At 39.7% G+C, this 72,089-nt stretch overlaps 4 protein-coding genes across 8 annotated transcripts in view; 3 read left to right on the plus strand and 1 right to left on the minus strand.

Annotated features, from left to right (window-relative positions):
- The window catches only part of LOC109062295 (probable Bax inhibitor 1), a 9,574-nt gene extending 6,355 nt beyond the window's left edge, over nucleotides 1-3,219 (plus strand). For both annotated transcript variants that reach the window (XM_042765832.1, XM_042765833.1), the window contains exons 6-10: nucleotides 1,690-1,786; nucleotides 1,868-1,948; nucleotides 2,024-2,124; nucleotides 2,290-2,365; nucleotides 2,477-3,219. In XM_042765832.1, coding sequence (XP_042621766.1) covers nucleotides 1,690-1,786; nucleotides 1,868-1,948; nucleotides 2,024-2,124; nucleotides 2,290-2,365; nucleotides 2,477-2,500 — 379 coding nt within the window. In that variant the 3' untranslated portion in view covers nucleotides 2,501-3,219. The remainder of the gene's footprint in view (nucleotides 1-1,689; nucleotides 1,787-1,867; nucleotides 1,949-2,023; nucleotides 2,125-2,289; nucleotides 2,366-2,476) is intronic.
- Nucleotides 3,220-8,766: 5,547 nt separating this feature from the next.
- LOC109074361 (nck-associated protein 1-like) lies at nucleotides 8,767-28,908 on the minus strand. The gene is made up of 31 exons (XM_042765834.1): nucleotides 28,690-28,908; nucleotides 27,018-27,128; nucleotides 26,826-26,918; nucleotides 25,998-26,054; nucleotides 25,770-25,912; nucleotides 25,293-25,383; nucleotides 24,841-24,978; nucleotides 24,698-24,746; nucleotides 24,259-24,415; nucleotides 24,071-24,127; nucleotides 23,876-23,972; nucleotides 23,591-23,700; nucleotides 23,291-23,423; nucleotides 23,109-23,190; nucleotides 22,640-22,698; nucleotides 22,138-22,283; nucleotides 21,275-21,407; nucleotides 20,650-20,769; nucleotides 20,266-20,405; nucleotides 20,062-20,193; nucleotides 19,284-19,502; nucleotides 19,036-19,166; nucleotides 18,644-18,741; nucleotides 18,424-18,517; nucleotides 16,893-16,975; nucleotides 15,601-15,681; nucleotides 15,367-15,460; nucleotides 15,152-15,268; nucleotides 14,769-14,878; nucleotides 9,757-9,846; nucleotides 8,767-9,668 (listed from the first exon to the last, which is right to left on the minus strand). The coding sequence occupies exons 1-31, from the start codon at nucleotides 28,891-28,893 to the stop codon at nucleotides 9,552-9,554; spliced, it is 3,486 nt and encodes a 1,161-aa protein (XP_042621768.1). The 5' UTR covers nucleotides 28,894-28,908; the 3' UTR covers nucleotides 8,767-9,551.
- A 6,230-nt stretch (nucleotides 28,909-35,138) lies between these two features.
- Nucleotides 35,139-40,760, plus strand: LOC109089968 (cyclin-dependent kinase 4-like). The gene is made up of 8 exons (XM_042765836.1): nucleotides 35,139-35,376; nucleotides 35,959-36,179; nucleotides 37,135-37,270; nucleotides 38,090-38,257; nucleotides 38,343-38,452; nucleotides 38,833-38,883; nucleotides 38,986-39,121; nucleotides 40,299-40,760. The coding sequence occupies exons 2-8, from the start codon at nucleotides 35,962-35,964 to the stop codon at nucleotides 40,371-40,373; spliced, it is 894 nt and encodes a 297-aa protein (XP_042621770.1). The 5' UTR covers nucleotides 35,139-35,376; nucleotides 35,959-35,961; the 3' UTR covers nucleotides 40,374-40,760.
- Nucleotides 40,761-67,498: 26,738 nt separating this feature from the next.
- The window catches only part of LOC109072978 (engulfment and cell motility protein 2-like), a 45,149-nt gene continuing 40,558 nt past the window's right edge, over nucleotides 67,499-72,089 (plus strand). For 3 of the 4 annotated variants that reach the window (XM_042765837.1, XM_042765838.1, XM_042765839.1), the window contains exons 1-3: nucleotides 67,500-67,741; nucleotides 71,135-71,219; nucleotides 71,503-71,542. Coding sequence is in view for 1 of the 4 variants with exons in the window: in XM_042765840.1 (XP_042621774.1) it covers nucleotides 71,112-71,253; nucleotides 71,503-71,542 (182 nt within the window). In the remaining 3 variants the exon portion in view is untranslated. Of the gene's footprint in view, nucleotides 67,742-71,060; nucleotides 71,254-71,502; nucleotides 71,543-72,089 lie in introns of all 4 variants that reach the window. The other variant, XM_042765840.1, reaches the window with a different exon arrangement.

Raw genomic sequence — 72,089 nt, forward strand, 5'->3', positions numbered from 1 at the left:
GATTTGTAGAAATGTAGCACTGCATCAGTGTCTCAGCAATGGATGCTCTGCAGTGAATGGGTGCCGTCAGAATGAGAGTACAAACAGCTGATAAAAACATCACAATAATCCACAAGTAATCCACAGCACTCCAGTCCATCAGTGAACATCTGGAGAAGACAAAAGATGAAACACATCCAGCATTAAGATGTTTCTAACTCAAATACATAGAGTCTATAATCCATAATAACACTTCCTGCAGTGAAAAAGTGTTCTGGTGTGAATCAGGAGAGAAATCTGCACAGATCAAGCAGTGTTTAAACAGCTCTAAACAAATATGTGTCTGGATTTTGATGTGAGAGACAACAGGAGATGCACTTTTTCACTGGAGGAAGTGTTATTATGGATTATGGACTATTTTAGGCAGAAGCAAATGGAATGGAGGTTAAAAATGTCTTAATGGTGGATTTGTTTCTTACAAACAGCTTTTGGCTTCAGACGCGTTAATTACTTTTAAAGGTGCTGTAGGTAGTTTAATGACTGCACTAAATTTAATTTTAAATCATTTTTTAAACATCATTTTAAAATTTAATTCCTTGCTTTTATTATTGTGATTTTTTTTTTATGATTATTTTAATTACTTTTATTTAAAGCACTTTGAATTACCATTGTGTATGAAATGTGCTATATAAATATAAATAAACTTGCTTTGCCTAAAGCATAAAAACACCAGGTATTCAGGAAACATGCTGTGTTCACATTAGATTAGATTAGATTCAACTTTATTGTCATTGCACATGTGGGCACAAGGCAACGAAATACAGTAGACAGGGGAAGAGATAACAGCAAAAAAACATTAGGAAAGAGAGGAGAAAAAACCAACACCCAGACTGTGCTCCTTGTTATTCTAGTTATTCTGCTTTGACCTGTGCTCCACGTTGGAATGTCTGTTTTTGTTCTGGTCGGTGTGGCTCCGCTCACTCACAGATTACCCAACAGGATCTCAGCACCCCGGGTTTCCAGAGAGCGAAAACTGTGTATTATAGCCATGAGAGCGAGTCAGAGATTGCAGATTCGTCCAAACCTAAAAGCCTTGGCATTCATCTAAATCATGAATTTCATCCGTGCCAAAGAAAACAGGCACAAAACCACTTTCACAGACCTTTAAATTAAGTGTTCCTCCTGGTGGAGAGTCCTCAGCCATCTTCAAGAAACGGCTAAAAACACATCTCTTCCATCTTTATTTGACCCTCTAACTGTAGCACTCTGTGTTCTAATTCTATTCTTCCCTTTTAGACTTGCACTCTATTCATTTACTAACCGTTGTGTTTTGTAAGTCACAAAAAATGAAGCTTCTCTAATCTTTTGTGTATCTGTGATTTGTTTTCCAAACATTAAATCACCTCATCGATCATTGCTCAAAAAATAAACCCTTGCTCCGTGTCCTTCATTAAGATAACTGAGACTTCTTACAGCACTTCTGTATCATTAACCGATTTTGCGTCCCTGACTTTTCATCACGTGTCAAAAAAAATAAATAAATAATCATTAACGTAAACTGATTTTGCGTCCCTGACTTTTCATCACGTGTCATGTACTGACTGTCATGAAGCTTTGACTGTACTCTGTGTCACTAAAGATGGTGTCACTAAAAAGCACAAATAAATAAAGAAGCCCTAGTCTCAACGATGGTGTTCTTCATTTTCGCAGCATCATCCTGACTGCTTTCCTGGGCACCTCTGTCATCTTTGCCTGCTTCACGCTGAGCGCCCTCTATGCCAAGCGCAGAAGTTATCTCTTCCTGGGAGGTGAACATTGAAACATCTGCACTGATCAGGTAGAGCTGTCTTGATTTGACCGGTGACTTTGTTTTGGTTCATTTCTCTTCGGCACTCTGATGTCCGGGCTGGTTGTTCTTCTGCTCGTCTCCGTCCTCAATATGTTCTTGGCCTCAGCCGTGGTCTTTAAGGTATGTGATGGGACCGTATGAAAGCAGGAGATGGAGCTGTGTGAGAGTGTGTAACGGTTTCCTGTGTTGTTTCAGGCTCATGTGTATCTGGGTCTGGCCATCATGTGTGGCTTTGTGCTGTTTGACACGCAGCTAATCATTGAGAAGGCCGAAATGGGAGACAAAGATTACATCTGGTAAGGCATAGAGGTTAACTGTTTACACCAATATATTAATAATCATTCTCATATAATGGAAGGTGTATGTGAGGCCTGTTGTGTAACACATTTAGTTTTAATATTGGCCAATTAACCATTTTAACATGCGCTAGCTGAAAGCATCGTTTGTGTTTTTAAATGAAGGCATTGTGTTGACCTCTTCCTGGACTTTGTGACCATCTTCAGAAAGCTTGTTATCATTCTCTCTATGAATGAGAAGGTATTTGAAACATCATAACTTTGCATCAGCTCTGTGCTGTCAATAACACAGTCATTATTTCTGATTTGTTCCATGTTTAACTTATTTTTTGATTTGATTTGATTATTTTAGGAAAAGAAGAAGGAGAAGAAGTGATCTTCGTGAGAGTGGAAACATCTGTGAGCTGAACACTTGTCAGCAGCTTCATTATGAATATGATTACATAATTTGATTGTTTTATGTGATTTGAAATGGTGTCTTAATTTTATTTTTGAATGGTTACTGGGCTTTGGATATGTGGTCGGGCTAATGATCTAATGTGGTTTGACTGTAGATTTCGAGATCTTATTTAAAAGCTTAAGTTGAACTTTAATTTCTTTGACTTACTGCAGCTCTCTGAGGCAGACTTTAGAGCTCTGTAGAAAAGGAATCTCATAGAGTCTCATCATAAAAACAAAATCCGATTTAATATTGTTCATACTATAGAAACTTTGAGTGTAATGGAGTTGTAACTGCTAGATGATAGAGGACTTTCTTACCACATACTCTGAACAATATCAAATCGTATGTCATAAATGCATTCTGATCATAACATAGTCGTCTCACTAAACTGCTTTCTTGTGGTTATAGCATTACTTCATTTATATTTTTTTTCTTTTTTGCAGCATTAACGTCACATTAAATTGTTTTTGTAGCTGCTAGTGCCAATTTTATTTTGATTTAGTCAAGTCTAACATTAATGCATTTATCAGTGAGATCACAGATGGGATTATTTTATTCATGAATATTGTGAATAATCTGAAGTAAATAAATGGTGCCACAGATTGCAGTTGTGCTCCTTTGACTGCTATATTAAACCTTGTGCTGATAAATAATCATCGAGCGTGTTCAGTTCTTCTAATACTTGTAGTCAGGAAAAGTTGAAAAGGCAGCTTACAAATCAAATCTTTCAGATAAGCAGATGTTTGAACATTATATCACATGTGACGAGCAAAAGCACTTTTCATTCCATAATGGATGTGCTGATTCATATGTGTCTTTATGTACCAGAGATGCCTATATCATTGAAATACCAGTGTAACAGAATATTCTAGGCTATTATTCCTGTGGCCCGCTTCTCTCTAACTGCAGTGGAGAAAGTTTTGCTTTTCTTTTGATTGGATATTTTTCCAGACAAATGGACAATGGCATCAGATAGGACACTGGGACACATTTCAGACACCTCTTACAGGGCAAGATAACCCCAGTGCCAAGCCAGGTAAGGAGAGGACTTGCTAATTCTTATCACTCTAACGCTAGGATTTGGGTCAGGGTGGCCTTAAAGATCTGTAGCATGGTAATTCTCTGGCCATGCAACAGCAGCTTCATTATATAAAATACTATCAAAGTCAATGGCTACTCTTTTTGGTTACCAACATTCTTCAAAAGAAACTCATACAGGGTTGGAAAAAGCAGAAGGTGATTAAATGATGACGAATTTTCATCTTTGTGTGACCTGTCCCTCTGAGTGCTGCGAAGGGCCTCCTTTATCTCTAATCTTCCCCAGTAGAGAATGGCATCACCTGCAGTACATGCTTTTAACAGTCCTTTAGCTGTGTTCAGATGGTACTTCTGTCTGATTTCCCAAACACACCAGAGAACAGCAAAATACAATCATTTATAAATGCATTCCTGCACAAATCCTTTTTTAATTTTTTGTCCAGTTTTTCCTGTTCAACAGTCCATCCAGGACTATTGCAAAGCTCTTCTGGCTGGATTCATCATGTACTCCATCCACTACAAATGATTCAGAATGCAGCAACATGACTCGTCTTCATCACGACTTCTCTCTGCAGTTAAACTGAGCCTCATATTCTTTGCAATGACTTTTTTCTTAGCATTCATTTTGGAAGCCAGACCAAGCCAGTGAAGACACGGCAGAACAGAGTTTCTCAGAAACTCTTTCCAACCCTTTAAGCCGCTTCTTTTTTTGCATTTGGTAACCGGAGGAGCATGTGTTATCTGGTGGCTTGTTGGTCTAGAGGTATGATTCTTGCTTTGGGTGAAGAGGTCCTGGGTTCGAGGCCACCTGCAGCTTTGAAGATGAAGCATTTTCACCCCTTGTCTGCATTTTCATTACTTTGCTGATTTTTAATTGTCATATTAAGAAAACTTGCATGCGTTCTTTTGTCTAAGACAGCTTTTTATTTTTTATTTTTGCAGCGATGTTTCAGCTATAATTAACAGCGCTTCATCAGAAGTAGCAACCGCCTCACACAAATACAATAGCCTTATTTTTAAATCCAGTGGTTGAAATGAAAAGAGTAAACACGTTCACTAAGAGGCTGTGACAGCTGTCAATCAAACTGTGGAGCGGGTGTGTTTCCTGACAGCATGGGCAGGTGCTGAGGGGGTGCTAGATCACTGTATATATACAGGTGCTGGTCATATAATTAGAATATCATCAAAAAGTTGATTTATTTCACTAATTCCATTCAAAAAGTGAAACTTGTATATTATATTCATTCATTACACACAGACTGATATATTTCAAATGTTTATTTCTTTTAATTTTGATGATTATAACTGACAACTAAGGAAAATCCCAAATTCAGTATCTCAGAAAATTAGAATATTACTTAAGACCAATACAAAGAAAGGATTTTTTTAGAAATCTCGGCCAACTGAAAAGTATGAACATGAAAAGTATGAGCATGTACAGCACTCAATACTTAGTTGGGCTCCTTTTGCCTGAATTACTGCAGCAATGCGGCGTGGCATGGAGTCGAACATAGTTGTCAGTTATAATCATCAAAATTAAAAGAAATAAACATTTGAAATATATCAGTCTGTGTGTAATGAATGAATATAATATACAAGTTTCACTTTTTGAATGGAATTAGTGAAATAAATCAACTTTTTGATGATATTCTAATTATATGACCAGCACCTGTGTGTATGTATATATATTATAATTATATAATTTATATTTAAGATTTTATTTTATTAAATTAAACTAGTACAATATTCAGTATTCAATCAAATATTCTTGAATATTTTGCATATTGACATTCATTGAACAAAATTTCTGAATTTCTGTCAAGGGCAATATGCCACCAAAAAGCACTGGAGACTATCAGTATTCACTAAAGTTTTGACAACAATCACTTACTGTTTACAGTCTCAAACCAGGACAATGCGACGGTTGTTGTGCTGAACATCTAAAGCCTGTGCTCTTTGTGCATTGATGGCCAAAAATGCAGAGTCACTGTTCCAGGCATCCCCACAGTAGCTTCTCAGAGACGTTTTCGAGCGTCGTGGACGGGAGAAAGATCTCTCAGATGTCACAGATGTCACAGGAAGATAAACACATATCAATATGGTCCCATAAAAAACAACAAATCAGAAAACATCTTAATATAGTTCCATAAAAAAAAAAAATCCAGAAGTGTTCCTTGTTTTGTTTTTCTTTTAAGCAAACGGCGGACTTGTTGCATCTCTGCATTTAAATTTTCTTCAATAATGCTGTAAAACTGTGCCGTGGGACTTCTTGTCTAAGAATGACTTGTGTTGTGGGCTGAGAGCTGAGACCCCCATCAACACATCGTCTGCATCTTTATAGAAGCATCTCGTCAATTCACTGACCAGCCTGTCAAGAACTTGATAAACCTTGATCATCATCAGAGCTGTGAGCGCGGTGTGTATGAGCTTCAACGATAAAGTCCTTCAGTCGCTGGCTTTGTTGTCGGGCATCTCTCCTTTGTGGTGGTGTGCTCTCTGATGCTAGGCCAGCCTTACCACACAGTTCATTTGCACGGTTTTGTATGTCGCTCCAGTATTCCACTGAACGTTTTTCAGATAATGCCGTGACGACAGATTGGATCAGATCACTTGCTGATGAGATGTCCAGTTTGGGAGACTGCAGCTGGTCTGAAGCAAATTTGGTGACCCAGAAAATGTCCTCAAATAAAACAAGCTGCAAAACAAACTGTTGGTTGTTAAGCCCCTGCATTGCCCTGGCATCTGTTTTTCGCCTCGCATTCGTTGGTACCTGAACATCCTGCAAAGTGGAGTGGAGTGGGGAGTGATTTTTTTAATTGCCCACAATGCAGAGTGCTGACATGCCCAGCGTGTTTTACTAAGTTTCTTCAACTCGACTGGGTGTTCAGGGGTTTAAGCTCCTTTTGTTTTTTCTTGAAAAGGTCATGGACCACTGAACCAGAATAAAACTGTAGAGCATCTGCACAATCTCGAAAAACTCAGCAGCAGGCTGGACATTTCGTACACAGTCCACTAGAATAAGATTAAGGGTGTGTCTCAGTCAGCTCCCGAGCTCATGAATCAGTATATCGTGTACACGAATTTGGTCCCTGACTCACTGCACATTGGGACAGTGATTACTCAATTTCCGGTGACATGACTACGTATAATGTCAACGGACAAAATTGTAAAATGTCACCACTATAATTAATCAACAACAGGCAGGACCTTTTTGATATTATTTTTTATTCTTTTTAAACACATTGTTCTTTTACGTGTTCTTACAACATTTCAGCTGAATATTATAAAGGTTAACTAGATGTGTTCATTACCTGTCTAGCGATGTGTGTTTATGTTGAAATATACTAAAACAGCAGGTTGTCTTTTCAAATAATCAATCGTGTGTCATTATATTTATTGAGTTGGCTTGTTTGATTTATGTTTCGCACTTCAGAAATGTGACATATTTTCCAGTAAGGGAGCATAGTGAACACCGATGCTCCCTAGTTTTTGTGAGACGCACCCTAAGTCTATGTGCATAACAGTGTACATATAATGCGTGAGGCACCTCTTTTTTTGGAACTTTTCCTGCACCACGTTGTTATACCCTGACGTCACCGCTGCTCCGTCATAGCATTGGCCGATGCAGGCGTTAACATCAATGTTGCAATGTTGAGTTCTTTTAATGCGCTGTAGAAGTTAATCCACATCCAATCCATCAGCTGGCGTAAAGTTTAAAAACTCCTCCATAACATTCCCAGCATGTAGGTAGCGGACTACTATGAAAATTTGTTCCTTTTTCTTATGTTTTTACTCTTGTCTCCAATTAATGCAAAATAACAAGCATCCCTTACTTCATAGCTGATCTGCTTCCTTACCATATCAGCCATAATAGCGATTATCTCATTTTGCACTTTGTGGTGAGTCTATGTTACATTTGAGGGATTGTCAGCTATCGTTTTAGCAACAGTTTGGTCAAACAAGCTGATGATATTGAGGAGTTCGACAGAGTTTCCCCTGTTCGCTGACTGCTCATCCTCTCTCTGACCACGCTGAGCAATGCCCTGACATGTTGTGTAGAAGTTAAATAAAAAGCGTCCATCCATAATAAAAGTGTCTCACATGGCTCCAGGGGGTGAACAAAAGCCTCCTGTAGCGACTGGATGCGTTTTTTAAAGAAAAATACGCATGACACACGCGGAAACGCAGCGGAGAAACAAAACAACGGTCACTGATTAGAAGTACAAAACAAGGATTTGTAAAGAAGAGTGTCAGAGGATTTAGATATAAGCGTAGAGGAGACTGGTTTTCCTTTGCTAAAGTAAGGAAACTTTGCTTCCTTTGCTCCTTTTAACAAACCTTGGTTTTCACGAGACTCACCGGCGCATGCGCTGTGCTGACCTCCATACGTCATGCTCCCGGAACTGCTTCGGTGTACAACTGTTGGCGCAAGCTAGATTAAAGTGATTATTACGTTTGGAATATGGATATTTTTCTTACAAAAACACATCGATTTGCTACTGGAGGCCTTTGTTCGTGTGAGACACTTTTTTTATGGATGGGCGCTTTTTATTTAACTTCTTTTGGACTGAAGGAATACAACACCTGCTGAGTGGCATTAAACAGCTTGAAATATCAAAGACAATTTTTAATATAACTCTGACTGGATTCGTCTGAAAGAAGAAAGTCATATACACCTAGGATGACTTGAGGGTGAATAATTTATGGGCTAATTTTCATTTTTGGGTGAACTAACCCTTTAATTTAGAGGTTAATAGATGTGCCCTACAGTTGAGACAATGCAGCCCTGATGCTGGTGGTGGAAGCGTAGACTGTTTTTGATGAAGAGGTGCTGGACATTTGGATAATTGAGCATGTATGCATTCGGGAAGGCTTGCATGAGCAGCGGGAAGGCCTTGGAAGCTTCCAGACACCATGGAACAATTTTGGGCTTATTTTTGAAGAGGGACATTTGGGAAACAACAATGGTGTTGAAGTTCCAAATGAAACAGCAGTGAAAGTTTGATAATCGCATGAAGCGGAAGATGAAGAAATTCCAAGGAAGAGCAGTGCAATCTAAACAGCTTTTGTTGACACTAGACAAACAGGGTGAATGAAGTGTGAGCATTTATGGAGTCCTTGATTGTGTGGCAGGTGTGAAAGAATAAAAGTCTGGACAGAGGGAGGAGGCAGAGATTTTAATAAAGGCATGACAGGAACATGCTGCTAAAGAAATCTTCAAGGAAATGTTTACAAGAGCATGCTTGCTTCTGTTATTGTGTTCTACCAAATATTCTTTGTATCCACCGTATTATTTCAAAATATTCTTTAAAATATGTTCATATAAACCAACACACTAGTAGACGTGAACATAACAAAACAGACACAAACATATCAATAATGATTTTATTATTATTATTATTATTATTATTTGATAACATTTTCATGTTATAAATCAAATTTTTGATCACTTCTAAAAAAGCTTTAAAATTTTAAAATGCATTTAAGCAAATACAAATGAGCAATGTACAGCACAATCACAGTCATTGTCTAGAAACTATTTTAGGATTCTAGCAGATTATTAATATAGACTGGTTTAGATGCTTCTGCTAGGCACTGCAATTTCTACTTACATTCCGGGCAATAAAGAAGATTAAAAATGTGCAAATTATGGTTATCAGTGAATTTGTATAATGCATTAGCTCATGAGAATGACCTATATGAAAATAAAATGTTCTGCTATTAATCATCGTGTCAACAAGTTTAAACGTGAAATAATTATTATATGCAGCTGTATACTGCTAACACCTTTCTATATATTGTTATTTTCCCCCTAATTTCACCAGAGTCCACTGGAATCTACTTAGACAAGTATTCACAATAAAAATTAAACCAGCTGAATATCAATTTAAATTGTTAGACTATGATATGTACAAAATCAAAGTCACGATTTTACATCCTCAAAAGTTTAGCCCATAGTGTGGATGAAGGTCTTGTGCACCTCTCTGTAAGCGTTTCGGAGGAGTACATATGGAAAACACGTTTCCAGCATGTCTTGACTCAAGAACGGTGACTGCTCCACTATCTATAACATAAAGAACACAAAAGTAAGAGTTGTATAATAAAACATTTTTAAATGATAATAATTCAGTTACTCGCCATAGGTTTATTACCATGTGTAGAATGACATAAATGGAATCTCTGTTCTTTATTTCCATTCGCTCCACATTCTGACCTAATTGCAGTAAGATGGATGATGCCACCTACAGGATGTGAGATAAAAGATTTTGATAAGACTTTACAATAAGGTCTGATTAGTTCGTGATTAGTGCATTAACTAATACTAACTACAATTAACAACATATTTGTCACAGTATTTACTAGTCTTTGTTAAGATTAGTTAATAAAAATACAAATGTATTTAATGTTCATGTTAACTCAGGTCCTTATATGAATAATACGAATTATAATATTAACAACTTTTGATTTTAATAATGTATCTGTATATGTTGAAATTAACATTAGCTGAGATCAATAAATATTTTAAAACAATTTTCATTGTTAGTTCAAGTTAACTAATGTGAACAAATGGAGCCTAATTGTGAAGCGTTACAAGATTCCTCATCAGGAACTCGAGCTGCGTCGGAGGACACTTTTGGAACACCCTTCAGCGTGACCAGCCCTGAATCATGTGTGTAATCAGTCCAATGGATGGGCGAGATGTCATAGGCGGGTGACGTCAGAGACCAAGAAACTTAAAAGCAAGTACGGCAAAGCCGGCATTTAGCCTTCTGTCTTTCAGCAAGCACTCTGTGTGTTTGTCAGTCACTATCTGTTTGTGAGTCTCATTTAGTGTTGTTTGTCCACTGATAAGCTCCATTATGTTAAAGCTTCAGTCAAGAGAAGTTTTGGGCGAGAGCAGGCAGCGTTCAGGCTGTGTGTTTTCCCTGCCCGCAAAGAAAAAGATATTGGGGTGGGGACACTCTCGAGGGAGTTGACGGCTGCGATGCGAGCGTTTGTTACTGCTTTGCTTCACTCTCAGAAGGCTCTCTTTGAGGAGGGAACCTTCACTGGCATTTCTCGCTGCGCCAGCCCTGCTTTCGCCGAGGCAGTGTGGTGGTTGTGCTCGCGGGTTTCGCTTTCGGATCTGGTGGAAGGAATGTAGATGGGCAAGTCCCTATCTTATTCCTTAACCACCAGATCCGGCACCTGCTTTCGGGGTTTCGGGAAGCCCGCGTTGCGGTACTTTCCCCCCGGTGAGAGGGCGCGACGCTCTGCCTGTCTTTCTCTGAGGAGATTGATGTGGAGGGTGTGGATAAGCTTGCCAGTTGCACAAGCACCAGTTGCACAAGCATATTATACCTGATATTATAATGAGCAGCATCAATGGAGAGTGGAGCTTGCCCAGTCGGCTCTCGGGGGGCTGATTGTGCTTTTCCCACTGTTAAGTGCTCCGCTCTCGCCGGGCACGCACCGAGGAGTATGTCCATGCATGTGATCTTGCGATTGTGGTCCCGTTGCTGCTGAGGCATGGCGGCGACCAAGATCGCAGGGATCGCACATGATCTGGCGGACGGGTTGGAGACGGCTCTTTCTATCTCTACCTGTGTTATCTAGATCTAGAGCTCGTTCTCGAGGCTTGGAAGCCCGCACTGCGGTTTCTTCCCCCTCTGAGTGAGAGCTCGCTACAGCAGCCATCTTTCTCTGAGGAGATTGATGTTGTTTGTGTGACTGAGTGGCTCGCGCGCTGCCGAGGCAACGCATATATTACTTCATTTCAGGTTTTTTGATGTGAATCTTTCTACTGATGTTTGTTTGACTATATTTATTCTGAGGAATAAAATGAAATATTTATCTTACTATGAGAAGTTAGATATACAGGGCTCTTGGGATAAAATTTTTTGAGTGAGAACACGTGTTTAGCTCTCTTCCTCTTAGGAGGTTGAGGCGGTCAGCAAGGGCTGCTGGGAGGGAGCAGTCACAACCCTACCGTGTTCCAGCCCCTCATGCTGGGGATGTCACTTCTTGTACTCCGCAGAGTCTAGAGTCAGAGTGGCGCTCCCAGGCCAAAGGCTTCTAGCGGAAGGCGGTTCTGCGGACCGTCATTCTCACTGGATAGTCTTCGTTGTAAATGTCCTGACGCCTAAGGCCTAGGACTTTTTGAGGGCCAGCTTCCTCTGGGGAAGAGCGGTGTACACCACATTACATGGTGCCAGTCTCTCCTCAGTGCCCTTAGGAGATTGATCTGCCAGTGTTCCAGGGCACAGTGGTCTCTGGCGAGCACTTCTCTCAGTTACTGCCTGTAAACATAGCAGTACTAAGAGGCTCGCTACCTCTATGGCGGTCTCTAGAGCAGCTAGTATGGTCGTCCCCTGCCAGTCCGCCACTTCAGGGCACCGAGCTAGCTGCTCTAGGTGCACCAGAGGCCAGTCTCATTAAACTGGTTCACTTAGGAGGTTACAAGGCGGTGTGGGCAGTGTACATCGCATTACACGGTGCCCGTCTCTCCTCAGTGCCCTCAGGAGATCGATCTGCCAACCCTGCCGGCATTCCAGGGCACAGCGGGCTCCGGCGAGCACTTCTCTCAGTTACCGCCCGGAAATGTAGCGGTGCTAAGAGGCTCGCGACCTCCACTGAGCTTTCCAGAACAGCTAGTTCGGCCATCTCCTGCCGGTGTGCCGCTTCAGGACACCAAGCTAACTGCTCTGATGACACCAGAGATCAGTCTCGGAAGGTTGATTCCCTTGGTAGACTATTTGGCAGCGTGAAAACTACTGCGAAACGTGTCTCAATGGGTCCTGCACACTGTAGTGAGAGGCCACAGAATCCAGTTTGGTTCTCCTCCGCCTCAATTCAACCGGGCCTTCCCCAAGCAGGCTCTGGTAATGGAACAGAAGTAGACACTCTGTGAGGACGGAGGCCATTGAGGTGGTCCCTCCTCGCGTTGTAGAGACTTTCACGACTCAACCTCATTGACGTTTGGTTGATATTAGGGCCTTGCACTCTCACCCCACACTTTCAGACTTTCACGACTCAACCTCATTGACGTTTGGTTGATATTAGCCCAATCAGAGTGGATGGCGGTTCGGCATCGAGGTGTCTTTCTCACTCACATGAAAGAGCTGGGGTTAAGACTTAACACCAAGAAAACTGTGTGGTGTGGGATTCGACCACAATGCAGGCATGTATGTCACCTGCTCGGATCGAGTCGATCCTCACTGCCGTCGCGAGGCCGGTCAATCACTGTCAAGCAGTTTCAGAGACTGCTGGGTCTGATGGCAGCTGCGTTCAACATGATACCTCTTGGCCTGCTGTACATGAAACCCCTACAGTGGTGGCTCAAGACCAAGGGGTTCTCCCCGAGGGGAAACCCACTTCGCATGATCAAGGTCACGCGGCGATGGCTACTTGCCTTAGACATGTGGAGAAAGCCTTGGTTCTTGTCTCAGGGCCCAGTGCTGGGAGCTCCTTGTTGCTGCGTAACGCTAGCGACAGATGTGTCCCTGACCGGCTGGAGTGCAGTCATGAGTGGCCACCCTGCCCATGGTCTGCGGAGTGGTCGCCATCTGACATGGCGCATAAACTGCCTGGAGATGCTGGCCGTGCTTCGGCCACTACAACAATTTCTCCCAGACCTAAGAGGTCACCATGTGTTGGTGCGCACTGACAACACAGCAGTGGTCTCTTACATCAACCACCAAGGGGGTCTGCGCTCACGCCGTTAGTACAAACTAGCATACCAGATCCTTGTGTGGTCTCAGGGCAAACTCCTGGGCATCTGAATATGGGAGCAGACATCCTGTTGAGGCAGGGGCCAAGGCCTGGGGAATGGATGCTTCACCCCGAGGTGGTGAAGCAGATATGGAGAATTTTTGGCCAGACTCAGGTGGACCTGTTTGCGACTCAATAGACATCGCACTGTCCCCTCTGGTTCTCTCTCTGACTCATCCATCTCCATTGGGGCTGGATGCCATGGTACAGACGTGGCTGAGGCTTCGTCTGTATGCCTTTCCCCTGATTGCTCTGATCCCGGGAGTTCTGGAGAGAGTGCGCCGGGATGGGGTCCTTCTGCTGTTAGTAGCCCCGTTCTGGCCCGGCCGAGTATGGTTCTTGGACATGATTTCCCTCCTAGACGGCTCTCCATGGGAGATTCCCGTGAGGAGGGATCTCCTCTCACAGTCAGATGGCATTATAGTTCATCCCCGCCCTGAGCTATGGAAGTTATGGGTGTGGCCTCTGAGGGGGGACAATTCGTAGCTTCCGGTCTCTCAACCGAGGTTGTCGAGACCATCCTTCAATCCAGAGCACCCTCTACGAGGAAACTGTATGCCTTGAGGTGGAAACTTTTCACTTCTTGGTGCGGAGACCGCCAGCTCGACAGGCCCATTTCTCTGCAGGGTTGACCCACTCCACCCTGAAGGTCTACGTGGCAGCCATTGTGGCCTACCGCGCCACTCTCGGTGGCCAGTCAGTTGGCAGACACCCTCTGGTTACATGTTTCCTCTGCGCTGAGGCTGAGGCCTCTGGCCAAAGAATCTTATGCTAAGCGGTGAATCAGAATGCTATCCTAAAGCCTCGAGTCCTCTGATTTCCCCTCTGGGGGTCAAGACCCACTCCTTCGGAAGTTTGGCCATTGGGCGGGATGTCCCCGATTACTTGTCAGGCTCCTGACTCTTTCTCTCGCTTTAGCTGTGCTCTACAACACTAGGCAGAGATTTGAAAATCTGGCGCCGTGGGCATTCTCGTTCCCAAAGCGTCCTCCGATGCAGCTCAAGTTCCTGAAGAGGAACGTTTCAGGTTACGCATGTAACCATGGTTCCTAGAAGGAACGAGACGCTGCGTCGCAGTGCCACACTTCCGGCATCTCTGCCGGCGCTTGCTTCATTCCTAGAGGCTAAATGCCCGCTTTGCCGCACATGCTTTTAAGCTTCCTGGTCTCTGACATCATCCACCTATGATGTCTAACCCATCCATTGGACTCATTACACACATGATTCAGGGCCAGTCACACTGAAGGGCGTTCCCAAAGCATCCTCTGATGCAGCATCTTGTTCCTTCGAGGAACCATGGTTACATGCGTAACCTGAGATGTTTTCAGTAAATGTTTGCTATGGATTTATGAATGTCAATGTATAGAATGAAAAATACTGACTTCTTGCCGTGTATTCAGTGGTTGATCATTTACCTTCAGGAATTCTTGAAGCTGTATCCGGGTATTTTTTCTCTGGACAGTGAACATAGCAGCAGCAATATGGTTAACTGCAGTGGCTAAGCAATGAATGTTGTTTTGATGACCTGTTGAAGAACAAGTCAAGATCGTTTGAGTTTCAGAAAGAGTTCAGCAAAATTAATCTTTAAAGATCTGCATTTACTCTAAGTATTAGGCTTTTATTTATGGTCTGTTTTATTTATGGGCTTTTTGTTCCAGCAGAGCAAGGGAAGATGTTCTGGAGTTTATCTATATTAAGTCATCATCTGCTTCTTGTACTGGTTGTTTTTGTCAACTTTTTGTCAAGACTGCATTTGCATTGCCCCTTATGCAACTCCTGCTCTTCTGCCCAATGTTACCTCCTTGTGCTCGGCTGTAGAATGAGTTTGGATCCAGGCACAGGGTGGGTAAAGACACGGCTATAAAAACCAGCAGCAAGCAGGTAATTTTGAACTCATCCTCAATGGACGAGTTGTCTGCCAAGGAGAATAATGAATAATAAATTGAAAAACTAGATGAATAGATTAACTTGAGACATTGTTTCAGACAGACAAACTTCCATATGGGACTTCACCTGTCTGCATGTTTGCTATCGCTGAAACCAACGCAGGGTCGATCTCACATGGCAAACCAGCTGCCGAAGCCATTTCATATACACTGAGTGTGACCTACACATAATCAGAGGTGGAAAGACAATCCAAAAGATTAAGTATTTCCTAGGATGACGTGATTGTGAAAAAAACAACAGGTAAAGACAGCTACAGACAGATACAAATGTTATTCCAGTAGCAACGACTCAGTGATTTACCTTGATGTCACCTTCAGGAGAGATTAAGTCCTTTAGGCACTTGATGGGTCTCATTATAAATGGACAGTGTCTGTCCATGATCTACAGATGGAAATGATCAGTAGAATTACATCCCTTGCTCACTCATTAACCCAGCAGAACATGATAACATGTAAAAACTATAATGCCGTTATCTTGATGTACACATACCATGACAAATACAGAGGGCATTAGTGTGCTTTTTTAAAACTTAAAGTGCCCCTATTATGCCTTTTCGACTACTACCTTTCATGCAGTGACATTTAGCTGTATGTGAAAATAAACTATCTGCAAAGTTGTGATGCCGACAATGCACGATAGATAAAAGTATTTATCTGTCAAAAAAAAAAAAAAAGAGTCGACTCGCAATCGCCGAAATGAGTCGTCAGGAATTTGAATCTTATTCTGTTACGGCTCTACATCACAAAGTAACACATTTGCATAATGTCCGCCCACGTTTTAGGTCGCCAACTTGCCTGCCCACAAACACAGTAAAGTTTCTATGTGGTTAACATAATTTTGAGAAGATGCTGTATCCTACGCTGTGAGAGTAAATTTGTTTGATCACATCTCATAATTACCACAAACTTGTTAACACTCGACACATACCACTGAGAAATGTCCTTCTCTAGTCATGCTTGTGAATCAGTCTCTTGTCAATCAACCACTTCAAGCGTTTCATCTTCAGAATCCGGCTTGAGTTGGTAAGCCACAATCCATACAATCTTTTCTATGTATTGACAAGTCTCCAGGGCTGTCATTCTGTCAAGGCAATTGGCATTTTGTTTCCAGCTGTACACAGTAGACCAATCCAGAACTGTAGAGAGTTCTCTCTACGGCTCTGGACCAATCACAAAGGAGTGCGCCATCTGGCCAATCACAGCAGTGAGGGCTCACAGAAAGGAGGGGTTTAGAGAGACTGAATCTTTGAACTGTTTCGCACGAGTCATTTATGAATCAATTAGATATGAGGTGAAATTAAATCTATTTTCTGAGAAAACTAACATGTTTTTTGACCTTGCAATGCATGTAAACCTGTTTTAGAAGACTCATAAAACAATATTAGCAACCTTAAAAATGGCATAATAGGGGCACTTAAAAATATATATATGTATAGCTTGACATGTATAACTACAGATTTTTTTTTTTTTTTTTTTTTTTTACATTTAATGTCAACATTATATTGGATATGATTGTATTGTATATGAATGTAGAAAACACTTGATCTATTGTGTTCTGATTCAACATTAATTTACATAAATAGAGACATTCACCTCCCCAAGAGCTTCTTGGACCATAGAGCGAAATGACAGGATCACACCAATAATTGTCATTCTCTTCAAAACATTCTCACAGCCTGGTGAAAAACATTGGATAAATGGACTTTTATTTAAAGTACAAGTCCACAGAGGAATAAGAGAAGAATAGAATTATGAATGAGTAAAACAAGGGTCACCAGCTGGAGTGCCCAAAAGCTCCCCCAGAGGGCACTCCAGCCCTGACTCTTGACACATTCCCACAGACTACATTTCCCATAACCCTCTGCCTACAAACTCCTCATCAGACTCCACCTGCTTCCAACCAGAGGGACTATAAAGGTTTCCGTGTTTTCCTTGTTTTTGACCCTGGACTGTTTCTGATTGTTTGCTGCCTGCCCTGATCTTCACCTGTTTATTGGATCACTCTTTTGTCTCTTTCTGGATTGTACCTGTTTGCTGTCATTTGACTCTGTCTGTTTTCACCTCACTTCTGAATCAATTCTTCATTTGGATCCAAAGCCATCTCAACGCCTCCCAATGTTACACCTAGCTTAAAAAGTATGAATACATTTTGATGAAAAAATAAATAAAATTACATTTAAAAGAGCTAATTTAATTTGTTGAATTATTATAATTCAGTGTGTTTATTCAATAATATTTCAATGATTTATATCGAATTATTATGAATTTCCTGCCTTTTAATTTAGTAGGATATTGGTAATAGCAATTCTCTTATATTTGTATTTCCGGTACAGTTTTGCCATGTCTGGTTATTGCAGTATGTTTTTTAAGGGAGCGTTAATACAGAGGAGAAGTTTGAGTGAGAGAAGAGTTCCGAAGAGAGTGGAAGAAGAGCAGTATTTAGGTTTTTTTTTTTTTTTTTTTTTTTTGACCTCAAGTGTGTGTTAAAGCTTGTTAAAGTGTCAGATAGTGAGAACTGGTTGGAATCACCTCCTGATTCAGTTTGAAGCTGCTCTTGTCAGTCTAGTTCAGGCAGCACTCCACTGTTGTCTTTTCAGACCTTACCACTACTGATAAGGGCTTGTTTTTGTGCAGCAGGCCTGTCAAATTCTTCCACACCAAACTCGAAAAATAGAGCTCACTTTATACACGGGAGTATCAACACACTGGAAAATTAAAAGACCCTCCACTTCCCACTGGCATACAATGGGAAGCACACAATTTTCTAGTCTAGAATGTTATTGTTTGTCATTTCAGTAGGCTTTTATTTATTTGCTTTATGATGCTTTTTTATTTATTTATACTTAATAATAAAGTAGTAGTTGTGATTACATTTGAAAGGAAGTATGTTAAAAACTCCAGAAAACTATGTAGGATGAAGGTTTCTAAATAGTGACAGATTAGATTTAAGCTTGGAAGATTTATAATAATAATAATGATAATACATTTATTTTTATATTTAACGCCTCTAAAAGTTAATTCTCAAAGCACTTTACACTTACGAGGATACAAAATTTAAAAGAACAAAGAAAGTAGAGAGGTAACAATAAAAACACATAAAAAAATGTATGAACTGTAATTGCACCTGTTAGTTTCTTTTGAAGGTCACTCATTGCGTCAGGATTCTCAAAGTTAGCTCTCATTTGCACCAGGACATCCATGTTGTCACTCACAAGTTTCTGAAAGCAACAACATGAGCTAATTCAATAATTTATACTTTATCACATATACTTTAATTAGCAATTTAATTGGCCTTGTTTGTACAATATGCCACAAGAATTTCTTCATTTTGAAAAATGTCATACCTTCAGTTCTCCAACCTGGGATATGATGTGCCACATGAGGTTCTCATTTAAAAACTTCAGTCCATAAGGGCCAATCAGTTCAGCCAATGATCGCAAACCTAAAGAGAAATATATCACCATAAAATCAGTCTTTTGCCATGTATCCATTTAATAGAATAATATAATTTTAAGTACAATACAAAAACGGGGAGTGTGGGCATGTATACAGAATGCTTTCAATATCTTTTCACACAATTGTTGTTGTTGCTATAAAAGAAACATGTTATATTACTTTGGGAAACCAATGCTTAAGAATACATGTATAAAAATTAAAGTGGTATACAGATCCAGTAGGCTATTAAAATTGTGAAACAAAATATTTAGCTGAAATATTATCTTAATTTTCAGCTTACCACAAATGTCAGCGTATTCCTCAGCATGAAAGCTCTGCTCATTCTCAGTGTTCTGGTTCACAAAACACTGTGTGGTAGGACAGTGGACTATGAGAGCACTGCTGGCCTGACGCAAGAGACCCTCCAGAAACCTGACAACAGGAGACCAGAAACCGTTTAAACACATTAACTACATTTAAATTGGAGACCAGAAATCTGATATTTCAAACAATAGCCCTGTAAGCTAATAAGATTTCATGAGGTCTTACCAGTTTGTATAGAGTGTTGTGATGGTCTGAGATCCATACGAGTCCAGCGGCTGCGTCTGCTGCAACAAGACGTTCTTCACCAGACGTGTGACATCAATGTTGATGTAGCAGCTGAGGCTGTGCAGACTCGTAACGTACGCCTGAATCCCAGCCAGCAGGTCAGAGGGTCGGGCGATTTCATGAGTGCTCTGATTATAATTGGCCATCTGCACAATTACCCTGTAAACCTCTATTGGTTAGGTCGCAGTAATGCTGACTGAGCAAAGCAGTGCATGATTAATGATTCATCAAACTTTACCAAATGCCTTTTCATTGACATTTTACAGTTGTGAAGGCGGACTCTCTCTCAAACAAACTTTAAAGGAATATTCTGGGTTCAAAACAAGTTCAGCTCAATTGACAATTGGCCTTGTGGCTTTATGTTAATAACCACAAAATGACTTAAAAAAAAAAGCTAAAGTCTAGATTATTGTGATGAAGTGAATGGGGCCAATTTGTAAAAGTTAAAATACTCTGTGTTAACGTGATTTTCAGTTTGAAAAAACTTTTCTGTGTAAAGTTATGTCCAATTTTATAACTTTGTTGCCATGTTAACATAACCTCTAAAACCTTAAATGACTGTAAACAGCTTAAACTATATACATTTAAGTGCTTTATAGTAACCTCAGTTTTTGCTTTTTTTTAACCTGGGATGTTCCTTTAAGACACAACAAACTGATTTTGTGTTGTGATCTAAACAGTTCAGTTTCTGAGTAAACACTTTAAATTTTAGCAGTACTTGTTGAGTCTTATCTCCAGCTGTGAGAGCAGGAACTCCGCAGGTACAATGATGTGCTTGAACACGGTGAAATCAGCACAGATACTGTAGGAAGCGCACAGTTCTGTCAGCGCCTGGTGCATCTTGTCCAGACTACAAAAGAAGACAGCCGCTGAGATTTCAGGTCTACAGCTAACTATAAAGATACTATGAGATGTTACGTACTTTGTGACAATGGCTCTGTCCTTCCTGAGGCTTTCTGTCCCTGGCTTCTCTTTAGGCACGTCTCCTTTCTTTGGTAATGACTTCTTCAGTTTTTTATTGCGTGCTGTACTGATGGTCTCGGCACTGTGTTTGGGCAGTAACTAAAACACAGCACAACACAGCTGAAAACGCCGCATGTTTATGACTGAGGGAAGATGTTTTTAAAAAGACATTGCTCTTTGTAAAACTCTTTTTGCAGTTACCCACTCTGTAATATTCACACAGAGATACTGTTATCTGAAATTTTACTTTCAGCCCAAATCCAGACCCCTTTAACTATAACTGTAATTGAGTTAATGTTGGTTGATCCCCATGCCTTTACGTCACACTGAATGTGTAATGTACCTTCTCATGTAGATTACACTGTTCAGCACATATCTCCAGCACAACCGTACACGTCTGACGGGAAATCTCCTCCAGAAAGGACACACACAGCTTCAAGCTTTGATTCTCTATTTCTTCAGTCTAGTCCATGCATTTAACAAGAAACATATGACAGAACATCACTTAAGAGTATCGCAAACAGTGTTTCAGCTTTTACTTTGAAAGTGATCTATGCCACACTTTTTGGGACTGAATATGGGAACAAGACAACGATTTTTAATGGAACTTTAGGTTCTTAACAGAAAGTCCAGAATTAAGGATGCTTGGTGCAGATGATCACCTGGACAGTCTGAGGGCAATTATAGATAGAAAACTGTGGACACGATAACTAGGAAATGGCATTATGAATGATATGCTGGTTAAGTATGTGTATTTAAGTTATATTTAGTCATGCATTTACATTGTCTCTCAGACAGTATAGTATTTATTGCTTGACAAAACTCTGAGCTAAGATTATCTGAAGGTGCTGCTGAAGAACACTACTACCTTCAATAAATTCTTCTCTCCACAAGAACTCTGGTCAAGCTGACTTATATATTTATTAGAGAAATCTAAGACATTGGCGAGCCGGGCTAACAGTACTGACCTCCTCTGGACAGAGCGGATGGAGACACTGACTGAAGTGTGAGCAGATGACTGGGAAAGCCGTGAGGTAGCGCTGCATGGACACATCCTCACTGCTCTGAGAGAACAGCTTCTCAAACACACGCGCGTGGAAACTGAAACATTACAGGCACGTCAACTCACAAACAAATGTCTGCATCTCTAAGCTGTATGCATCTCTTGTGCATTTACATTTTTTAAGACTCACAAAAGATGCAAACTTCAACAAGGTGCATTTTTGATTAATATCCTAGCCACGCATTTTTATCATAATAAAGGACTGAGGACTCTGTATTCATGGTCTCAATATGATCTTCTGTGTGACAAACCATTAGTTAAAATCTCCTCCTCTGATTAGCTTTTGAATCATAAAGCTCTGAAACAACGTCTACATCAATGGAAACATGCACGAACTAACACAGTTTGGGGTCAGTGACATCAAAAGTGTTGATGTGGCATTTGTGTAGTTAATGCAAGTTTTGTACTCTATTTCAAAGCTTCTGCAGAGGGGAAGATTATCTGTGAAAAACAGAATAGATGTCACACAAGCCTATCACATGATTCTAGAAGACTCGAAATGTAGCGCGTGGATCATATGATAATCTGTGCATTTTTGTCATTTTTTTTTTTTAGATTGACAATCCTTACTCACTTTTATTATATGGCAAAAAGCAGCCAGGATCATTTTTTTATACAAAAAAAAAGAAAAGCAAATTCAGCAAAAAAAGAAATAGCAGAATTTCTTTTTTATTGTCATATTTATTCTTAAGATGTGTGGATGACCCTTACACCTCAAAACATAAATATGCATGTGTATTAATGTCTCAGCTCCAGTCATTGACTCACCAGAGGATAGAGAGATCAGCCGTCTCGCAGAGGAGTTCATTCACACTGTCCATCATCCTCGTGTGAAACTGGGCCATGTTCATGACCTTGGCAAGATCAGGGTAGTCCTTCAGCGCCAGAGGAGCTTTACCTGTACTGGTGTAAGCCTGCAGAAGGCAAAAACATTGGGTCTTCAGATCTGTAGTGACTGGCGTAACATTTCATGGATTATTGAGATGAGTAAGAAATATGGTTCAAGATTTATTAGTAACAATACATATGTTTTAAAAAAGTGGAGGGAAACCAAAAATTGGCAGTGAGGTAAGCATTTTCCTGCTGAGATCTAATTGATTAGATGAACAAGTTCCCCTCATATTTTCATTTAAAAAGTATTCAGGAAACTTCAACTTCACAGTAAATGAATGAAAGTGTGTGTCCAAAGGTTTTTCTACAGAATGTTATTTTTGCCTCTTTTCTTTTCTTATTTAGGCTTCAAATTAATTCAGTTTTGCTTCAGCCGTACCTGCAATCTTAACCAGTCCAGTCTGAATGCTTTCAGGTCAAACTCTTCTCCGGCGTCCACTGTATAAAAAAGACCACCAAAGAATGTTCAGAAAGAAACCAAATCTGCATGTAACAACTGGATTTGAATTCCTGCTACATATTTTATCAAAGATGCTGTAAGATGGCAGTTGAACAATGTTTACTTCAATCATATCATACCTTCTTCTCAAATATGAAGTGTACCTTAAACCACACATGCAAACAAACCCACAATATTATTTATAAAATAAACTTTCCCTTCAAGTTTGTCTTTTGACCAGTTGGTCAGTCTTTGCAGAGGCCAGTTGCACAAACCTAGCAGAACAAACTCTAATTTCAGAGTTTACAAATTGAACCCAATTAAGCAGTCACAACACTAACTGAAAACACTGTACTGCTGCTGCCTATGAGAGTACTGTATGTGGAGAGAGAACTGAAAGACAACTCACAGTGCTTGAGACTCATTGCGGACAGAGTTGAGACAAACGACGACATAAGAACGGATTCTTCCTCCGGACAGACGTACATACCCTGAAATGAGAAGATAGAAAATGAAGCAAAACCGCAAACCTTCTTATAGAAATGCAGAACATGTTTTGTGCTTCAGTGAGCAGAGCCATGTGCCGGGTACCTGAATGATGTCATTCAGCACTAGAGCATCATACTGTGACAAGTACTGAAGATGGTAGCGCTGTATAACATATCTGTGTTGAGCCAATAGAGTGCGCAGCTTTTCCATGTGATAGAGGAGCTCTGCCAACTGTCTGCACATCCAACACATTGAGCACGTGAACATGTGAAAGGTTCATGTGTGTGTGCAATTCACACAACTATCAAGGAAAGGGAATACTACCATAACAGTCTTTCCAAGTTCACATTACAGATGTGTTGAGTATGGAATGCTCTCGTACTGTAGCTCAGTGAAACTTACGAGTCTGCATAGTCCTCCGGGGTCTTGGTTTTGGGGATGTTCTCAGCATGACGCACAAGCCAGAGCACTTCATCACGGGAGAACGACAGCGCCATGAACACGTATAAAGCCTAGAGCGGGCACATATACCGTACAGTTCATGCCACAGAGATTTGAGTTCATGTGTGTCTTTCCACTCTACATTATTACAATTTATTTGCATTTAAATATAGCAAAAAAAGCAATACATAAATACTATGCACCAATGTACCAATACTAATAATAACATGAAAGAACAATTGAAACCTTGGGTCCAAGCAATGCAGGTTCATCCTCTAAAACTTTGGTAAGTTCCTTCAGAGCATTTCTCAGGAAGTTGCGCTTCTCTCTCCTCAGTGCCCCGCTGGAAAACCATGAGATGATGAACATTTAGTCTGCAGTCTGGAGTCTGTTAAAAGCATGATGCCCATTTGAGATATCTGAAATACTTAAGATGCTCACCAGTTAGTGATGACATAATCTTTACACTCTTTGATGTCGGGAATGCGCTTACTGTACCTGTAAAAAAAACAGTGAAGATAAACTGTTTACATTATAAGAAATGATCTCTGATGCATTAAAATCTTGAAGTAGCATTCATTTGCTGAGTGACAGCATGAAGTCTGTGCTGTACTGTATGCACGCGTTACCCTTTGAGACCGTCGAAGAAGTCCTCGGAGAGCTTGTGTATGTTGAGAACCTCGTCTCTGATGACTGTGAGGTACAGGCCGCTACGGAGAGCCGTCTTCCACAGATTCTGAGAGTCAGCATTGGTATTTAGACTGCTATGGCACAACAGGAAGCCAACTGACAACCATAAGATAACAGCGTTTCAGTACAAATGTAGTGTACATTCATTCACTTGAACATTAGGAAAATAACACTCTGACTGAAACACCTCATCATATTAATCTAAATGAGACCCTGCATTCTTCTGATTAATCATTTGCACGATACATCCCCAATTCATTTCCATATGAGTGGTTTCCGTCCAACTTCACCTCCCTCTCTCTCTCTCGGCCTGACAGCTAGTTAGCGTGATCTTAGGGGAAGGATTGCACCGTCTCCTTGTATTTAACAGATACTCACTGAGGATCCAGCGCTCCATCACCTCCGTGGACAGATACTCACAAGCCATCTAGAAGCAATGCTCAGAGTAAGTCCTTTATACAAACAGTATGTTGGACAGGCAAGCTAAACCACACAGCGGAGCTGATGACTGATGTACGTACGGTGTCACAGCAGGTAGGGCTGAGCATGGCAGCAGGGGACGCCAGCAGAGACAAGAGCTGAGCGCTGCGCCACTGGTCAGCAGACAGATTCCTCCGCGGATACAGCATGCGCAGTGAGAGGAGAGCCCCTGTCACAGACTGACCAACAACACACACATTCACATCAACCCTGCAACGAATCACTCACACACTAGAAGCTCTGCACTTAAGCTTTTCTTCAAGTCTGAAGAGTTTTCTGTCCGATATTCACTAGGTGTTCATTTCTCTATAAACAGAAACTGAGTGGTAGGTGCCAAACACTAGAATATAATAAGACAGATGCTGAATTTGCATACCATAAGAATATTATTTTGTATATACTGTAAATAATTGTCTATAAGACTAATTTTGTTGCCAACATCTAAACATATGTGCTTTGATGGAAATCTACGGTGTATCTGTAGGGGACTGACCTTGGTGTGGGGACCAAACTCCTCTGAAAGCTTTTTCCAGGGATGGTCATACTCTATAAACATCTGACCAAGTCGAGGGAACGAGGGATCACTGCATAGAGTTATAACACACAGAGTATTATTAATATATATTTCTGACGTATTCTATTACCCTCACGTAAATCTTTCTGCATTTGTATTATGTTTTTGAGCCAAGGACTCTTGGCTGATTCAACAGACAGACAGACACAAGCCCATAACATCTCCAGCCAGTTGATAACACACAAGTTAATGGATGTATTTAAACCTAACCCTCAGTGGATCATGTGAGCAGATCGTACAAAAACAAATGAATGAGATGTGAAAATGTGCCAAACAGGAAAATTATGAAATTATGTGAGTTTGTTTTGCCTCCAAATTGTAAAATGAGTGTTTGTACATGCAACGGTCCAAAAGCACCGTGACTGTGTCTAAAACTGTGGTCACATGGTCTGTTACCTGTTTCCGTTCGAGAACTCATATGCACAGTTATACAGTCCGACAATTGCCTTCTTGTCATCGATACGGGACAGCATGTAAAAGACTGAGGCGTAGGTGACGATAAGGTCCAGGTAGTTCTTGGTGAGGTCAAAATTTACAGCCTGAAATGGATTATGAGCACAGATGAATTTAAAGCCATCTCTGCCTCCTTTGATTTTCTTTCCTCTCTTCAAGAGTCGTACTTACTATGTCGAAGAAGCACTGGCAGGCATCTATTGTGTTGAGCAACTCATAAACATTGTCCTAAAGAGTAATGAAAATATAAAGAAACTATCTATCAATCACATTACATATACCAAGTTTTATTACAAACACATTGTTAGTAAAGCATTAGTTACTGTGAAAGTTAACGTTCAAATTTGGAATCTGGTGAATCTTCAAAACACTTTTTTAACTCTTATTTTAAGCCACAATGCCTTAAGCCTCACAAACATGTTGTCAACAAATTTATCAGCATTTTTCCTCAGAAATGCCAAAAATAAAGTGCTGAAGTGGGACCTCTTTGTCCTTGCCGCTGTAACATTCCAACACTTATTCAAAGTTTGTCATATTCCAGTATCTCATGAAAAATGAGGCACATCCACACAGTGTCAATGGTGACTGATGCAACAGTGCCTCTTGTCAAAGAATGTCAGGTCAAGCTTTAGCCCAAATACAGAGATTCCTATACAATTAATAATTTAGTAAACATTTTTGGTCATTGCTACTTGTCTTTAGTGTCTATCTAGTGGCACTGTTTTCACCATGTTAGATCCCAACAAACAGCATCTTATTCACAATGGTGCAAATAGTGATAGAAGATACAGATATCTGAGCAGTGGGGGAAGGAGGTAATAAAGACATTGCACACCTGTAGCTAAAGCAACTGACACATGAAGCTTGTATTGCTGATTTGGCATGTTTTTTTTTTATTATTAAATTAACTAGAAACTGCTGTCTAGTAATATAACCAAGAAGGCCACCAAATGAACTTGACTTAACTTGACAAGGAGTTTAATCTGTTGACATTCTTACCCTGAACTCCATGACATCGATGAAGGACTCGTAGTAACTTTGCAGGCCCTCCAATACAGCTGACTTCTGCTTCTGTATGCTGCTCAGATGTTGCTGCAGAAAGATTTCATTAAGAGAAGGGAAATTAAATATTCAAGGTTTGAGCCAAAATCAAAGACAACAATGAACCACTTTTTATCTGTGAATACTCACACTGCCACCCCTGATGTCAATGTTGGGGAATTTTCTGTTGATGTATTTTACAGCAGACTCATTGCTTTTTTCAGTGAAGTATGATGGTCTTCGCTTTGAGTCTGTGAATACCTGAAATAAAAGAAAACATGTATGCAAAACCAAGAATGCACAATCACATAAACAAGTCCAACTCTCTAACCATTAGTCCACGACTGCCCCATCGGGACTACGCACAGATCCTCGTTTTTATCTATCCTCTTTATAGATTTAAATGTTAATACAATTATTATTACTACTAAATATAGCTGCAAACAGCAGTCACCAGGCTCAAGCACATCAACAGCAAAAATGATAAATTAAAGACATTTGTAGACTTTTTGGTAAAATGTTTAAAAATACAATCCTAAATACAATCAGCTGTAATGTGATTTAAGTGCTTTTCACTTTTGATCAATAGGTGGCGCTGTAACCAGATTGATATGGTGTGGTCAGCGTGGAGTGACAATGACACACACAGTTTGGTGTCAGTATACCTATTAATATATTAATATAACTGTTGCAGAGACACAGCCTCAGATCCATTTTGTCATAATGCCATCAGCTCCACTGATGTGTTAAGAGATCATGGTTTGGTACATTTACTTTTGCTGGCATGCTCTGAAGATGACCTGAATCCAGTTGAAAAGTTTGACCATACCTGGTATCATTGTTCTCTGTATGGCTCAAAGATCAGTATCATTTACACAAGGCCACATGGTTTCATTACGATACATCAATGAGTTTTGATGACAAATTTGTTTGATCTTTGTCAAATTCGTCTGCGTGTTAATTAAGAACAGTTTGACTTAAGCTGAATTCAATAACTTCTGTTTTGCATTGCCTGAAGATGACGTGATTTTTATGATAATCAGATAAATGGCCTTGGGCGTGTTCGAAAAAGGGTTTTCGAAAAATTCTAACTCAAAATAGTTCCATGATGTATAATGACGTCAGGGTGCATTCGACTCGACACGAGACATTCTGAAGTGCACACTGTGGATGTAAGGCATAGATAAAGATGATTTCTAACATTGTGTAGAGGCCTGTAGAGGCAGTGCAAAGACACTGAGAGAAGTGGACCGTCCAACACAGAAACTCATGCCTTCAGGGTCGGTCAGAGGATTTATCTACTGATTTATTACACTATAACGCTCACATTAGTCTTGACAGTGGATTAGTCCTTTAGAAGCTCTATGTTACACTGGTTTCTGAGACAGACAGGAAGTGCAGGCTGTTTGCAGTGTGTGTGTGTGTGAGAGATGTGGTTTACAGAGAGGCCTTACAGGTCCTGTTCATTTCCTGTGTGCACTTCCTCTTTCTCTACAAAACTGAGACCGAACCTACTTTCTTTTTAACACATGACAAAATACAATACATAAACGATACTTTTAAAAGCCCTCTGAATAAAATAATGTATTTTCAAATCCTATCTGAATAATAAAAAGCAATAAAAACGATTAAAAAAGCAGTGGGAGGTGTGAGCATCGTTTGGTTCTGCAAACAATTCAACAAACAAAGCGATTAATTGAGTTCAGTCCGTTGTGAATCAATCACATATTTACTGCGAGTTCCAACAAACAAAATTCAGCCCCGCCTATATTCATCTTTTTCACGGGTTTGTGACTTTTACAAGAATCCATTTTCCTCTCACCTTTTTAATGTGGTTCATCCTGATCAGCACTCCTTGACCCCGGTCATTGAGTATGACCAGTTTTTCAGCCAGTTTGAACTGGTAGGCCATGCCCGTCCAGATGATGTGATCCTCAGTGAAACAGTGAACGCCGCGGTCTTCACAGATCAACACTGACACCCATTCTGTAGAGAAGGCGGTGCTCACAGAGCTTCCGCTCCTCATGTCTCATGACACATCTCAGCACGTTCACGCTCAACTTACATCTGTCTCACGTTTGATTGAATTCTTCTGCATTTATTGCTCCTACTGAGCAACGACAGGCCAAAGAAACCTCAAAGTGTGTCATGGCTGCTGCTGCTTCCTCCTAGAGAAGTGATTCAGTGACTTTACAGAGAACAGCTTTCAATGTTTCACAGAATCCTCTATTGTTCATGTTACTCAATAAATGAACTTTAAAGAAAAGTGTTCAGTGTTTCAGTGAAATAAAATTGTTCTGTCAACATGCTAGCGGTGCGTAAACTGCACAAACAGAAAACACAGTGCAGGTCATAGTGAGCAACAGTCTATATCAGTTTTATTTTCCACAGACATTTACGGAAACCTGGAAAATCAGCCCGGGGTGTATGAGATCATGATCACAATCAGCCAACAACAGTGATCCAGTCAAATTCCGAAGGACACAGTCAAGTCCCATCCTACGTTCTTTCTTGTTTAAGAAGCTGTTTTGTGAAGACGATTGTGTGTTTAGCTCAGCATACACTCATCATACTCAGAACAATGGAGTCAAGAACAGAGGAATAATTTCATCCAAGGAAAGATTCAGACACAATATCTCTTGTTTATCAAACGCTACACCAATCAGGCGAAATATTTGTTAGCATGAAAATCTCTTGATTACTCACATAACCTCGGTTCCCTGAGATGAGGGAACGAGACATTGCGATGGGAATAACCCTTTTCTCCAAATACTACTGAAGCCTCATTGAATCACGCCAGTGAAACTGGACAATGGCGTTCAAATCCCGCCGTGTCACAGCGACGGAGCCTGGCTCGTCTAAGTATGTCAAGTTTCACATACGGAACCCTAAAGAGAGCGGCAATGATATTGGCGCTCACGTTAAACACAGCTCAGGTCTACAGGACCTAGTTGAAACCATGTAGAAGTCAAGGTCACACCAGGGGCGGAGTTAACGCTGGTGAAACAAAGAATGTGAAATGGCGGTGTCTCCGGCGCCATCATATATAGATTAGCAGAAATTTGTTTAATTTCAATGAAATTAGGTGTTATGATGCAATGGCCATACCGGTGCTCAATAAGCAGAGTATGATGGTGATCATGTCCTAAAAGACATGATGAACTATATCATAACAATGTGATAAGCTGCCGAGTCTGCCGATCAGCACGTCAAGAAGCGGCAGTCAGAGCAGCGATAATCATGTAATCACCGTGTCAGAGGACGAGGTTCGGAAGGCTCTAAAGCGAGTAAATGTCAGGAATGCAGCTGGACCTGATGGGATTTCTGGCCGTATTCTGCGGTCCTGTGCTGATCAACTTGCTGGTTTGTTTACATCCATCTTTAATGAGTCTCTTGCTACATCGGTGGTTCCCACCTCCTTCAAAAAAATCTGTCATCATCCCTGTGCCTAAGAACAATAACCCCTCTTGCCTGAATGACTATCGTCCAGTTGCCCTCACATCAATAGTCATGAAGCTCTTCGAGGGACTGGTTATAAACTTCATCTGCTCCTCCATCCCGGATACTTAGGACCCTCTTCAGTTTGCTTATCGCCCCAACAGATCCACTGATGATGCCATCTCTCACATCCTGCACTCTTCTCTCACACACATTGACAGCAATAACGGGAACTATGTAAGGCTGCTATTTATCGACTATAGCTCAGCTTTCAATACTATAGTCCCCATCACGCTAGCTTCTAAACTCATAGACCTCGGCCTGAATTCTTCACTCTGCGACTGGATTCTTGATTTCCTCACCGGCAGACCTCAAGTGATGAAAGCAGGCCAGTTCACCTCTAACTCCATCACCCTGAACGTAGGAGCCCCACAGGGCTGTGTCCTGAGTCCCCTGCTCTACTCTCTCTACACACATGACTGCGTGTCTTCCCACAGCTCCACATCTATTATTAAATTTGCTGATGATACTGTGGTTCTGGGCCTCATTTCCAACAATAATGAGACCGCATACTTGGATGAGGTAGAGAAATTAACATCATGGTACCAGGACAATTGTCTCTCTATGAATGTGAGCAAAACCTAAAGAGCTGATTGTTGACTTCAGGAAGAGACAGCAGCGGCCCTATACTGCTCTTATGATCAGCGGGACCCCTGTGGAGAGGGTGACAAAACCCAACCAACTCTTAATAAAAATCTGGCCAGTGTTTCAGGACGGAAAGCAGATAGTGATATCACCTGCACTTTAAATGGAGTCAAAAGCACTTTAGCCACATAACCCTTCCTAGGCTTAAGTTGAGTCTGCATTCACCTGTACCGAACTCAATACACGAGTTGTCAGCTGACAGCACCTGCAGGTCCCCAGCTCGCTTAACAGAGGACAGCGCGAGCAGGAGCGCTGTCTTGAGAGAGAGCGCACGCAAGCTCGCTGATTGTATGGGCTCGAACAGGCCTTTTTTATTTTATTTTATTTTTTTTTGCTCTGCTCTTGAAGGGAAGCAAGAATTATTGGTATTGGGTAGTTAAAGGGGTCTTCACCCCGTGACCTGCACCAATTTGTGGAAACTCTCCATTTATATGCCTAAAGATGTCTAATGGAAGGAGCCCTAGCCTCAGAGATAGTGTACAACGTGCCGAGGAAGAGCATCTGTTATAGGCAAGCTCCGTTGAGCAGCTAGACATCAAGGCTCCATGACTCTGGATTTGGATGCTATATTGTTTACTGTGCTTGAGAGAGGAGGTCTCTCTTCCATGGGCAGGGGCTACCAGCAGTTCCAACAGTTCTGGGAACCATGGCTGATTGGGGCATTTCGGTGCCAGAACAGATTTCCTTTCCTCTCTGATTTTGGCAGAAGTTTCACTAGAGGAAAAGCATACTTGCATACCCTCAGCCAGCTGTGAGCTAGTGCATCCACTCCCAGGAAAGAGTGTGTCAGTGAATAAAACAGCAGGCAGTGAGTGTTCTCCGCTGATGCAGAGATCCACCTCCGCTCTGCCGAATACACTCCAAATTATATTGTATTATATTCTCCACTCCCTGTGGATTACTCCACCCCTCGACAGTAAATCCGCACGGTAATTCAGGCGTCTGGGGGCATGTACTGCTCGGATGGAGATGTGGTGTCGATCTGCCGCGAGCTCACGCCCCCTTGGTGATTTATAGATTATATATTAAAATTTACTGACATCGCTCAAAACATAATGATATAAAAATTATAGTTGAACTTTATTTGGAGTACTAATTTTGCACTATGCAAATTTCTTAATATTAAGGCTAAAATGCATTGTCAAACTTGATGAGGATTGCATGATCTATGAATAATATCAGTCTTTACATGCAAGATATTTAAAGTATAATTGCTATAGCACAATCTAATATTCCTCAGTATATTTTTAGTTGGACTTCAGCACTACTTTCACACAGTTAATGTGCATCAAGTACAAAATTAGTTGTTCCAGTTTAGCTGACCAAGTACATAGTATAGCAGACTAGTTTATAGTATACTAAATGTACAATTACAGGAGATTTTTATTAAACAAAAACATTAAAACTTAACCTTAAAAACCACACAAACAAAAAAAACATTAGTAAATTAATCTTTCACTAGGGTGGTGTTTATGGGCCGGGTGGTTTTCCATTTCATTAATCCTGCACCTGTGAGAGGACAGAGACTGTTCCTATGCTCTCCTTCTCCACACTCCAGATCACTGTTACTTTGAGACTCATTTTTGGTTTAGATAGATAGCGTTATTTTGATAGTATACTTCAGACATTCTACTAAGTAACTTTGCAAATACATGTCAACAAGTTCTACTAACCTTAACCTTAATCGAACAGTCTAATACTGAACCCTTCCATATTGAGGCTTACAAGCCAGCCGTGCAATGTGAAGACCAGGTGTCACAATAACAAGAGAATAACACAGCAGTAACATCAACAACTATATTTATTGTCAGGCAGTTAAGAAAAAGCGATGCAAGCAGGCTGAAAGCAGGTAAGTGTCCAGGGTCAGAAATCAGGTAAGTCCTTCTTGTTCTAGGAATAGATGAAACCAGACAAAGATGTTGTCATCTTCTTCTTGTTCTTGTTCTTCTTCTTCTTCTTCGCGGTTGGCATACAACTTCAAGGTGCATTACCATCGACAAAGAGTTCATGTATTAAGTGTTTGCTTTTGTCGAGAAGTGCTGATGAGGATAATCATAGACAGGTGTGGTGATCGTGGAGCGTGTGAACAGGTGTGAGCCAGGAGGGATTCTGGGAAATGTGGTGTGCTGAGGTGACAGGCGTGGTGAATGTAGATTGTGATCATGACACCACGCCAGGTTTCAGAATTGAATATACAGGTAGATCTTTTCGCTGCTTGTGATGGAAACTGATGAAACAAGCTGTTAAGCCCATTTTGAGTTCTTCAGAATGACTGCAGTCACACACAACAGTTCAGAATCAGCTGATTCCAGTCGTTAGACACTGGGGGAATTTCACTCAGGGGAAGTCGAGTTTTAGCTTCGCAATCAGAACAGTTCTGGCCTGTCAAAACTGAAGCCCCACCAGCAGTTCCTCGAGGCACTGCTACGCTCTTCCAATTCAACCAGATCCAAAATCATCACACTGTTTTCATTTTCTATGATGTGTGCTCTACGATCTCTAGTGATTTGAGCAGTGCATGTGTTTTATTCAGGAGCTTCATCGCAGGAGTTTAACATCTTTCTTTTGCGCTGGTGTATGCAGTCCTAAATGCATGTGCTTTTTCATTGAGCTACACTGGCACAGCTACACTGAACATGGTGAGTTTGCATAATATCCTAATACCCCATAACGAGAAAGCAGAAAACAGATTTGTGATAACTTAGTAAAAAAAAAAACTAAAATATGACATTGCACATGTATCCAGACCCTTAACTCAGAACTTTGCTGAAGCACCTTTGCCAGCGGTTAGAGCCGCAAGTCTTTTTGAGTATGACCATGGGTTGGTCCCTTTTTAAAAGACGGATGGTGGATTTGATTTAACTAGTATTTTGCTGGATGACTTTTACTTCAATATATTGGTATGGTATCTGTACTATGAAATTCTGCATGAAATCCCAATGGACCCTGTTCATTTTCTTAATGCATGTTATTGGTCTATTTGTGAATGATTCATCTGTACATATATCTTCACAATTATAAACGCTGCATTAAATTTGTAAACAAACAGTTGCTTTTGTTTTGATTGTGTGGATCCATCTTTTTTTTTTACACATTATAAAGCCTACATTTATATTTGTTTTATAGACTTTATCTTGCAGATTTTTTGGATCTAAACATTGGGCAAGGTGTAAATGAAATACAAATATATATATATATATATATATATATATATATTAATATATATATATATATTATGCTTGCTCCTTTATTTCCCTTGAAGAAATAACTGATTTTCAAAGCAATCAGTGCGATCTATTAAATCATGAATAAATAGTGTAAAGCATATCCCATATTATCCTTTAGGCTTGTTGTTGTTGTGTAAAGTCCTATATTGTTTTAGGAGCCTACCATTTTGTGCCTACATCAAAATAACAATTCTGTCATTGTTCACGCACCCCTCCAAACTCAAGAGACTTTCCTTCATTTCTGAAACACAAATTAAAACTGTCTTTCTATTGAAAGTCAGTGCAACCAAAACTCTGATGAAACGCACTGTAAAACTAATCCAGTAATAAAGACATATGAATCAAGCCATTTAATCCAAGTCTCCTGACTTCTGAGAGATTTTGATGACCTTCTTGTATGTACATATGTGCATTGATCAGCATTTATACGGATATAAAAGCTTACATTAGTTCTTGGATTAAATGTTTGATTCATATGAATTCTATTAGCTACTATGTCTTTATGAACTTTTTGAAGGGCCAAAGTTTTGATTACATACGCTTTCATCAGGTTTACAAGAAACACAAAAAACGGTTTAGATTTAATTAAATGACATTTAGTAGATTTAATTCTTAAACTTCTTACTTTTAAAATTGATAAGAGTTTCACTAATTGTATGACATTTTTAATGTAAAGGAGTTACATTAAATAATGCCAAGCCAAGACGAGATAAAGTAGCTACAAAAAGATTACATATATGAAGGGTAGAGAAAACAAAATACTAATAACTTAATGTGCCTATTACACAAGATTTTTACATTTAAAATGTGAATAAACAGTTTAAAGCGAAAGTCTGTTATTACTGTGTACTGTGAATGGTATATAGTTACAGTGTGAGGTAAGTTCAGTTGAGTGGTTAGAGGTGATTGGGGGGGTCTGATCGTGTCGCTCCGCCCTGAGATCAGACAGGAAGTGAATGGAGACACAGACTGAGAACAGGCCAGAGTTTGACACACTTTGATGAAAGATCAGCTGAGCTCCAGAACACACACTACAGCAGACAGCAGACAGCTCTGGCGCGCGGCAGACGGAGGAGATGAGACGCGCGCTCTACTCTTCTAAACGAGTTTAACTAGCTCTACACGCGAGGAGAAACGTGGTGAAGTCGCTGCGTCTGATTGTGTGTGTGTGTATCACTCGTAATGTCGCTTCGTTTGATGTGTTCTGAAGAGTCGGCGGATGTGTCTCTCCTCCTGCGAGAGTGCGGCTGTTGCTAAACCCAAATCAGCTGTGCTCTACCACAGTACTGTGTTCACTCATTAAACACCATGGTAAATACATGTTACTTGGACAGTCTAACAAGTATCCAACCAGCCGTCTGGGACAATTATACAGTTCCCCACTTATCCCCTTCCTTAAATACAACGGCAGCTTTGTATTCTTATTCTAAACTCTCCAAACCCTACTTTATACTGTAAAATGTTTAAAGTTTTCTACTTTACTTTACTACTTTTACGTTTTTTTACTTCTACTGAACACTTTATATCTATCTATCTATCTATCTATCTATCTATAATATATATATATATATATATATATATATATATATGAGTGTATATATGTATATATATGTATATATATATATATATATATATATGTTTTCTCTCAATAGAATTACAGCCGTTTTTAAAGCAGTGTTTTTGGGCTTCCCCAGACTAGAGTGTGGTGTGGTTTGCTGCAGGTCATGGAGCAGGAGAGCGTGGTGCAGTACGAGCCGGTGGCGGAGATCGGCGGCGGCGCTTACGGGACTGTGTACAAGGCTCGGGATAGAGACAGCGGGCAGTTTGTGGCTCTGAAGAGTGTGAGAGTGCAGACCAATCAGGACGGCCTTCCTCTGTCCACGGTGCGAGAGGTGGCACTGCTCAAACGACTCGAGCAGTTCGACCATCCCAACATCGTCAGGTACAACACACACATACACACACACACACTCAAACAGACACACACACTTACGCAAACACACACACACACACGCAAATAGACACACTCACACAGACAGACAGACACACACTCACTCACTCAGACACACACACTACATCAAACAGACACACACACTTACTCACTCAACACACACACACTCAACACTCACACACTCAACACACACTCAAACAGAAACACACACACACACTCACTCTAACACACACACTCACTCGAACAGACACACACACACTCACTCACTCAAACACACACAGACACACTCTCACACACACACACACACACATACACACACTCAAACACGCGCACACAGACAGACACACACTCACTCAAACAGACACACACACAGACACACTCACTCAAACAGACACACACACACACTCACACAAACTAAAATCACACTGGCTAAATCATATTTTAGACAGGATGTCAACAACCGCATTTTAAATAACTGCATTTATTATGTACAGATAAGTGCATATGTATTATGTTTATTGTTCTTTAATTCTAACATTATAAACATTTATTTATAAGTTTCTATAGTCCAGAGGTCAGATCGAGGTTTCCCCGGTAACGCTGTACACAAAGCAGCGCTCCGCTCACAAACGCTGCTTTATCAGACATTACATGCAGGACGAAATGAAAATGACCTGCAGTTTCTGAAGACAGTGGGTTTCCTTCAGTGTATGGGAAACACTGTAGTCTCATAATTGAAGTGTTATTTCTGCAGACTACAGGGCTGTTACCAGTCAGATGAATTCAGTATCAGCACCATCTGTGTTTGCAGTGCAGAGGAACAGAATCTGCATCTGAAGTGGTGTTTAGATGCTTTCACACACACTGTTTAATGCAGGACATGAACGCAGTTCACCTGCAGATACAAGTGCATAGTTCATGTTTTGATGTCAATGTGTGTGTTCAGGCTGATGGACGTGTGCGCCACACTGAGAACAGACCAGGAAACTAAAGTGACTCTAGTGTTTGAGCACGTGGACCAGGACCTCAGGACGTATCTGGAGAAAGTGCCGGCACCAGGACTGCCCCTCCACCAGATCAGAGTAAGATCACCACCCACGGGACTCGAGATACCTGAGCGGTGAAAAAGATCCAGATGCTCAGTGTGTCAGACTTCATGTAGTAGCACACGGGCATAAATATAGATCCAGTTCAAATGTTTGTTTGCGGTTCAGTGATTTAAGTTAAGTGTACAGTGAAGGAAGACTGAGGCAAGACTTCAGGCCACTAGTTCAGACACTCCCAATCGTTTCTGTGCAGCCTTGTGGTGTAAAATATCTCCAGGATGTTTCTCTTGACATCATGTAATGTTCTAACTGTGGTCACGATTTCCATTGAACTCTGTTGGTAACATCAGATTTTGCTTTTGGAGAACGCACCCCAGAAAGACTTGTGTTTTCATTACATTAAAAAAATACATTCATTATTGAATTCAGCATTGGCATGAGAACACTGCACTAGTCTGTCATTAAGAAACATCAAGAGATTAATACTTTTATTTGGCAAGGACGCATTAAATTGATAAAAGTGACAGTAAAATATAATGTTCCCAAAGATTTCTATTTCAAATCAAAGCTGTTCTTTTGAACTTTCAATTCACCAAAGAATCCTGAGAAATGAAATGTATCACGGTTTCCACAAAAACTATGAAAAGAACAACAAAAAATCAACTATTTTTAACAATGATATTAAATAATGCAGGTAGTGTCCTTGTTACAAATGTTACCCGCAGCCTACTTTATTTTACAGTCCTGTGTTACACGTACATACTATGTTCTTCTAATAGTAATTACAGTAACTTAAATACTAACCCTGAACCTTACCGTAACCCATGTAGTTACCTTGCGTTATGTGTGATGCAGGACTTGATGCAGCAGCTGCTGTGTGGTCTGGCCTTCTTGCATTTGAATCAAGTTCTCCATCGGGACCTGAAGCCGGAGAACATCCTGGTGACCAGCAGAGGGCAGGTGAAGCTGGCTGACTTCGGGCTGGCACGGATCTACAGCTGCCACATGGCACTCACACCGGTGGTGAGACGACACACACGCTCTCCCGTCCTGAGCAGCACACACACACACACACACACCGCTGATGCTGTCTTCTCTCGTGGCTCAGGTGGTGACGCTGTGGTATCGCTCTCCAGAGGTGCTGCTCCAGACCACTTACGCCACACCGCTGGACATCTGGAGCACCGGCTGCATCTTCGCTGAGATGTTCAGACGCACGTGAGTCTGAGTCGTGAGGCTCATCCGCTTCAATAGTTCATCAGGCTGAGAGCGTCTTCCAGGTGGCTGTAAATGCTCATGTGCAAGTCATTATTGAGTCTGCGGACCCTATTTTGTATGCCCATACTTTTTCATTTATCAGACGCTTTTATCCAGAGCCATTTCATTAATCAGAGAGACAATGGCAGGTCATATATTACACAGCAGTGTATTGCATATTTCCCAGCAGCTTTGAATGTGGCTCCTCCACTCAGAATGTAAATCTGCAAGCATTCTTGTGAAAGGTTTGATAAAGCATTGATCAGTGGCTCTATTTCCTCATCAGATCTGTTGGTTATCGCATTGATTAATGATTTGTAATGTGACGTCTCATCTTTCAGACCTCTCTTCTGTGGAGATTCAGAGGTGGACCAGCTGAGCAAGATTTTTGCGTACGTAAAAACACACACGTTCATGTTAGAGAGGCTGATACTGGAGAGAGCGACAGCAGTGATGTGCTTCATTGCTTTATTAAATCAGCATGTGATTGACAGAGTGATCGGCCTGCCAGCTGAAGACCAGTGGCCCGCTGATGTCACTCTGTCCCGGCAGAACTTCAGCCCTCAGACCCCTCAGCCAATCACAGACTGCGTTCCTGAGATCAGCCAGAAGGGGGCGGAGCTCTTATTGGTGCGTTTACATTCAGTGTCACTTCACATACAGCTGCAGTTTTACCAGAGTAAAAGCAACAAGAAACAGGCAGTGGGCTAAAGGAGCTGAAAACAGCCTGAACATCAATTTTATGGGGCAAAGAAATCCCACATTTTCTCACTTCAGAATCTCTTTTGAATCTGGGTTAATATTGTTGAAAACTGTTGTCATTACTAAAAATAAGTGAACTGAAATAAAATGATATATAAAATTATTTCAGCTAGTTGCCAAGACATTTTCTTTAATTTGAAATACTAAAACAACTAAAACTGAATAAAAATAATAAAAACAAAAATTACTAAAACTTTAAAACTAAGATGAAAATATAAAAATAGTAAAAAAAAAAAAAAAAACTATAATAAAAACGATAGTAATATAGTGATACTAAAAAACACTAATTTGAATATTTTGCCACGTTTGCACCGAAATGACCCAGAACAATTGTACCAGGAACTATTTCCCCCCAGACCTGTTGCTTTCTGTGTTTCCACCGCGGTCTGAAGTGAAGATTAGGCAGATAGTCTGGTGACGTAAGCCTGCGCGTGTTTCTCAATACAGAGTACACTACTTTCAGACTTGCATCCTCAGTAGTTCAGACACTGTGAGTTCGACTCGGGAGTGTGATCTCCTGCGGACGGGACGACACAAGTCCAGTAATTCTGCAAACAACAGCGTATTTGATAACATTTATTCCTCACTGTATATTTACAATAAGATTAAATAGAATATCAAATACCACTGCCTCCTTTCAGTTTCATTTAATCATAATAATAGCAGCCTACATGAAACTGTACTTAGTTCAGGGAAATGTGTATATATACAGCCATTACAATGAAACGAATGATATTTTATCACAATTGCCTCTTTTTATTTTCATTTTAACATGCCGATAAATTGAATAAAATCGACCAAAGATTACCTGTTAGATTTACACAAAACAAATTATATTTTATGTACATTTCAACCACTAAAGAGACATCCGAGGTGGTTGAGCGGCACACATCAGAAGGACTAGCCGAGGGACTGAGGCTGCTCTAGTCCCTAGCTCCTGGGTAAAGTTCCAGCGGTGGAAACACGGCTTTTGTTTGACTGGTTTCTGCACACAGTAACTAACTAAATGAATGCCATAGACTCTTGTTTTCTTCTGTCTCAACAGGAAATGCTGACGTTCGACCCGTTGAAACGAATCTCTGCGCTGAATGCTCTGGAGCATCCGTTCTTCACCGAATGAGTGCTTTATTCCCATTGTTCACTGCAGTTTGAGGTCACAAATGCAGCCTGGACCACGAAGAGCCCACATACTTAAGGAGTGAATATTCAGCCGTACCTGTCTGTCTCTAAACGTGTTCATCTGTGAGCGGAGCGAGTGTTTTCAGTCTTCTTCAAGTATGAGGAGCGTGATGATAGACTTCAACTGTTCAGGGTCATATTTCTCTGCCTTTACAGTGGATTGTGGGTCAGGGGAACATTATCATTAGCAGGTGCTACGACTCCACATTTCAGTTCTGATGTGTGTGTGTGTGTGTGTGTGTGAAAGAGAGAGAGAGTGAGAGAGAGTCTGTGTGTGTGTGTGTGTGTGTGTGTGTGTGTGAGAGAGAATCTGTTTGTGTGTGAGAGAGAGAGAGTCTGTGTGTGTGTGTGTGTGTGAGAGAGAGAATCTAGAGATATATATATAAGAGAGAGAGACAGAGTCTGTGTGTGTGTGTGTGTGTATCTGATCTTTTGAAAAAGAGAATCTGTTTGTGTGTGTGTGAGAGAGAGAGAGAGAGAGAGTGTGTGTGTGTGTGTCTGTGTGTGAGAGAGAGAGAGAGAGAGAGAGAGAGAGAGAGAGTGTGTGTGTGTGTGTGTGTGTGTGTGTGTGTGTGTGTGTGTGTGTGTGTGTGTGTGTATGTTGTTTAAGACTCTTATCCCGTGTCCAGCATCAGTGTTCTGGTTTCACTGCCGCTCTGTGTGTTTTGCATCAGACAAAACATAGATAAACAGCCTCTGAAAGTCACTGATTAGTGATCAGGATTGTTTCCTCACTGTGTGAAGTCTGCTAAGACTGACGCAAAACAAAACCACCATTATAGTCGAATTCATGACTTCCTCATTTCTATCCTTTCCCATCCAACTGAAACAAAACGGATTTGTTTATAAATGTGTGGATTTCAGTTTTTTTTAGTTTAATCATCAACTGTTACGTGAGACCTGGTGATGAAATAAAGCTGCTGCACTGAATGAAATAGGTGTAATGTGCTGTGTGTGTTTGTGGGTAGGTGACGTCACGTCTCGTGTCCAATGCAGCGGCTCAGGGATAATGAGGACGTCAGTCTCTGTGTGGACCCTGCAGTCAGCTGATGGGTTTTACACAGTCATGTTTTCTTGTTTTGGAGTGTTATCCTGCTGAAAGCCTAATCATGACTCCCAGATCATCACAGATAACTGTCTGTGTGCTGCCTGCTCTCCTGTCCTGTGCTAGTCCAACATTTACATCTCTGCTTTGGTAGATGTTTTCTTTTTTTTTTTTTAGTTTATTTTTATATAACGTTTTCCTATTTTTTATATAACGTTATATAACGTTTTGTAAGAAAATGTTTTTTTTTTACATTTATCAGAAATAAATTAGAAAAACAGAAGAAACAATACAGTGGAGGTATATACATTTTCCCCCAAGTGTGTATATATTTATATTTACACATGAACAGTTTATACAGTCAGTGAGTTTACATTACAGTAAGCAGTCCATTTCTACCAGTATTTTAGAAATGAGTCCTTTTTTACATCTCAAAAGTTGATTCCTCTACAAAATAGTTTCATGTTTGTAAATAATGATACAAATCATTATCCAAATTATAGTTGTCTTTTAATTCTGCCAAACATTTACATATTCCTTGTGCAACAAAGGTGCACAACACAGTTAAACCTTACATCAAGAAGTTTAAAATGATGATCAAACGCCGTGCAGCTGAACAATATCATCTGATTGTAGGCTCTGCTGCTCGACTCGTTTAAACCACATCTAAAGTGTTTGATCTAAATCATTTGTAAGGGTCAAGGGTTTTTCTTTGTCACCTGAAAGATACTGCGTAGGCAAAGCCTGGTTTAGATGTTCTATATTTTTCCATTTAGCTGTGTATCTAGTGTTACACCAGCGTATACAAGACCTAATTTGTGCTGTGTAAAATATTCCAGTGGGTTTGGTAAGGCTTGTCCTCCTTTGCTAGCTGCAGTGTTGTATATTATTGTCCTGTCCCAAGCCCTGAACTGAATCTCAGGAATCATTACTGGCAAAACTTGGAAGAGATACAGTAATCTCGGGACAATATTCATTTTCACAACATCTATTCTTGAACTAAATTCCATAGGTAGATGTCTCTTTGAATGTTTTTATTAATGATATAATTTTTTTCGATACAGTTCTGAATATTCTTTGGGCAAACTTACCCCCAATATACTTAGCAAAAAATAACATAATATTTTTTATCCTGGTATTAAAGGGGTCATATAATGTCGCTAAAAGGAACATTATATTGTGTATTTGGTGTAATGCAATGTGTTTATGTGGTTCAAGGTTAAATTATTTTCCACATACTGTACATTATTGTTTCTCCTCTATGCCCCGCCTTCTGAAACGAGTAGATTTTTACAAAGCTCATCGTTCTGAAAAGCGAGGTGTGCTCTGATTGGCCAGCTATTCAGTGTGTTGTGATTGGCTGAATGCCTCAAGCGTGTGACGGAAATGTTACGCCTTAACATATTGTGATGCGTGTCCCGGCAGTAAGAGACTCATGCCTTGTCCAAATACTATGGAAGGTGGACGGGGCCAAAAGTCTTTAAATGGAACGTGTGAAATTTGACCGTGTCAACACGCACAATTTGCCCGTGTTAAGGCAACTGTTTTTGCCGTGTTTATTTGGTACATGTAAAGACACACAGTTTGCCGCACTGAGAGGACAAATTTGCACGTGTTTCTCAACACACACATCTGTCTGAGTTCAAACATGTCATATTTTTAAAGCAGATTTAAGTCCAGATTTGACCACATGTTTCTGAGAAATCATGTAAAAGGATTTCAAATTTTTTTTAGTGTTGGTTTTTATTTGTGTGCTTTGGTTAATTGTCTTGTTGCATCACTGCAACTGCTGTCCTAAATGTCTTAATGCATAAATAAAGTCTTCATTTCCGGAAAAAAAAAAAAAAAAAAATCTGTTCCTTTTTTTTATCTGTCCAGAAATCATATACCAACTAATTATATAAACTATTATCATTATATTGAATCATTTTTTAAAATATTTTTTTTCCGTAATTTTTTATTTTATTTACCTACATCACTGGATTCAACCAATAACTATAATATTAAACACGCCTATTTTTTAACATATTACCTTGAATACAAAATACCTATTAGTGCATGCATGCAATGACCAGCTAAAACATTATAATAGATCATACATTAAGTGTCTGTTGACTTTTTTTTGGGAGAAAAATGTTGGCATGAGATTAATGGATAGCAGCATGCTACTCAAATTGCTCCTAGAGGAATAATCGGACTCATCTACACACACACACACACATATATTTAAAATATTACGTCTTAAGTCTAATGATGTTCCGTAAGTTAATTTATACAATAGCTACACTGCTTCCAGCAGCCTTTTCATCGCATCCCGATCCCGTAAAGGGGATCAGTGCGCAATGTATGGTTGCCATGACTATTTCATGCACTGGTTACTTGTCTATCACAAAAGCGCTTGAATAATATATTTATTTTTGCAATAAGTTGAATAATTTGTAGATAATTATATGAATAATATTATTAATAGTTAATGAGAATGTAACCCACCCCACTGTCACCACCACTTTTTAAGACAAACTTACGCCACTGATAATAATACTTATTTTATAATATAAATATATAAATAATATATAATATTTCCGCCGGAAAAGCCTGCATTTGCCCAGTGCCTACACTTATACTATAAATATATATTTTCCACAAGCAATTTCATCCCTTTGTATTGGCTTAACTAGAGGCTGAACAGCGTCAGTCTCAAGGTGGTGAGAGTCATGTGGCTGAGTCCAGGAGTAGCTTATGGAGCATAGTGTGGAGGACTGCATACCAGTTGTTGTTTAGCCACTTCTGATGGAAAAAGAATTTGTTTTCTTAGGAGTGAATTTTTTTTTTTTTTTTGTGATATCTAAAATACCGTTTTTTGTGATGATTCATTATTACTTTCTAAAATGTTCTTGAAGACACAAATACACAATTTATACACACACACACACACACACACACAAAGTTATTCTGTTCTGAACATCAAATCCTTTGTTTTTCAGTCAAATGTATTCTAACTAGTTGGTTGAATAAAAACATTTGGATTTCATATTTAAAATTACCTCAAGTAAGCATCAGGTAGCTAGTTAGCAAGCAGTTAGCATCAGCTAACAAAATGTTTAAAATAAGCTATTATAATTTTGTAATTCATAATTATTGATTATATTCTTTTACATTTTAAGCTAAAACTGCCTATACTGAGGTGCTAGGAAGAATCCTCAGCTGAAGCTGTAATAATAATGTAAGACCCCAAATGATCTCCTTATGAAACCAAACAGATGCCATGCAACAAAACAATTAGGAGAGCTCTCCAAAGAGGGTAAAATGACACCACCATGACCAAACTTATCTCACGCATGGATTCTATTTTCCACGCTTACATACAGTGATGAATGGACTTTAAACCATATTTGTACACCGCAAGGGTAAACTGCACATCTGAATTTGGGTTTTATTCTCTGTAGTCCGCTCAGGCAAACACGTAGCCCCTGTGAAATGGTTCTGTGAGTGGGTTTGTTATCTCTGCAGTGTTAAAGCAGGCAAATCTGTCGAGCAATAGAAATTTACGTGGAATAAATATTTGCTAAAACTCATGTGTTCCTGTGTCGAAAATATATGATGTTTCTATTGTTAAAAACTATGAACAGGATTACCGCTAGCAGCTAGAGGCTATAGCTAAAGTTAAGCAAAACAAGCAAAAAGGACATGCACCGATGTAGTATGACAAATCATTACACAACACTGACATCACAAACAACGTAGGGATGTATTATCCCTCATGAACAAATATTACGTCTGATGTTTGCACACATATATTAGTGTACCATTACGACATTCTTCACGAATAAACTTGACGTCTGACGTTTGTATACATTGGGATATACGTCAGACATTATATGTATTCGTGAAGGATTTCGTAATGGTACACTGCCATATACGTATGTAAACGTCAGACGTTATATTTGTTCATGAGGATAACGCATTGCTACGCTGTGTGTGACGTCAGTCTAATGTCATGATTTGTATTTAATATTATAGTTATTGGTTGAATCCAATGATGTAGGTAAATAAAATAAAAAATTATGGAAAAAATATTTTAAAAACTGATTCAATATAATGATAATAGATTATATAATTAGTTGGTATATGATTTCTGAACAGATAAAAAAAAAAAAGAACAGATTTTTTTTTCTCCGGAAATGAACACTTTATTTATGCATTAAGACATTTTACAGGAGAACGTAAGAACAGCAGTTGCAGTGATGCAACAAGACAATTAACCAAAGCACACAAATAAAAACCAACACTAAAAAAAACCACTTGAAATCCTTTTACATGATTTCGCAGAAATATGTGGTCAAATCTGAACTTAAATCTGCTTTAAAAATATGACATGTTTGAACTCAGACAGAATGTGTGTGTTGAGTAACATGTTCAAATTTGTCCTCTCAGTGCGGCAAACTGTGCATCTTTACACGTACCAAATAAACATGGCCAAAACTGTCGCCTTAACACGGGCAAATTGTACGTGTCTACACATTCAAAATTACCACGTTAACACGGTCAAATTTCACGCGTTCTCTGAAGACTTTTGGCCCCGTCCGCCTTCCATACACTTGCAGTCTTTGCACTTGATCACTTGACTACTTATATGATGTATTTCCTGTATTTGGCCCAAGTGTTCAAGTGAGGATGAAGACCACAAGTGTGTGTACAACTTTTCATTACCTGATGGGACACACTTCAATTTCTGGTGCTTCTAATTAAGTGATAAAAAGCAGTTGCAAATGATGTACAAAATCGATATAGGATACTCACCTTTGCACCAGCAAAACGTGTAGCACTTTGTTTTACTACCATATTATATGTAATATCTAATTATTTTTAATATTTAACTTACATTGGAAAGGTTTTCGTGACCTCTGGCGATCTTGGCAAAACATCTCGCGATTTATTTCCACAACATGATGGGATACACTAAGCCTTGAATACTGCTTTGGAGCAGTGTGGATTTAGTGTGCGTTAAGGGCACTGCGCTTTGGTGTTTTTAAGATCTGGACAGTCTTGCGCACTTACTTCCTGTCGTGCACACGCTCTCAAGTGGCCAAGACTGCAAGTGTGGCCCTGTCCCAAATGGCACACTTCATGTGGACTTTCGGTCTCGTGGACTTAAATTGCGCGTGCTCGCCGAGTCTATGAGTCCGTAGGCCGTCCCATTCAGCATTTTAACGCTCTGAAGTGTGCTCAGCAGCACCCCCTTTGTACCCTTGAAGCGGTCTTCTGTGAAGCCCGCATAGATGCAGGCTCCACACACTTTAACTACCCAGGAATCCTTGCAAAATCAGACAACGGATGGGAGGAGATTTTGCTCAAGAGCAATTGATGACATGGCTGAGAAGAAAATATTTAAGTGTAGGTATCATTACGGTTTTTATGACCTAGGTGTACATTTTACCAGTTTTTACCTACAGTTTATACAGACATTATGGTCATCGACCAGTGGTTGATATCTCAAACATAATAGTGCATTGAATAATATGATCGCATTATGATTCATTAAATAAATAAAACTGAATGTCAGGGCTTTACTGAGTCATATGTAAACCTAGTATTTATATTTAAACCTGTAAATTCATCTGAAACTCACGCACATGTTTATTATGTGTTAAAATTGTAATCTTAGTTCAAATGGAACATAGGCAGCATATTCCCCGAACCTGCAGCTCCTGTCAAAAAACAACCAGACTGGCACAAGGCATCAGTCCAGCTGCTCCGCTCGTGCACATCCCATCATCGCTTTCTTTTAGCAGTTCAGTCAATGTACTGTTAGGAGTAACTGAATAACTCAGGATATTAGTTTATTTCGTGTCAGAGGGAGTGTAAGGCATGTTTATAAACCTAATAACTTAAGTAATTTGTGGATTAGTGCGTACTGGAGACGTGAACTGTTTCAAATTATTCAGTTCACTGAAAAGGTCCGGTTAAATAGAAGGATTCCTTCGTGATCCGGACATCACTAGACGAGACAAAACAATAAAACCCATTACAAACAAGCCATTTGTTGCATCCAGTGGGTATATAATTACTGATTATAATGACTTGTACTGTCTTTTTACGCGTTGGGTTGCGTATTGCACTGCGTAAACATAAAACCATGTCTGCATTTGTGAACGGAGAAACAAGAAGCCTACTCTACTGCACAAAACTCGCATTTGTATCATCAGTGGCAAATTATTTAAATATATAAAACCATTTTAGGGGGGTGTGGTTGACTCTTAACTTTTATAAAGAATATCTCTTTGGATTTGAGACTTTAGTCTTTGCAACGTTACAGATCTTCTTTATGCACCAAGAGCTTGTAACACTCCAAAGAGAAGGGAAAACGAAAGGAAAGGAAAATGATGTTCTTCCCCAACTCAAGTACATGCTGAAGGCATGATGATGTCAATCTTCCCTTCATGTGCTAGAAATGAAGCTCAGCAGAATAAAACCGTCCTCTGCTTGTGATGCTGTGCTGCTGTGTTTCAGAGCCGATGGTGAGTCCCAGAACCAAACACGTGCTGAAGGAGGTCCGGTCTGAAGACCAGAACAACGTGAGTGTCTTCATCAGCTCCTCATACTCGCTCTCTCTCTCATGTGGTGTTTGATGGCTGTGGTGTTTGTGTGTCAGGTGTGTTTCGAGTGTGGCGTGTTTAATCCTCAGTGGGTCAGCGTGACGTACGGGATCTGGATCTGTCTTGAGTGCTCAGGCAAACACAGGGGCCTCGGTGTCCACCTCAGGTCAGCCTCGCGCTCTCAGAGGGATGAAGTATCTCTGAAACATATATTCATTTGTGTGCTTGCTCGTCATAGATTTGTACGCTCTGTACGTTTTGATGGACAAGTGGAAAGACTTGGAGCTGGAGAAGATGAAGGTGGGAGGAAACAGGAAGTTCCGTATGTTCCTGGAGCCTGCAGGACAAAGACAACAGCAGAGCCGTGGCGCTCTTCAAAATTCTGAGTTGAAAGAAGAGTTTTAACTTTAGCCAGACCGCGAAGATGAAAAAAAAAAAAAAAACATGACTTAACCACACTATTTATGTGTTTATCAAACTTTAGACTGGAATCAAATAAAACACATGGGGTAATCTGGTGAGCTAAATAACCAAGATCAATATTGTAGGCATTAAAAGATAGAGCATCACTAGGTCCAAACTAAATCACTTCAGTTTTACCTTCATTAAGTGTCAGGAAATTATTCATGAGCCATAATTAAAGTTCTTGAATGCATGCATACAACTTTACTAAAAGCATTTGTATCACCAGGTTTAAATGACAGATACAACTGTGCATCATCAGCATGTAGGTGAAAGGAGATTCCATATTTCTTAAAAACTGAACCCAGCGGCAGCATGTAAATCATAAATGTGCAGCACTGTCCATTCTCTGAGAGTTGATTTTGTTCTATTATTTATAAGATCATAAGGTTTGCAACTGTCGGATGAGATGCTCAGAGATTTCTTCATTATAGACTCAATTAATTCAATTTAATTGCGAAAATTAATTTTGTAATTTTAATCCATTATTTACTAAATAAAATCAAAACAGTGTCCAGTGTGAATATAGTGAGAACAAATAGTTGTAAACTTCAGTCACCCTAACCCTTAAAATTTAAGCTAAAACTCCCTTTTTCAAGACTCAAGTTTAAGCTGTCAGATATCCTAAGGCAGCCCTGCATCTGACTGACGTTCTGATCATTGAACAGATTTTGTGTGCTAATTACTGAGGTTATTCTGCAGTAGTCTGATGTTGATCTGTGTGTTGCAGGTGGCGACTGTGGGAAAAAAAAGGACAAAAAAAAAAACACAGAACCGTTCGGCACGCGCTAAGACCGCGGTTCAACTTAAATCTGACAAAGCATCTGTAATATGGTTTCTTATAAATAACACGTTAAAAAAAAAAGGGTTTGGCTAATGTGTGTCACGGCCAGCTCGTTCTCGACGATAACATAAAATAGGAGCACTTGTTCAGATTGATTGACTTGCAAGATTCTTTATTCAAGTGTCAAAATGATACATTACAAAATAATGACATAATGTCTAGGGTTTAAATAATAATCCAAATGGTGAGGACATGTTGATAGGCTACAACAAAACAAAGGTTCGCGCTGATAACTTCTCCTGAGGACTGCTGATCCCCTGGAGGAAGTGAAATGGAGAGGATCAGTCCCATCTTTATCCTCTCCACAATTAGAGGAGATTATTCGACAGTGGTGTGCAATCATCCACACCCTCCCAAGTCATCCCGGCACCAGCAGGCGAGAAAAGGAAGCACAGGGTCGTAACACCTCCCTCCTCAAAAAGATTCGGCAATGAATCCAAAAACAAAAGGAAAGACAAAGTAAAGCACCACCCAAGAGATAGACACAATAAAAGGTTCTAGTTGTCCAAAAATAACGTCTTCTACTCCACTTTGTTCTTCAATACCTCTGAGCCCTAGAGATGCAAAGAAAAAGAGAAACAGGCAACGCAGACATCACGATGTTACTCTCTGGAAAGGGTGTCAGCTATAACATTATCTTTTCCCCTTACATGTTTAATTTCTAAATGAAAAGGTTGTAAAATGAGACTCCATCGCATAAGTCGTTGGTTTCGATTTCTCATCCGATTCAAGAAAACCAAAGGGTTATGATCCATATAAATAATGATTGGCGCAGCAATTGATCCCAGATATACCTCAAAATGTTGAACAGCCAACACTAGGGCAAGGGCTTCCTTCTCAATAGTGGAGTAGACCTGTTGATGCTGGTTAAATTTCTTTGAAAAGTAACTAACAGGATGTTGAATCCCATTCGAATCTTCTTGCAAGAGAACTGCGCCCGCACTGCAAGCACTAGCATCAATTGCAAGACTAAAAGTCTTTTCAAAATTCGGGGCCGTCAAAACGGGCACATGCCAGTAAAGCTTTACAATTTTCAAAAGCCTGCTGACATGTCTCAGACCACTGAAAATGTATTTTCTGACTCAAATCGGTGAGAGGTGAAACTACAGTAGCAAAATTCTCGCAAAAACTTCTATAATATCCCACCATGCTGAGAAATTGTTGCAATTCACGACGAGTGGTGGGGGTTGGGAAGCTACAAATGGCTTCTACCTTAGTATTGATAGGTTTCACACATCCATTTCCCACTACCTTACCCAAATACGTAACAGTCGCCTTTCCGAATTCAGACTTAGGAAGGTTGATAGTAAGGTTAGCCTCAGCTAAGTGGGAAAATAGTTCTTTTATCTGTTTAAGATGCTCAAACCAGGAGGAACTAAACAGAACAACGTCATCAAGATACGCCTCACATCCGGGTATTCCATACAGTATTTGGTTTACCAGTCGTTGGAAAGTCGCGGGTGCATTACGAACCCCAAAAGGCATTACCGTGTACTGCAGGAAAGCATTGAGCGTAACGAAGGCGGATAACTCTTTTGTACAAGTAGTCAAAGGCACCTGCCAGTACCCCTTTAAAAGGTCAAACTTACTAATGTATCGGGCAGAGCCAACATGATCGACGCAGTCGTCAACACGAGGTAAAGGGAAGCAGTCCGGTTTTGTCACAGCATCAAGTTTTCGATAATCAGTGCAAAATCGATATGAGCCATCGGATTTATTCACTAGAATGCAGGGAGAACTCCATGAACTAACACCAGGTTCAGCCAAGTTATGTGCAAGCAAATACTTCACCTCTTGCTTTAGCAAATCTCGTTTTAAAGGATTAACTCGATAGGCATTCTGTTTAACAGGACATGAAGTTCCTACGTCAATGTCATGTTCAATGGCAGAAATATGACCAGGGACGTCAAGAAAAAGAGAAGGAAACGACATCACTAACTCAGTGACATCATTCCTCTCCTTCCCTGTCAAAGAAAGATGAGAGGACAGCTCAGAAAGAATCTCGGAGATGTTAAGTCGCCCATCTACTTTTTCTCGAGAAAGAAGATTCCCATCCTCATCAGCATTCTCTGAAGAATTACCACTCATGCTGCAATAAAAAGGAGACTGTTCTGGATTAAAAGAATCACAAGTATTTACCACACTAACAGAAGGAAGACAGAAAGAACAGGAACTACATAACATTTTAAAAAGTTACTGTGACAAACTTGCACTTTTCTCCTACGATCAGGAGTATTCAGCAGATAATTATTTGAAAGGGCGTTTAGCTACACTGTAAGGTCCTGTAAATTTCGCATGAAATGGGTTAGCAGGAAGAGGCAGCAAAGCCAATACCTGATCACCCAACTGAAACTCTCAACTTAGCTTTCCTGTCGAAGTGTTGTTGCATTTTTGTTTGAGACTTACTCAACTTCTTTTTAGCAATAGCTCATGCCTCATACAGTCTAAGCCGAAATCCACTCACATAATCTGAAATGTTTTCAGAAGGCTTAGACGTTCGCCACTCATCAGCTCCTTGACTCTGTGGATGATAAGCACTAGAAATATTGTGGTTTACTCAAAGCTGATGCAGTGCTTTTGAGAACTGTTTCGAAAATTTGAACCCTGATCAGATTGAATAACTTTGGGACTTCCCAAAGGTCGACATAAAATTAGTGAGGGCCTTCAAAATAGACTTTGTAGTGATAGACCTCAACGGATAATTGGCAGGATAACGGGTAGTCTGGCACATAACAGTGAGAAGATACTAATGACCAGTCTTAGACCGGGGCAAAGGGCCAACACAGTCAATGATCAAATGCTCAAAAGGAGTGGAAACAATAGAAATAGGCGGCAACGGAGCAACAGGCACTTTTTGATTTGGCTTACCAGTAATCTGACATGTATGACAAGATCGTATATGCTTAGCCACATCTCGTTTTACCTTAGGCCAATAAAACTGTCGCATAACACGATCATACGTTTTCCGGACTCCGGTTTGACCAGCAAGTCCTTGATGAGCCAAATTCAACACAGAGTCTCTTACTGTAAAGAGGCATTACAGAGAAGCATCTTTATGCATGACCCCCATCCGACAAAGCAGACCTTCGTCAAGAAAGTACGAAGAGGAAAGATGATCAGAACACTTCTTAGACCCTGCTGCAGAAAATAGATGTTTAAGAGCGTCATCGCTCTGCTGGGCTCTGTTAAATCCTCTTGAGAGATCTGTAACAAGTCAGTCAGAGAACAGCCATCAACATGAAAGAGAGATAGAGAGAGAGAGAGAGAGAGAGAAAGAGAGAGAGAGAGAGAGAGAGAGACAGTTTTCTCAGGGGTGGACAAAACCTCAGATGTGTCAGTAAATTCACTTCGCAGTACCATAGAATCTTTCTGGTCAGAAGACAGCGAAGGGCAGGCCTATAGGTCTTTTTGTTTAGGACATTTAAAAGCATCAGATCCTTGTTCACCTGTATTAACAGTAAAAGAAAGTGTCATGAAGTGGAACCTCTACAACTTGATTTTCAAACAGTGGTTTAGCCATTGATCGATTAACTGCATGAGCTGGAAACAAATCAGGGAATTCTTTATGATTTTCAACGTTAGATTTTCTGGGTATAGATACTATTATGGGCAGAGCGGCCACACTACTCCCTCCCCAAACATTCCCCCCAGCTAAAAATCATTTCCCAGAATAAATGTAATCCCAGGAACACGAAGTGCAGAACGGACACCAACTACAACATCACCAGATACGATGGCAGAGGAAAGATGCATTCGATGCAAAGGCACTAGTACATGGGTTCCAGTAGCAGTTTCAGAAGTTAAAGGCAAAATTCCTTCTAGAAGAAACGACTGCGCACCTCCTGTATCTCGAAGAAGACGCACTGGCACTGTTTTGTTTGAACCAGGCAATGACACATTTCCTTCAGTGATAAAGGGTGTATAATCAACAAAGGAAGTTACACACTGATCAACAGATTTACCACCAGAACTAGGTAAAGGTCAATCTTTATCATCAGGAGTATCAGCAATGAATGGCGAAGTAGAAACCAAAGCAATATGTTTCTTTCTTTCTTTCTTAAGAATAAGACAGATATTTTACAGCCAGGCTTTTTACAATAAAAGCAAACCATGTCTTGTGAGAGTGCAGGCTTACTAGAATGTTCAGCAACTGTCACTTTAATGTTCCTACTCACAGGAGACTTTGTCTTAGCTTGAAAGCAAAACTTAGACTTACTCATGTCGTTTTTAAGACTGACTAAACTGAATGACCCACGGTGGGTTAACAAATTCATCAGCCATGATAGCAGCTTCAGATAGTGTATTCACTTTGTGTTCAGTGAGATACGTAGCTACAGCATGAGGAACAAAATGTTTAAACTCCTCCAAGAGCACCAATTCTCTTAACTGCTTTTTAGTTGTAACTTTAATTGAAGTGCACCAACGATCAAAAATGTTCCTTTCCTCTTGCAAATTCAACATGAGTACATTCATCAGTTTTATTCAAATTCCTAAATTTTTGGCGATATGCCTCAGGCACGAGTTCATACGCATGTAACACAGCAGATTTCACAATATCATACTCACCACTCTGTTCTAGTGAGAGAGCAGAATAAACTTCCTGTGCTTTATCTGTGAAAGCACACTGTAACAAAGTCCAAAAGCTAAAACACTGTCTTGTCTCGTTCCCTCTCTAACTCAAGCTCCAATCTTCGCACAGCTAACTGGTGAAGTAATTTTCTTTCTGCAAATTCTCTTTCCACCGCTAGCTCTTTCTTAGGACGATCGTCATGCTCGGCACGAATTTTCGTGGCATCTAAATACAATGGTTTCTCTTGCAAAGACAAATCTGGAAGTTATGTGTCACTTTCGCTGTCAACCTCACCAGGAGTATACACATGTGATTCACTGGGAGCAATAAACTCATCGCTAACATCTAAAACTCCTCTTTCAACGAGTAATCGCTTCAAAGTAGTCAATTGTTTCCTTTAGCCTCTTCTCTTGAGTAGTAAGATCGATACTGAAGCATTTGGCGATTAGCACCAATTGCTCCTTTTTACAACTCTCAAGTAAAGCTTCTGAGGGGCACGCAAAGAAATCTTCGAGCACCGAAGACATCCTGTTCGTATATGTGTACTACAAGAATACAAACGAAACAACCAGCTCACGCATGGGAGACACTGTTTACCAGAAATATAACTCCCGTAAACCACCAACCTATACTCATTCACAAACTTTGCAATCTACTTTTTTTTTTTAGAATGGATTCACCTTTATAATCTGAGAGACTCGGGGCGGCATTAAATGCTGAACTCCGTGACAATCAGTTAGCTCCTAACTACAATGAGAGACTCGGGGCGGCATTAAATGCTGAACTCCGTGACAATCAGCTCGGGGCGGCATTAAATGCTGAACTCCGTGACAATCAGTTAAACTGAAAGTCCGAAAGCGTACCCCCTACAGAGAGTTAATTCTCCACCCAGGATAACCCATGAAAATAAAAAACAAACAGTGTTCCGTCGGAAGGATTGTATACGCATCCCAGCTGGATACACTCTAACTACCCTTACCAAAAAGTAGTATACTTCAAGTTTATTTTATTAAGTATACTTAAGTATAGTTCAAGTATATTTAAACTTTTTGTAAGTATAAGTCAAGTATACTTAAATGTCATTTTAAGTATATTTCTGAGAAGTACATAAAGCCCATTCTGAGAAGTACATAAAAATGAAACTAAAAATAACAATTAAAAAAAAATAAAACAATAACAAACTTAAATAAACTAATTTTAAGCAAGAGTTATCAAGAATAAACATACACAAAGATAACAATCAAAAAAAATACCATACACAAAAATAATCACATAGCCTACTCACCAACACTCCTACACCAAAGGAACGCTGACGATACACCCAATTTATGTTACGGCCAGCTCGTTCTCGACCATAACATAAAATAGGAGCACTTGTTCAGACTGATTGACTTGCAAGATTCTTTATTCAAGTGTCAAAATGATACATTACAAAATAATATGACATAATGTCTAGGGTTTAAATAATAATCCAAATGATGAGGACATGTTGATAGGCTACAACAAAACAAAGGTTCGCACTGATGACTTCTCCTGAGGACTGCCAATCCCCTGGAAGTGAAATGGAAAGGATCATTCCCATCTTTATCCTCTCCACAATTAGAGGAGATTATTTGACAGTCCTCCACACCCTCCCAAGTCATCCCGCCACCAGCAGGCGAGAAAAGGAAGCGCAGGGTCGTAACAGTATGTTTCTGTTGATGGATGCACATTCTGGCTTCCCAGTACATTACAACAACAGCAATTAGAGAAAAAACAAAAACAAAGACTGGCCCTTACCATTCACTCTTGTTCAATGCGAATGCTGTATGCTGGAATATGAGCAGTCATTTATTTTCTTTATCACCCGGGTGCACAGGAGAGACCTGACCAGCACACGTTGATTTCTGTGTTTAAACTAAACTCATTTAAGCTTTGCCAGTTTAAACATTTAAGAGCCAGAGGACGTGAGCTTGCGCGAGCAGTGAGAAGATCTGTGCATGCGCTCATCCGAAGCGCGCAAACCCTCGTCTAAGAACACGCGCAAATATTAAGTTCTCTCTGAAGTATTGTGTTTGAATGGACAAATTCACACAAAAATGATGTCAAAATGCCCGTCTTGGTAAGTATCCTATAGCAGACATAGCCGGATAGCTTTTGTAACTTGGATAAAGATTAATACAAAATCTATACAGTCAAATATGCAGTGCTGTATTACATTTGATTACTTTCTAAAAAAAATGTATCTTTACTCTTTTGTATTTATTTGTGCTGTTGTTTGTAGTTATATATTATTTGTATCTTTACTCTAATATAATTACACTAAACATAGCACATACCTAAACATAATATTCTTATTTTCTTTATTTTTCTATTCAAAAGTATAGTTTTTCCATAAACACAGCACATACCGAACCATACTGAAACCGTGACTCTAAAACCTGATACAAACCGAACCGTAAAAAAGTTCCACCCCTAATATATATATCTTTCTGCATTGAAAAACAAAAACAAAGGACAACTCCCAGATTGTTGATTTTTGGTGAACTGCATTGAAACTAATGGGCATCATTTTGACCCTGAACCTTTCCAAAACACACGTGTGTAACATGCACATTCATGACACTAAATGAGAAAATGGCACAAAATTTCAAGAAATAAACTGTGGTTTAAAATTAAATGTGGGTCAAATTAACCCGCAAAACAATATGTATAAAATACCAATCAATAATTAAAATATTTATAAACACATCATTAACCTATAAAAAAATCTTAAAATTTAATTCATATAAACACTCACAAACCACCAAACATACTCAGTATTGACTAAAATGATTGTGATTATGTTTTTTTGGCCATAACAAACAATCACAAACATACCAACCACAAAACCAGCTAAAAACAAACCTACTAGACCAACTGTTAACCTAGCTTCCATCAAACCTACTAGTGAAGGAGGACACCTGCTGATCTGAGGCACTTGATCATGAACGTGTGCCCTGAGTATGTTTTCTGAAGCAGTGAGACGCTGAAGCTGGTGTGTCATGTCTGTCAAACAGTGCACAGACTCCACTGTATTCACTACACAGCACCAGCTCTTCCAGCTGAACTCTCGTTGTTTAGTTTACTCTTTTCCTCCAGTGAAAAAGTGTTCTGGTGTGAATCAGGAGAGAAATCTGCACAGATCAAGCAGCGTTTAAACAGCTCTAAACAAATATGTGGCTGGATTTTAATGTGAGAGACAACAGCCCTTACCAAAAAGTAGAATACTTTAGTTTACTTGAATTTAGTATATTTTATTTAGTATACTGAAGTAAAGTTCAAGTATATTTTTAAGTATACTTTATGTAGCAAGTATACAAATATCAGTGTTCTAGTAGTATACTTGTAAGTGTACTGTTTCATTACTCCTTGGGACTAAATTTGCCCACTTTCTAGTATATAAAAGTATACTTAAAACAAAACAAAACAAAAATTACACAACAAAACTACCTCAACTCTATTAATTTATACTGCAATTATACTAAAATAAAACTTAAACTTATAGGTATACTGATAGTTTACTAATTTAATACTTTGTACACTTTGAAGTATTCTCTCAGTAAACTACTAGTTTAGTAATTTTATACTGCAAGTATACTCATAAGTTTTCTTTAAGTGCAATTTACATCATACTTTAAGTATGCTTCTATGTACCTATTTAGGTTTTAATTTGTATATATTTTGTAATATAAAAATCTGAACATACAAAACATCCAAAGAAAGAACAGAGTATCTGCTTGTAAATAAAAACATTTTATTCAGCTTCATGCATTCTTTTTTTTTAAACACTTTAATGTGGGTAAGTTTCAATAAAAATAGAAATAACATTTTGAACAAAAGGCTGAAAAAAGACTATGAATTGGATTCAGAATGATAATCAGAACGTAGATGGAGTCGATCAACACCCCAAAGCTTGACTGTAATTATTTCCTCTTCATCGGTCCACATTTTATTCCACAATGTTACAGTTTTGATGCTGTTTCATGTCAGATGATCGTGTTAGATTACATGTGTTAGTATCTGTTGTTTCTTTTTCTTCTTCGCTTGTGTTTTTTTGGATATTTTGTACAGAAGATGTGTACTAGTGCCCTCTACCGTATAACAATGAAAACACGGATTCTAGGAGCACAAGTATAGCTCTAATATATTTAGACTTTTTGTAAGTATAAGTCAAGTATACTTAAATGTAATTTTAAGTAAATTTCTGAGGAGTACATAAAGCCCATTTCTCAGAAGTACATAAAAAGTAAACTAAAAGCATACTTTCCTATTTTTTAGTTTAAAAGAAGTATACTAATAGCACACTTGAATAAACTTCTTTTTCGTAATGGAGGAGATGCACTTTTTCACTGGAGGTAAGTGTTATTATGGATTATAGACTTGTATTTTAGTTAAAAGTGTCTTAATGCTGGATGTGTTTCATCTTTTGTCTTCTCCAGATGTTCACTGATGGACTGGAGTTATATATGGATTACTTGTGGATTATTGCAATGTTTTTATCAGCTGTTTAAACTCTCATTCTGACGGCACCCATTCACTGCAGAGCATCCATTGCTGAGGCACTGATGCAGTGCTACATTTCTACAAATCTGATGAAGAAACACACTCATCCTAATCTTGGATGACCTGAGAGTGAGCACATTTTCAGTAAATTTTCATTTTTGGCTGAACTACTTCCTGAAGTCCAGCAGTAAGAACTCTGCTGTCTGTAGTTTATATGTGCTGCTTTATTCTTTCTTTGCAGGCGCTGCTGTGAATGAAGTAACGGGGCTATAAACCACCGCCTGAGCTGGTAAGACTCATCGTATGCTGTGTATGTGTGTGTGTGTGCGTGTGTGTGTGTGCGTGTGTGTGTGTGTGTGTGTGTGTGTGTGTGTGTTTGTGTGTGTGTGTGTGTGTGTGTGTGTGTGTGTGTGTGTGTGTGTGTGTGTGTGTGTGTGTGTCTGTGTGTGTGTGTGTGTGTGTGTGTGTGTGTGTGTGTGTGTGTGTGTGTGTGTGTGTTTCTCTCTCAGGCTGCTGAATTGGGACAGACGTTAAATGACAGTGTTATCAAGCCTGCATAGGAGAAGGTAACCAGCATGTTTGTTACTATTATGGAGCTAGTCTAGTTAGGAGTGACACACAGCACTGCCTGTGAATGAGAGACGCAGACAGAAGACTTTCATCATGACAAAATACATTTTCTACATTTAGATAAAACTAATTTTGTATACAAGTAAACTTATCCAGGTTTGAAAATGTTCATGCTAACACCAGGGCTGTATTTGTTTGATCAAAAATACAGTAAAAACAATTAAATATTATTACAATTGTTACAGCTGTTTTCTGTGTGAATCTCTGTTAAAGTGTAATTTATTTCTGTGATGTGCAGCTGTATTTTCAGCATCATTACTCCAGTCTTCAGTGTCACATGATCTTCAGAAATCTTTCTAATATGCTGATTTGCTGCTCAAGAAATATTTCTAATAATATAAAAATTTAAAAAACATTTGCTCCACAATATTTTTGTGGAAACTGTGATAAATTTTATTTTTCTGGTTTCATTGATAATTGACATTTTTTTATATTTTGAAAAAGAAATCTTTTGTAACATTATGATGTTTTATTAACAAGGTTCGGGAGGAGCACGTCAGAAACTTAGCCTAATTAGCACAGGTGGAGCACACTTAAGTTAATCAACACTAGAGTATAAATACAGCTGACTTACCTCTATTCATTGACGGTTTATCAGCATCCCCCTCCACCCCATCTCCTCCATTTAGAGTTCATATTACACTTTTATATGGGGGGGTACTCTAGGTTCGGGCCATTCCCGAGCTCAGAGCCCTTCCCAGGACAGCACGCCAAATATGCATTATATACTTCAGCTAATTATATGTAAGTGTGAACTCGTAAATCTTACTAATGGCAAACTTTCTTGAGTTGCCTGTGTGTAATTTTTTTTCTTAAGATCAAAGTTATGAATTCCTTTCTCCAGTGGCGGTACTACATTGAATTACACCCTGGGCGAGATACCCCTTCGGGCGCCCCCCCACCCCCCAAAAAAATACAAAATTCTGCACAAACAATTATATTTTATAATAACAAAACATAAGTGAAAGAGAAAATTATATTTCTCAATTGCACAAACATTAGCCAACAGATGGAAATAAATAACTGAACTTGTTACAGTTTTGTTGCAAAGCACAATATTATGGTGAAATTAGATCTCGTGTTTGTTGAGTTAAAACCAGATTATTGTTGTATCAGCATACCAAGCATCATAGCAAAAAAGCTAACAAACCTAAGAGTTATACCCACCAATTAACATTAGCCCTTCATTCATGACATGGGTACCGTAATAATCATACAGAGCGAACATAGATGCATACTTTTATCTTTTGCTCATTTCTCCTCTTTCTTTTTTCTAAATTGGGCACCTGATGGCTTTGACCTTTTCCTGTCCATCTCTGTGTTTATTTGGCACTGGACAATCAGAAACCCCCCACCCCCCAACACTGTCACTCATGACCAGAAGTCTAGACTAAACCAATTCACCTTGGTAACCACATAATTGTTTTGTTTTACCTATTTTTATTAGCCATTACACACAATTCAGAAAAACAAAAATGTGCAGGAACTATAGGCCTGTATTTATAATATAATGAATGAAATGTGCGTTATTTGGAAGAAAGTCGAGGCGTGACTGACTTTAGCTCACTAATTCCATTATAGTATTACTCTACTCCTTGTACGTTCCATTTGGGAGAGACCCAGAGGTGAACTGTCCCCTACACCAGCCCCGCTCCCCTCTTCCCTTTCTCACACAGCTTCTGTGCACGGCACCTTCTCAGCAAGCAGGGGCGCCAATTTGCCAATTCCCCACACAGTGAAATGATAGATAATAGAAGAGAAAACCGCTTCGCGGTGGCGGTGCAGAGTATTTTTTTTTTTTTTAGCTGCTTATGCCAGCCCCCATGTATCATGAAAAAATGCCACCCCGGCCGGCTGCCCGGTTCGCCCGTGCCAAAAACTGCTACTGCTTCCTGCGCAACACGCCTCACAAACACTTCTCTGACTGGACCTGTCGTCGTTTGTTGAGAATGAGCTGATAAAGATCTTTTTGGTGTCTCTGTCCACGATGGAGATGTTTGATATTACAGTGGATTTGACACCAGCAGAGATCTGCATGTCATCTGCTCTTTGTGGTCTGTGGATCATAAACCAGAGTGGCTTTCATGTGTCATGACAGACTCATGTTTGTTCGTGATTTTTTATTTTACATGTATGTTCATGATGAGCTGTCAAACGGATTACTTTTCAAAAAAATTATTTTTTTTTTTTTCTGGAAAATCATTCAGGCTTCCTTTTCATAATGTAATCACAGTGACCAAGCGTTCGTCTGTAGAAGCATGGCGCATGGGCTGTTCATCGTTTTAGTTGATATCCTCTAGTTCACTGTCCATCACGTTATGGCCTTTTTGGAAATCGCTGATATATATTTTTTTAACTGTGGCGCGTTTTAATCATGTTATGTATTTTGTTTGTTTGTTTCCTCCTGTAATAACCGCTGCCTGTTGTCGATATTGTCATTCCAGATGTGAAATGTGCTGTTCATGAGGTCTCGGATTACAAATTATCTAGAAGATTTCATGTAAAACTCAAGACTTGGACATCAAACATCACTATATATTCATATTTTTATGAACATGGGTGAGCTACACTATATTCTGCTAGTTAAACAGTATAGTTAATAAAGCCTTAAACAGCACCTGACTTCTGAACTTGCTCTTATATGTAACTTGAACCTGATTTTACAGTGCTGATGTTAATGATACTGATGAAGGTCATGACTTTCCAGCTGAAGATGTTTCCTTTGCAGTTTCTGAACATATGTTTAATGGCATCAGAGCTCAGGAAGTAAACATGCTGTCATTACGCTGGGTTCATCACAGATGGTGTGGATGACAGATGTTATGTGATGGTTGGGCTGTCCTGTGACTGCATATTATTCATCTGAGAGTGAAGTTTAAGGAAAGTAAGGAATCAGGAGACTCTTCACTGAAACATTTTCAAATGGACCATAAACAAAGGCATTGCTTCTGCTTTGGCTGTTATCATAATGTCCTGCTCATAGGCAGATCTGATGAAGAGTCACATGGGGTGCCTCAAGGCTCAATGTTTGGTCCCCTACTGTTCTCCATAAACTGGTGCATGATCATAAAGGTACATGGGCTTCCTGTCAGAATATGCAGCTCAGCTCCTTGTCTATTTCAAGACTGGATTACTACAATGTTGTTTTAGCCAACTAGTACAACTACTAAAGCTGTGATCATACCATGTCATAATTACTGTAATTTCGAGATAACATGTGACGCTGATGTACTCTGAGCCGTCCTCAGACTCTGAATCATGTGTTTCTATGGCACCATCAATAAATCTGTGGTGGTCAGGTGGTACAGCGGTCACATGGTACAAGCTGTGGCTCTCAGAACATTCCCAGCTTTCAAGTTGTAATTTTGAGTTCCTTTGAGCATGTGAACGCTTTAGCAATGATGGTGTTACCATAGAAACGCCAAGTTTGCAGCTAGAAGTACAGCACCTCAGTAATTCCTGCCAGCTATGGCCACTGAAAGAGCGACCCCTTGTTCCTTCACTGTTTCCAAAACCTTCACCACAACCTTCATCTTCGCTTCCTTCCCTTAAACTGTTAGCATCTTTTGATGCTAACAGTGCTACTGATACTTTCTGCTCCACTCTTACATCTTGTTTAGACACTGTTTGCCCCTTGTCTTCCAGGCCAGCCCGTACCACCCCTTCAGCCCCTTGGTTCTCTGATGTTCTACGTGAACACCGTTCTAAGCTTAGAGCTGCTGAAAGGTTGTGGCGCAAATCCAAAAATACTACTGACCTTAATGTGTATCAGTCACTCCTCTCTTCCTTTTCTGCTAATGTCTCCACTGCTAAAAAGACATACTACCATAACAAAATTAACAATTCGTCTAACTCTCGCATGCTTTTTAAAACATTTTCCTCCTCCTTTGTCCTCCTCCTCCCCCTCCTGCTTCATCTCTAATAGCTGACAACTTTGCCACGTTTTTCATTAAAAAAATTAAAAACATCAGTGCACAATTTTCCACACCATAATCCATCAAGCACATCTCACAAACAAACATACACTCATTCACATCCTTCTCTTTCACTCTCTGAGGCAGAAGTCTCCAAACTCATCCTTTCTAATCATCCTACTACTTGTCCGCTTGATCCTATTCCATCTCATCTCCTTCAAGCCATTTCTCCTGCAGTTGTACCTGCACTCACTCACATAATTAACACATCCCTCCACACTGGTGTTTTTCCCTCACCATTTAGACAGACTCGCATAACTCCACTCCTTAAGAAACCCACCCTCAACCCATCTCTTTTAGAGAACTACAGACCAGTCTCCCTTCTTCCTTTCATTGCAAAAACACTTGAACGAGCTGTGTTCAACCAAGTCTCTACCTTTCTCACACAGAACAACCTCCTTGACAGCAACCAATCTGGCTTCAGAAGTGGACATTCAACTGAGACTGCCTTGCTCTCAGTTGTTAAAGCCCTAAGACTGGCAAGAGCGGAATCCAAATCTTCAATACTTATCTTGCTTGATCTATCCTGCTGCTTTTGACACGGTTAATCACCAGATCCTCCTGTCAACCCTACTGACAAAGGGCATCTCAGGAACCGCACTCCAGTGGTTTGAGTCTTACCTATCAGATAGGTCCTTCAAAGTATCTTGGAGAGGTGAGGTGTCCAAGTCGCAACATCTAACTACTGGTGGCCTCAGGGCTCAGTTCTTGGACCACTTCTCTTCTCTGTCTACATGGTATCACTATGTTCTGTCATTCAGAAACATGGCTTTTCATACCATTGCTATGCTGATGACCCTCAACTCTACCTCTCATTCCATCCTGATGATCCATCGGTAGCTGCTCGCATCTCAGCTTGTCTAACAGACATTTCTTGCTGGATGAAGGACCATCACCTTCAACTCAACCATGCCAAGACAGAACTGCTTGTGGTTCCAGGCAAACCCATCGTTTCATCACAATTTCACCATCAAGTTAGGCACATCAACCATAACTCCTTCAAAAACAGCCAGAAACCTTGGAGTTATGATTGATGATCTATGATCTGATGATAACTTTCTCAGACCACATTGCTAAAACTGTCCGGTCCTGCAGATTTGCTTTATTCAACATTAAGAAGATCAGGCCCTTTCTTTCCGAACATGCTGCACAACTCCTTGTTCAAGCTCTTGTTCTGTCCAGGCTAGACTATTGCAACGCTCTCTTGGCAGGTCTTCAGCCAGTTCTATCAAACCTTTACAATTAATCCATACTGCGGCAGCAAGATTAATTTTTAATGAGCCAAAAGAATACACGTCACACCTCTGTTAATCAATTTGCACTGGCTACCAATAGCTGCTCGCATAAAATTCAAGGCATTGATGTTTACATACAAAACCACCACTGGCTCTGCACCCCTTTACCTAAATTCATTACTTCAGACTTATATGCCCTCTAGAAGCTTGCGTTCTGCAAGTGAACATCGCTTGATTGTGCCATCCCAAAGAAGCACAAAGTCACTTTTATGGACTTTTAAATGAAATGTTCCCTCCTGGTGGAATGACCTGCCCAGCTCAATCCCAGAGCTGAGTCCTTAGCCATCTTCAAGAATCTGCTTAAAACACATCTCTTCCATCTTTATTTGACCCTATAACTTTTCCCTCACTATTCTAATTCTATTTAAAAAAAAAAAAAAAAAAAAAAAAAAAAAAATTAACTACATTTCTAATCTTTTTGTATTCTATCTATTTTCTTTTCATTTATTATACAATTATAAAAAAAGACCTCTAACACCAGCTTGCTCTATTCTTTTTCTATTCTATCTGTTTTCTTTTTATTTATTATATTATTTAAAAGCCCTTGCTACGTATACTGTGTTTAGGCTAACTGAGACTTGTTATAGCACTTATATATCATTGCTCTTTTGTTGTTTTTGATTGCTTCCATTGTCCTCATTTGTAAGTCGCTTTGGATAAAATACACTGATAAAAGAATAAAATTAAAAGTAAATCTAAAACTAATAGATTACTCAGTCCTCTTTTGTTTTCATTATTTGGAGAACAGTGGCCAATCCCTTTTTGTGTCCCACTGAAGAAAGTCACACAAGTTTGGAATGACTTGACGCTGAACAAATTATGATAGAATAACTATTACTCTAAGATTATTAATTGTTTTCCCCAAACATTTTTTTGTCAGCCGAACCTCTTTGATCTAAAATATTTACTTGAAGTTGCCCTGAAATTTTAAGCTAATTTAATTTGAAAAACATATTTGCATGTTCACGGTTTTCTGATGTTGATTATGACATGCAGGAAAACAAATAAAATATTGCTTCTTACTTTAGTAATTTATTTGAGTTGTTTTTATTTTAAAGCATATTACAGTAGGTTTTGATAGCTTTATCAGCTCACAAAGCCCAGTTTGGGAATGTATGTCCAGAAATATATTCAACAAGTTTTGTTGAATGAAATGTTCATAACGATTCAAAGCAGTATTGTGAGAATTGTAATGCAATATTAGCTTCAGAGCCATTAAAGCTTTATAAGACATGATCTTAACACACATACAGATGAAATTCTGATGTTCAGTGTTTTAAGACTGTAGCGTGTGCTGCTTGCTATTCCAAGGTCATGGGTTCAACACTCAGAGAAATCATAGAGGAATCATCAATGTCAGAAGTGTATCTGTCCATTTCTGTGGATTGTCCACGCTGCGTGTCCTCTGTGGGGTCGTGAGGATGCTGGACGGATGCGGAGTCCATCACAGGGCTTACATGTACACATGTGGATGTTATATTCTTTGGTTTCCATGATGACAGAGAGAGAAATGCTGAAGCTGTATCCATAACAACCGCTTGCAGTACAAAACACTATAAAAGCAAGGAAGATCTAGAAGGGACATAAGAGAACATTAAATATCTGTGTATGATGACTACGTATTTATTTGTGCGCGAGATTTCATGTCAAAGTTTGATTGAAACACTTGTACCCCAGTGCACACACACAAATGCCATTTTATCTCCTGTAAGAGAGATCTGATGTGTGTGTGTTAATGATGTGTCTCCTCTCTGCTGTGCTTTATAACTGATTCTTATAGACTGCCCAGATAGCACAGGCACGTCTGCAAGAGCTCTGTTAAAGATCGCTTCATCCGGAAAGCAGCTGCTGTGTACAAACGTCTGTAAGATGTCGGTTTTACATATCATAAACATCTTAAAGACATCTTCTAAATGTCTATTTGACATCTGATAGGAAACGTCCTATAGACGTATTGCAGATGTAATGCAGACGTCTCTTTGATGAACATGTGCTATTAGGGTGGCCATCTGCATTGTAAAACACATTTTATACAGTGATTGGATTATTTTCATCTTTCCATTCTAATCCCAAACCAAATCAATTCAATAAAATACACACAAAACTCACACTCCATATGCCAAGGTTTTTTTTTTTTTTTTTTCTCAGCAGCCAGTGCTCTTACATCCACTCCACCAACATATCTAGTCATTCACTAAATCTGCATTATTCCTCATCTAACCATAGCTCTTACATCTACCCCACCCACCTGTCTCTAATAAAAATGTCCTAATCAACCACACCTTAGGCTTGTTTGAGATGAACAAAATCTGCGCAGAACCGATCACCGGTGATCACCGCGAGATGCATGCCGGTTAGAAAAGTGTCCGAGTTACGTCCGCCTTGCTCTGATGTCATGCTGACGTGTGCCGAAAAACTCTCGCGACGGCGAGGCGGCTGTGTCGGATTGAGCAGTCGAGCGCAGCTACTCTCCACCGACTGCGCTGATCAAAAGCATGATGGGAAACAACTGACTGACGACACAGCTTAATGCTCATTGGTTTCAGACAACTGTGATGCTCCGTTCTCTTCTAAAATATTTTACTTTTTATTGATTTCATGTGATTATGTATTTAAATTATTCATGAATCTTCCAAACACTATTACAGTGCGATTATGTGGAGATATGTGATTGTTGTCATATTTCTATAAAAATCATAAAATACATGTTTGTATTAAAGTAAAAACGGATGATAAATACGGCTTTCGTATGGAATTAAATAGCAAGCACCTTGAGTGTCTTGTTCATCATATTTATTTTCATATAAAAGCAACATAACTGAAATTATATCATGTTTATTAGCAACACAGCACGTGAGTGAGAATAACGCGATATCTGCCTTTGATCTCGTAGGTATCCGTGTCCACTTGAGAGCTGGAACTGTTCGTCTTACCTGCGCTTATTTCACTCCTCCCCTCACTGCAGCCGCCTGCTCTCGACTACATTTCAGGCGAGGCGAGGCGCATCTCAAACAACCATCTTGTCTTGGACTGATGCTGTCTGCTGCTGCAGTGAATCGTAGGGCGGGGCTTGAGCGCGTCGATCACTGCTGCTCGCGTGCTGATTGGCTGCTGTGAGGTGTGGGCGGGGTCAGACGGAGGGCTGAATCATTCACTCACAGTTAGACCGATTAAAGCGAGCTCTGTGCTGCATTAAATAGTGCGGATCCCCGATCAGGTTTACAGCAGATGACTCGGTGATCATCAAAATGAAGAAGAGTGTGGTGGTGATGAAGAAGATGTGATTGCGTAAACTCCGCCCATCAGCCTTCATCTGATCAGCAGCTCACACATCGAGCACAACATCGCTGTTTTATCGTTCGTTTTGGGGTAAGAGCATCGCGCAGATGAGAAACACGCTCAACACACTTGTACTGTGTGACTGCGGCTCTCAGTGCTATGTGCGCGATTCGCATGCATTTCAGCATTCGCATTGATCTCAGTTTGACATTTTGTGATCGATGCGTCTGCGATGATGATTGCGGAGTTAAACGCGTGTGAACGCGGCCGAAAGCTGTGCGATTTTAATTTGCATTATATCGACGCCCATCGTCCGATCTGAACACGTTTAATAAGGTTCATTTGTGCTGGTGTCATTGTGTGTCGTTCAGTCCTTCATCTTCACTTGATGTCGATATGAACTCGTCTCTGTGTGACAGCATCAAACATCAGCGCTATTTAAAGATAACTGATATGCGCTGCATGGATTTCTATAAGAATAAAAAAAAAAACACACACACACACACACTGACTGTACTAGTCAGGTTAGTTACGTTAGTTGTCGTGACATCCGTGACTCCAACTCAGAATTCTGTTTAGTAACCATGGTAATCCGACTTAGGAAATAGAACTCTTTCAAGTTTGGCGTCAAGTATTTAAATAGACGACAATTTTCCCATAGGTGAAATTATGCAGAAAGTATAAATTAGACTGGATGCAGTTCTCTAGTATCAGTTTTGATCACCTCAAATGTTTCTCCTAAAATTCCTTGACAGAAAAAAAATTAGACTCACCTGAGTGAATAGTTGAAAACCGATCACAGCAAATGCATTTGTTTGTTACTGTCATGCAACATTTTATTATAATTGATGTTTATTCGAGTAAAGTGGGATGGTTTGCTGCTGCTGTCTGACAGTCACTATATTGTCTGAGAAACCCTACAGAGACACTAATTTACAGAGTCTGATCGTTAAACTGGCTTAAGAGATTCAGAAATCATATGCAACCTGATATGCATGTTTGTCTTGGCAATTTAAAGCAATATATTATTCCGTTGATTAACACATTGAATCAAACCAAACTAAAAAAAAACATAAAAAATTAAATATAGAAATATAAATATACACACTTGCAATCAAATTTGGTCAATTAAAAATTTTTAGCAATTTAATTTGGTCAGCTCATGACCAAAAGCAATTAAAGATTGAAAGTTAGATAGAGATTTATCTTTGCTATAACGTCAGCGTCACTGGAAATCTGTTTGCATCTCTGTAAGAAGACATGCCAAAGTCAGGGCCGTCTCGATGTGCTGGAGTGAGTGCCGTTCACCGGACCTCATTCAGTTTCTGCCCGCTGGAGGAAGAGAGCAGGGAAGTGATGCACTGACTACCAATGAGAGAGCAGATGGGACACGGCCGCTAGAAACCAGCAGCGCAGTCGCTCTTGTGATGTGTAAATATAGGCACATCTAAAAAAAATAGAATATCATGAAAAAGGTCAATATTTTTTGACAATCATTTCAGAAAGTGAAACCCATATATTAGGTATATAGATTCATTACACATAGAGTGAAATATTTCAAGCCTTTATTTCTTGAAATTTTGATGATTATGGCTTACAGATCATGACAACCCAAAATTCAGTGTCTCAGGAAATTAGAATATTTTGAAAAAGTTCAATACTGGAAAGTCATGGTGTCACAATCAGCTAATTACCTCAAAACACCTGCAAAGGTTTCCTGAGCCTTTAAATGGTCTCTCAGTTTGGTTCACTAGGCTACACAATCATGGGGAAGACTGCTGATCTGACAGTTGTCCAGAAGACAATTACTGACACCCTTCACAAGGAGGGTAAGACACAAACATTCATTTCCAAAGAAGCTGGCTGTTCACAGAGTGCTGTATCCAAGCATGTTAACAGAAAGTTGAGTGGAAGGAAAGGAAAAGGGATAACCGCAGCCTTATGAGGATTATCAAGCAAAATAGATTCAAGAATTTGAGTGAACTTCACAAGGAATGGACTGAGGCTGGAATCAGAGCATCAAGAGCCACCACACACAGACAAATCCTAGACATGGGCTACAGTTGTCTTATTCCTCTTGTCAAACCACTCCTGAACCACAGACAGCATCAGAGGCGTTTTACCTGGGCTAAGGAGAAGAAGAAACGGACTGTTGCTCAGTGGTCCAAAGTCCTCTTTTCAGATGAGAGCAAGTTTTGTATTTCATTTGGAAACCAAGGTCCTAGAGTCTGGAGGAAGGGTGGAGAAGCTCATAGCCAAGCTGCTTGAAGTCCAGTGTTAAGTTTCCACAGTCTGTGATGATTTGGGGTGCAATGTCATCTGCTGTGTTTTCTGAAGTCCACAGTCAACACAGCCATCTACCAGGAAAGTTTGGAGCACTTCATGCTTCCTTCTGCTGACCAGCTTTTTGTAGATGCTGATTTCATTTTCCAGCAGGATTTGGCTCCTGCCCACACTGCCAGAAGCACCAAAAGTGGGTTAAATGACCATGGTGTTGGTGTGCTTGACTGGCCAGCAAACTCACCAGACCTGAACCCCAGAGAGAATCTATGGAGTATTGTCAAGAGGAAAATGAGAAACAAGAGACCAAACAATGCAGATGAGCTGAAGGCCACTGTCAAAGAAACCTGGGCTTCCATACCACCTCAGCAGTGCCACAAACTGATCACCTCCATGCCACGCCGAAGTGAGGCAGTAATTCATGCAAAAGGAGGCCCAACCAAGTATTGAGTACATAGAAATAAACATACTTTTCAGAAGCCTGACATTTCTGTTTAAAATATAATGTAAGCCATAATCATCAAAATTTCAAGAAATAAAGGCTTGAAATATTTCACTCTATGTGTAATGAATCTATAAACCTAATATATGGGTGTCACTTTCTGAAATGATTGACAAAAAATATTGACTTTTTTCATGATATTCTATTTTTTGAGATGTACCTATATGTTGTTTCTGATGAAATGTGTGACCCTGGACCACAAAATAAAAAAATAAAAATAAATAAAACAGTCATAAGGGGCAATTTTTTGAAATTGAGATTTATACATCATCTGAATAAATAATCTCTCCATTGATGTATGGTTTGTTAGGAGGACAATATTTGTCTGAGATACAACTATTTGAAAATCTGGAATCTGAGGGTGCAAAAAAAATCTAAATATTGAGAAAATCATCTTTAAAGTTGTTCAAATGAAGTTCTGAGCAATGCATATTACTAATCAAAAATTAAGTTTTGATATATTTATGGTAGGAAATTTACAAAATATCTTCATGGAACATGATCTTTACTTAATATCCTAATGATTTTTGTCATAAAAGAAAAATGTATAATTTTGACCCATACAATGTATTGTTGTCTATTGCTACAAATATACCTGTGCTGCTGATGACTGCTTCTGTGCTGCAGGGACACATGTGTGATCAGAGAAGCGGGCTGTTATGAGACGTATGTGAGCTGATGGCGTGTGTTTTGGCCGTCAGGGCTGTCATGCCGCCTGCGTCAGACATCGTGAAGGTGGCCATCGAGTGGCCCGGTGCAAACGCTCAGCTCATCGAGATCGACCAGGTACTGCTTCTTACTCTCTCACACACACATGCTAGTAAGTTGTGCTTTTGTTTGACCTGCTGATATTTTTCCTCCTCTCAAAGCTTTTCTTACTAAAATGTATGATGGTGATATTTTACATCAATATACTGTTGAACATACAGAACAAAATGATGGAGGGATAGTTAAACCTGTTCCAAGGATGTTTATAATGATAAAAACTGTAGTATTTGAGGAGAAACTGTATGTGCTGTTTGAGATCCACAGGAGCAAGTGTGTGTGTGTGTGTGTGTGTGTGTTGCAGAAAAGCCGCTGGCGTCCATCGTTAGAGAAGTGTGTGATGGGTAAGTCAGTCTCTGTCTGTCCTGCTAAACACACGCATCCATCTGAACACACAGAGCTCAGACCCGACCCCAGACAGATGACCCGGCCCAGTGTTATTTCACTCAGCGTTCATGAAAATGAGAAGGAAAAAGGCATTTGTGACTTTTTATTTGTCCTAGAATTATGAGATAAAAAGTCAGAATGACCCTTTTTATTTTTATCAGATACATAAACTCAGAATTGCAAGATAAACAGAATTGAAAGAACTCGCAGAATTCAAACTCATCAGGATTGTGAGATTTAAACACAGAACAAACTCTGCAGTTCTAAAAATAAATAAATAAATAAATAGATACTAGATCATATTTTTGACTTTAATAAAACCAGTTAATTTAGATATTATCATTTTTTCAGTACATATTATTCATAATTCCCAGGAAAAACGCCTACATTGTGATATAAACCAATACTGGGATATAAAAATGACACTCATAAATATTCTAAGAGAAAAATGCATAATTCTGAGAAGAAAAAAAAGTCAGAATTGTGAGATAAAAAGTCAGGAAG

This window comes from Cyprinus carpio, chromosome A11 (assembly GCF_018340385.1).
Source record: "Cyprinus carpio isolate SPL01 chromosome A11, ASM1834038v1, whole genome shotgun sequence".
Taxonomy (NCBI): domain Eukaryota; kingdom Metazoa; phylum Chordata; class Actinopteri; order Cypriniformes; family Cyprinidae; genus Cyprinus; species Cyprinus carpio.

Coding starts and splice junctions, on each gene's coding strand:
- LOC109089968 (XM_042765836.1), top strand. CDS start 35,962: ATGGAGCAGGAGAGCGTGGTGCAGTACGAGCCGGTGGCGGAGATCGGC. Junction 37,271..38,089: donor TGCCCCTCCACCAGATCAGA/GTAAGATCACCA, acceptor TGTGTGATGCAG/GACTTGATGCAGCAGCTGCT. Junction 38,453..38,832: donor GCTGAGATGTTCAGACGCAC/GTGAGTCTGAGT, acceptor CTCATCTTTCAG/ACCTCTCTTCTGTGGAGATT.
- LOC109074361 (XM_042765834.1), bottom strand. CDS start 28,893: ATGAGGAGCGGAAGCTCTGTGAGCACCGCCTTCTCTACAGAATGGGTG. Junction 20,406..20,649: donor AGTGTAATCTACATGAGAAG/GTACATTACACA, acceptor GCTGTGTTTTAG/TTACTGCCCAAACACAGTGC. Junction 18,518..18,643: donor CCCAGGTTGGAGAACTGAAG/GTATGACATTTT, acceptor TGTTGCTTTCAG/AAACTTGTGAGTGACAACAT.